The following is a 72089-nucleotide window of genomic DNA, read 5'->3' as shown; positions in this document are numbered from 1 at the left end:
TGCTTGTTAGTTGATCTTTTTTGGATGATTATTGTGATTTAGGAATAATCAAATACGCCTAATTAAGCATTTTCTCTTTAAAAACATTATATATTTTTTTAGATAGTTACAATCTGTTGCTAATCTTATAACTCGAACATTTTTTCCTTAAACCCAAAAACACTTTGTGTATACACACTTATTAATCAACAACACACACTTTAAATATAGGAAAATGTTAACGGATGCCTTGAGAGCATTGGTTTGGGAACTATTTTTAGAAAAAATTTATGGGAAAATAATAAAACAATTAATTTTTTTTATAGTTTTTTATATTTTCCATAAAAGTAGTATCAAAACTTTTCTAATATAGTTTATTTAATTGTCCTAAGGGCATTCGTTAGCATTTCCCTATAATATATTATAAATAAAATAAAATGAGAGAGAGAAAGAGAGAGAGAGAGAGAGAGAGAGAGATGGCTCATTGAAGATAATGAACAAATTAAAAACACACTTAATTAGCAATTAGCATACAAAAGAAAATTATTTTCTTAATTAATTAATTAATCTCTACTCTAAAATTAAGGGAAATTGTCCAGCTGGTTTATGAATAAGATGGAATAAATCTTTTTAGTTCCCAACATTACCAAGGCAAACGGTTTTCAATGAGATTTTTCAATACAACCTGTAGTGAGATAGTCTTTATTCTTTAAATTAAAACATATACAGTTGTGGAGGTTGGTCTACATTACTACATAGGTCCACAGCTCATCCCAAATTATTATTAACATCTAGAGCACAGTTATAAACACAGCATATTCACACAAAAGTTTATAACTTAATGAGGGTTCGAATGAGGAAGGAAAGCTTAGTACACTGTAGCACAGTGCACTCCTCACAACACTTATTTTTCTGTTTTTTTTTTATTATAAAATTTTTAATCATTAAAGTTTCAAAGTTGGACAAAAATAGAGAAAAGTTGATTCTTCATAAAATAGTTAGTTGGTTTAAATAAAACCATGAGATTTGAACCAGAAATGAAATGAGATTTTGAAATAGAGCACTTACTAAAATAGGGCTGGAGAATGACATGATGAAAAAATAAACCATAAATAAAAAGGATATGTATCAAAATTGAGAAGCAAAATAAGTTGTCTACAGTTATATATATGGTAGAACATTTTGATTCTCATAAATCATAATATTAAAACAACATAACTTTGTAATCTCTTTTATCTATTGAATAATAATTTACATATTCTCATATACACTGAAGTGCATGGTAGATCAATTTTGACATTATTCCTCTTCATCCTTTTTTAAAGAACAATCTAGACCTACTTCTACTTGTGGTGGACCAGGTGATAGTTAAAGTACAACTAGTATTCCTCAGCAGCCAAATGCAATAGCCACTAGTCAAGTTTCTTCTCAATAAAATCTCCTACTTATTCACCAAATAAAAATTAAAAAAAAAAATCCTATGCAATACTTTTAATTATAACTACAACAATAGTGTTTTATATTAAACCTGCTTCTTCCAATATTTTTAGTGATCCATCAATTGAATGAATAATTTGATGATGAATAGGGCTTTCCCTTAAGAAACTAAATTTAAAAATAGGAATTCCTGTACCAAAAACTATTTTCTCTTTTTTTTATATATAAAAAAAAAAATAACTTCTTCCTTTATCCGGAAAAAAAAAAAAGGTGGTGCATTGCTGGCTCTGAGGGTTTTTAATTTTCATTTATATCGAATATCACTTATTGGGTGGATATTCTTTCAGATTTTTTCCTCCTTGACTTCCCCTTTCTTTTTACACTTTGAGGAAATTAATTTCAATCTTTTAGACGGCCCATAAAAAGTTAAAACAGCAAGAGTAATAAACCATGTGCTGTTTAGGTAGTTGAATATTTACAGAAACCTAGTCAAAATCTTACTTCTACGGCATATGTTATCTTTCAATGGCTTATCTTAAAAACGATTAGTAGTCAAATTGGTTGATCAATTGCCAACATGGTTAATAGTATTTTCCATGTTAACATAGAAATATAATCTGAAATCAGTAATTTACTCAAAATGTTGACACCTATTCATAGCAAAGAAAGAAAATAAACAATAATGATCCTTATTTTTTGAAATTTATAGAGTTTTAATCTATGATGTCCACTTACGATGATTATGCTCTTTATCATCAGATTAAGACACTAATTGATTTTTGGTGTAGGCGGAGATTGAACCCCAAATCTCTTATTCAACCAATTAAAGATTTAGGTTGAGTTTGGATTGCACTGAAAAATGAAAGAGTTTGTGTTTGGCTTTTTTTTTTTGGGTCTCGTGAATAAAATGCAAATGTTAAGTTAAAACTAGATCTTATGACACTATTCACACATTTAAAAATTATTTTACTACGATGTTTTCAGTTTTAGTAATAAGCGGTATCTAAACAGACCCTTAATTAGTTGAGCTAGTTAGAACCTCCTACATGATCTGTACTTGATATAAAGGAAGCACAAAAAAAAAAAAAATGCAAAATTAGAAGCATTACATGATCAGAAATGTAAAGCATATGCACCGAAAAAAAATATGGTCAAAGAAATCTATCTGGCGGACGGGAATCTAAATTCCAAATTACCTGTTCATGGCTTTCACACTATACAAGATTGACCTTAACTTCCAACCTCAATTGTTCACTCTTCAAAACTCAAAAAATGTTCATTGCTCCCCAAGTTTCCAATCTAATTGTTTAACCCATCTCTCTTTTTCTCCATATGAGTTTCCTTGCATGCTTCCTAACATAGACACAATCCCAATTCCCAAGTGCTTGAAATTTGAATCGCACATTTCCTCCAATACTACTCAAAGAAGCATCATTTTTTCTCCATTTATACAGTAACCATCTCTCCCTATAAGTACCACACATCTACAGCCCAACTTCACATCCCATTTTCTCTATCAACAAAAGATAAACATATAATATACTACATTCATGGCTGGGAAACTCCAATCTTGCCGCTTTGTTGTCCTGGTCCTTTTCTTGGGCTTTGTTATGGTATTCTCTACCACACAAGCTCGCACTTTGAATGCTCCAAATTATAACCATGCCATGATGAAGCCCATGAGTCAAAGCCAAGCCAAACAGGGTCATTATTTTGATGAAGTTCTTCACCTCTGGGGAATCAAGCAAAACCAAACCCCACATCCTCCCTCCTCCAGCGGCCCAAGTGGTGAGGGGCCAGGGCATTAATTTGTTAATGATGCACACAGACACCAGTCGATGGAGCTAGATCTCCAAATAGCACCCTTCATGGTTCCAAATACAGCATAATAAGTGCCACAAGGCGCAATTCTGAAACATAGTAGTTTGAATTACTTTTTTTTCTTCTTTTTTTGCTACAAAAGTGTCGTTGTATCTTTAGATCTCTTAATAAAATTATTAATTGCGTGCTTTTTCTTTTGGGTACCCTATGAATTGCTGTTATTGGGTTTTGACGTAGTGCCATGAGAAACATGAATCTGTAGTGTTAGAATTGTGAGTACGGTAAGCACGTGTATTTTTTTTCTTTTGGTTACCCTACATTTTTTTCTATTATAAATACTCTAAGCATGTATTTTCTCAACACATTTAAAACCACTGTTTTCATATTATTGAACACCAATACTTAAACACCGCTACAAAACTGTCCTAATTGTTGTACAAATATGTTTGTATTTTGCAACAAATAAAATATTGTGAGCCTATAGTCTGTTGGGTCATGCAATAACAACTTCACAACAAATAAAATATTGTGAACCTATAGCCTATTGGGCTATAAAATAACAACTTCACTAAAATTCAAGGTGAATGAGAGACCAATGTAGTGTATCAAGTTCAATTAGATCATATGGCTTCAAGATATATCCATCTTCCCATTTGGAAGTAAGCTAATGAAATCATATTGCTAAGGAGGGAGTTGGATGTTAGCTATAAGTGTCTCACTTATTTTGGGAGTTTTGAGATGGACTTAGGGCTTACATTTACAAGGGTTTTATTTTCGTTCTCTTTCCTTTAATTACTTCTAAAAAAAAAATCAAGTTAAGATTTTCTAAAAAAATTTGATAATTACAATTTACAACAATGAGAGAAGAGTGACATGAATCATAATTCTTTTCATAAAAGAGATTAAACAGTATTGAGGTATAACAATACAAGACTCTTGGTAAGTATAGATTTACTTTAATATAAATTTACTTTGGTGTGCGTTTGAATGCAGCTTATTTTGCTGAAAACTGAAAACAATAAAAAAATAATTTTCTTTTCTATTTATTACTGTTCAGCACTGTTCATTGGCCTAAAATCACTGTTCATGGCCAATGAACAGTGCATAACGCGCTGGACTTAAAAAAAAAAAGGCCCAAAACTTGCAAAACGCGGATGCAGCCGCACTACCCAAACAGACCTTAATATAAAGAAAAGCGTAATGTTTCACCAATGTTTTTGCATATCTTTATGCCCAAAAAAACTTTGATCAGGGAACATTTCTAGGCCTATAAATATATATAAATCGTAGTTCCCTGCAATGCCTTTTTTGTTTCGTTTTTGTTTTTTTTTTATATTTTTTTTATTTCTCAAATGAACCAGTTAGCTTTATTTTGTTTTTTGTTTTTTATTTTTATTTTCATGGGTAATTGGATTTATTAAGAAACAAACAAAATAAAAATATTTATTTACAAACTACAATAGAAAGCTGAAAGGACAACAGCAGCCATGAATTCTTGACATTCTTATGAAACTCAGACCAAGACTCCAAGCCTTTATTTCTGTCCATATTTGTCCTTGATGTATTCTAGTATTCCTCAGCACCCAAATGAGTAGCCAAGTTAATTTTCCTGGTCTAGCGGTCCACTGGTCCCCCTGTTTCTTCTCTATTCGCAAAGAAAACAAAAGTTTTATGCATTACTTTTATTTTAATTCAACAAAAGTAATTTATAAAAATTGTTAATCTTAGACCTGTTTCTTCCAATAGTTTTAGTGATCCACCGTTTGAATGAATAATTTTGAATATGAATAGGGCCATCCCTTAAGGAAACTGAAATTAAATGTAGGAATACTTTTTCCAAAAACTATTTGCATGCAACCATACAATATTTTCAAGCCCCCTCCCCTAATGTGTTTAAACTAAGAGAAATATCATGTCCATAACATTTTCACAACATTTTCACGTTAAATCTTAAATGGTAGGTTGTAATTGTTTGTTATTGGAAGGGAAAAAAGTAATTTCATTGATGGATTCAAATTAGAACTAGAAACAACCTATCACCTAAGGTTTGTTGTGAATATTGGGATAGAGTTGTGAAAATGATAAAATTGTCAGTTTATCCCCTCCCTCCCCCTCTCTCTCTCTCTCTCTCTCTCTCTCTCTCTCTCTCTATATATATATATATATATATAAAACTTCTTCCTTTAATCTTTTAAAAAATGAGAAATGTTATATCCATAACATTTCACAACAAATCCAAAGTGGTAGGATGTTACTGGTTGTTATTAGTGAGAAAAAAAAATGTAATGTCAGTGATAGATTCAAATTAGAACCAATAACAACCAATCTCCTAATATTTGTTGTGAAAATCTTGTGGATGTAGCAATCCTTTTAATATATATATATATATATATAATCCTTTTTGTGTTGTATTGCTATCATAGAAGCATTTTTAATTTCTTTGAAAAATTTACCTACAATACATTAAGTATATTACATTAGATTTCTCAATTAATTTCAAACAAATGGCTCTATTGATAAATGAAATACAAACAATAGTATTGAGGGGATATTCTGTCAATTTTTTGCCTTCCTAGGCTTCGTCTTCCTTTTTGGTAGTTAATTATTTCATTTAGACAGTCAATAAAAACAGAAAGAGTAATAAAACATGTGCAATTTTTTAATCTTTGCCATTAATATCTTTTGTTGAAAATTCCGTACTTATTGTTGAAAATTTACAAAAGCTGTAAGAGAATCTTACTTCTATTATTCTATATAGTAGAAGTCATCATTCAATGGCTTATCCAAAACCAGACTAGTAGTGGATATTGGCCTATTAATTGGAAAAAATTTAGGACTACACAGTGGCGGCTTCATAATTTTTTTTTTTAGGGGCAATGGTAGAGCTAGAAATTTATCATGGGAAAAAAAAAAATATATATATATATATATATATATATACATGTACAACTTCCATATTATATACGTTATACAATAATCTAAAATAGTATTCTAAATATGATTTAGTATAAATATCGGTAAGAAAACAACTATTAAATGCATAAACAAATATAATTAAATAACTAATAATATACGTGGTCAATCTCTTGGAGTCAGACTAACGGTAAATGTGAAACTAAGAAGAAAAAAATAGTAACTGATATAAGTTTTAACTTTTGAAATGTATGACTTCTTAATCATACACGTGGTCAGTTTCTTGAAATTGGAGCAAGCACTAAAAGACTTTTTGAATTTGGAAATCTATAGAGCATTAATCAAATTACTTGATCAAATAGAGAGAAAAACTAAGAAAACATAGAAGGAAAAAAGAAAGATAGAGAGAATGAGGAAAGAATCATAGATATAGATACAAATCTGTTGGTTGTAACAATGGTGTATTTTTTTTGTTGATGAAGAAGAAAAGTGTAAGGAAAAACAACTTTTTCTGCTATCAATGGAAAAGTAAGCCAAAGTCTTGGATTTTTTTTTTTTTTTTTAACAAATGAGCAAAAATTTGAAACATTTTTTTTTTCTTATAAAGTTAAATATTTTAAGAGTAATGCTATTGACACAACACTTTCACAACAAAACCTATGTGGTAAATTGTTAAAGGTAGAAAAAAAGTGATGTTAGTTGTAGGTTTTGATAAAAACCAGTTACAACTTGTTACTTAACCTTTATTATTAAGTTATCATAAAAATATTGTGAAAGTAGCATTAAAATGATCATATTCAAACTTATATCAGCTAAGTTTAAACAAAATTTAAAGTTAGGAGGTTCAAAATTTTATTTTAAGGGCTAAAAAAATTTTATTAAAAATTATATATATATATATATATATGTAAGGACACAATTTGTGACGACCCATAATAATGTTGGGTTCGCACGTAAAGAGGGCCCAAACAATATCATTTATAGAGCGTGGGTTTGAAAGGCTAGGCCTTGGTCACCAGACAGTGGTTTTTTCGTGGTGTTCATACATAATTAAATCGTGTTCGCCCTAGGAGTCTTTCTCCTGGAGGCGGGCTGAGAGGCTCTGATTTTTGGCCATTTTTCCCAGCCCCTTTCCCCGGATTGCTTACTTTTCCTTTTATACTAGCCTGTATCCCTTATCCAACGTCCACGTGTGGGGTTCGATTTTCCAGGACTGATACTTGTCTCATCAGCCCATACCCAGAGTGGTTGGGGGTGGTTGTAAAAGCTGAAGAGTATGGCTCTGTCAGGTGCAGAGTATTGAATGGCAGTAAGGGCAGCTTTCCCTTTGTCCTTGGTCGTTATGCTATCCAGCGTACCCTTCTCTATTGAACTAGATATTTTAGATTTTTTTCCCAAACTGTTCCTATACCGTTTTTGCCCTTCCTTCCAGGGAGACCTCGAATATGCCGAGGACAGAATCATCATCGACTGTGTCTCAAGACTATTTGGACTTTTATTACCTATCTTCGGCTATAACCTTCCTCGGCTCGGGCCTTGGGCCCCAACGTAAAAATGGGCCAGGGCCACAAATTATTGGACCCCACAATAGCCCCTCAAAATCCTGCTGTCCGACCTCTTGGTCGGAGAGGAGGGTTTTGGTAATGCCACGCCTTTATTGCGGTCTGCTTAGATCCGCCCTTCATCAATGTGGGTGTCTCTTCATCTATCCAGGAAACATACCGGACTACGAGACATTCCTTTGAATTCATTCATGATGCATTCCTGCCGCTTCATTATCCGAAACGCGCCTTTAATGATTTCCCTTTACGAGACCATTTAAATTCGACGGTTATTGATGGCGTGGGGAAGTGGAGTGGGCATATTCTCGTTTACAGATTATCTCCCTTACACAGAGACCTTTCAATCCTTTTAAAGTCTGAAAACCCTTAGCCTCCCCCAGAGTTTCCCTTATCCACTCGCTTACACCTTGAATTGTGATACGTCCAAGATAGGAGCGGGAATGAAGAGACCATACCCTTCCCAAAAATGCTACGTTCTTGTGAAGCTCAAAATGACTCGGTCAGGGCAGGGATGGCAGAAACTCAAGATACTTCTCATCCTCCTTTCAGCCAAAATCCGAAGCAGGGGCTCGTCGCATCAAAATTTTGGCGCGACTGAGCTGGGGTCACCCATTATCAATACCAGCCGCTCTCTTATGAGCATAGCTAACATGGCACCAGTGTGTTAGGAGTCAGGACTGACGCAGGGACAAAGTATCCCTGCTTCTTCCTCTCTTCCTTCACTGGTGCCTCCTTTTACCTCTCCTTCTTCTTCTTTCCCATCACCAGATCCATCCTGGTGCTTTTCCTTCTTCCTCTTCTTCTCCTCTCCCACCAAGGAAGGTCCTCCTCTCAATATGGATGCTACTGGGGTAGAATTTGGAAAGACTTGGGAGCAGAGCTTAAAAAGATTTCTGGCTGTTCGTTTGTCGTTTTTTTTTTTTTTTTTTTTTTGTAACTCGTTTTCTATATAGGCTTGTTTAAGCCCTTCTTTGTACGCTGTAATACCCCTTTATATTAATAAAAGTCATCATTGCTTTATTTCGTATATTCTATCTCTTCTTTTTGAAATGGTTATGTCATAAATAGACGCACTATTTTGCGACTTCTTTTTTATTTCTATACTCTGAACGATGCTTAGGGCCAAAATTCCAGTTAATAAAAAGATCTTGCTCTGTGCTTATTGAAACTATCCGACTTAATAATACCGAATTGAACAAATAATACTTAGGACTGAAATCCTTACTAAGAAGAAAAGGAAAAGATATTACGATGAGCTTATTAGGGCTGTCTGGCATAATAACGCCGACCTGAGAAAACAATACTTAGGGCCGAAATCCCTTACTAAGAAAAAAGATGTTATTATGAACTTATTAGAGGTATCGTGTACAACAAGACCGACCTGAAAATGGGTTGTATACCCCAAATTTGAACGAGGTGATGGCTGAATGCTCGATGCCATGTAGGAAGTAATCATCCGAGGATATATAACCCAAAAATGTACTGCCCCTGTAGGTTGCTGAGTAATAAGGCGTTTCGCCATCTTCCTAATAACTTTCATAACCTTAACCTTTTCTGGTATTTGGTCTGAGAACTGAGCGACTTAGAATTCTTCTTAAGTAGCTGACTTCTCCATAGGTTTGAGTCCGAGGACCATGCAATACCTTGGTTCTGTCCAAAACTTGATTTTTAAGTAGTTGGTTTCCCCATAGGTTTGAGTCCAAAAATCATGCAATACCTTGGTTCTGTCCAAAACTTGATATTTATAAGTAGTTGGGGGAATTAACCCCTCGACTGCGGCGTGGGACCTTGGTTTTGGGGGGTTAGCTCCTCGGCCAAGCCCCTAGAACCATCCGTGCTGCTGACGCTACGAAGCGCAGCCCCTAGTGAAGAAACATAGCCCCTAATGGAACTTTACGCTAGAACACTACATCCGGTTGTTGGAAATGATGTGCAGGATTGTATCAACCCACCATCTGTGCCAAGACACAAGCCTTTCCCACAGACGGCACCAATTGTAAGGACACAATTTGTGACGACCCGTAATAATGTTGGGTTCGCACGTAAAGAGGGCCCAAAAAATATCATTTATAGAGCGTGGGTTTGAAAGGCTAGGCCTTGGTCACCAGACGGTGGTTTTTTCGTGGTGTTCATACATAATTAAATCGTGTTCGCCCTAGGAGTCTTTCTCCTGGAGGTGGGTAGGGAGGCTCTGGTTTTTGGCCATTTTTCCCAGCCCCTTTCCCCGGATTGCTTACTTTTCCTTTTATACTAGCCTGTATCCCTTATCCAACGTCCACGTGTGGGGTTCGATTTTTCAGGACTGATACTTGTCCCATCAGCCCATATCCAGAGTGGTTGGGGGTGGTTGTAAAAGCTGAAGAGTATGGCTTTGTCAGGTGCAGAGTATTGAATGGCAGTAAGGGCAGCTTTCCCTTTGTCCTTGGTCATTATGCTATCCAGCGTACCCTTCTCTATTGACCTAGATATTTTAGATTTTTTTTCCAAACTGTTCCTATATCGTTTTTGCCCTTCCTTCCAGGGAGACCTCGGATATGCCGAGGACAGAATTATCCTCGGCTGTATCTCAAGACTATTTGGACTTTTATTACCTATCCTCGACTATAACCTTCCTCGGCTCGGGTCTTGAGTCCCAATGTAAAAATGGGTCAGGGCCACAAATTATTGGACCCCACAATATATATATATATATATATATATGTGTGTGTGTGTGTGTGTGTGTGGGGGTTCCAGTTAGCTCAACAGGTAAAGTCTCTGATGGTTGTATAAGAGATCTGGGGTTCAATCCCCACCTACACCAAAAACTAATTGGTGTCTTGGTCTGATGATAAAGAGCTATCATTAGAAGCAGACGCCGCACGTGCTGCCTCCAATAGTGAGAAAATTAATATAGATTTTGTGTGTGAAATCATGAATTTTAGCTCACCCAATTTAATTATATTAAAAAAGAAGTCTAAGAATACAACAAAATATCACAATATTTTTACAATATCTTTATTTTTAGGATCCGAATAGATATTTATTTTATTTTATTTTAGAGAAATGCTACATTCATAATATTTTTAGAACAAATTGTAAATGACAAGTTATTATTGGTTTTAAACTGATAACATTGTTATTGTTATTCTTAAAACATTTATTTTCAGTTGTGGTTGGTCACAGTCTCATATTTTATTATTTTATTTCGACTTGTAAGAAATTGACAGTTCAATATTTATAAAAATATTGTGAAATTTGTTGTGTCGGTATAACAATATATATGCCAGCTTATATAAATATTTAAAAGAAAAAAAAAACACAAACCGATTACTGGGAAAAAGAAAAAAAAAAACTTTAGGCACAATAGAAATTAATGTTAAAATGTTGTGGACTTAGCATTTTTTTTATTTGATCTATAAGAAACTGAGATCTCAACAATTATGAAAATATTGTGATAATAATAAGTGTTGTAACACTTTCTCAAAACATTTATTTTCAGTTATGGTTAGTCACAGTCTCATATTTTATCATTTTATTTCGACTTGTAAGAAATTGGCACGTCAATAATTGTAAAAATATTGTGAAATTTGTTGTATCAGTATAACAATATATATGCCAGCTTACATAAATATTTCAAAGAAAAAAAAAACACAAACCAATTACTGAAAATAATAAAAAATAAAAAAACAAAAAAAAAACTTTAGTGCTATCCATCAATAATAGCTTACCTATGATTTGTTGTGAAATTAATGTTAAAATGTTGTGGATTTAGCATTTTTTTTAATTTGATATATAAGAAACTGAGATTTTAACAATTGTGAAAATATTGTGATAACAATAAGTGTTGTAACATTTTTTTTTAAACATTTATTTTCAATTGTGGTTGGCTATAGTCTCATATTTTATTATTTTATTTCGACTTGTAAGAAATTGACACGTCAATAATTATGAAAATATTGTGAAATTTGTTGTGTCAGTATAACAATATAAATGTCAGCTTATATCAATATTTAAAAGAAGAAAAAAAAAAAAAAAAAAAACTTTAGGCACTGTAGCTACAGTGCCGGTTGAATAAACAAAAGGGTTGGAAAAAAAAAAAAAAAAAAAAAGGACTCACGAAGTCAAAGCACTGTTGCAGCTACAGTGCTGCACAGTGCCAACACTCTAGATGCACAACACTGAAGCATTGTAGCGGCACAATCGCTTTTATTATAAAACATTTATTTTCAGTTATGGTTGGTTATAGACTCATATTTTATTATTTTATTTCGATTTGTAAGAAATTGACACGTCAATAATTGTGAAAATACTGTGAAATTTGTTGTGTCAGTATAACAATATAAATGTCAGCTTACATCAATAATAAAAAAAAAAAAAAAAAAAAAAAACACACACACACACACACACACACACACACACACAAACACAAGCACAAACCAATTATTGAAGAAAAAAAAATAGGCACTGTAGCTACAGTGCCAGTTGAATAAACAAAAGGGTTGAAAAAAAAAAAAAGATTCACGAAACCAAAGCACTATTGCAGATACAGTGCGCTCACAGTGCAAAAACACTGGATGTACAGTGATATATATAAAAGGAAAAAAAAGCACCCAAAAAAAAAGTATCTACTGTAGCTACAATGTCGCTTGGTACTGTAGCTATTGTTCAAAACTTAAAAATAAATAAATAAATAAAATAAAAAGACAAAGTGGTTGACCAAAATGGAACCGTAGATGAACAGGGAAAAACGCTGTATAAACAGTGCAAAAATACTGTAGAAAAAAAAGCACAAATCGGTGATTGGGAAAAAATAAAAAAAAGCGATAAATAGTACATATTGAACAAACAAAAAGTACTGTAATTTCTACATATTCACTTAACAAGTGTCACAACATTTTCACAAAACATTTATTTTTAGTTTTAGTTAGTCACAGTTTCATATTTTATTATTTTATTTTGACTTATAAGAAATTAACACCTCAATAATTATGAAAATATTGTGAAATTTGTTGTGTCAGTATAACAATATATATGCGGGTTCTTTAAAAAAAGTACAAACGGAAGACTGAAGAAAAAAAAAAAAAAAAAAAAACACTATAGTTACTATAGCTATAGTGCCACTTGAACAAACCAAAAGTACGGTAACTTTTACACATAACAAGTGTCACAATATTTTCACAAAACACTTATTTTCAGTTATAATTTATCACAGTTTCATATTTTATTATTTTATTTTGACTTATAAGAAATTGACACCTCAATAATTGTAAAAATATTGTGAAATTTGTTGAGTAGTAAAACAATATATATAAAAGGAAAAAAAAAGTACAAACGGAAGACAAAAAAAAAAAAAAGTGCCTCACCAAAGCACTGTTACCACTAACAGTGCTTACACAATGTAAATACAACCAAAGCACTATAGCGGGCATTGGCGCTTTCACAAAACGTTTATTTTCAGTTGTGGTTGGTTACAGTTTCATATTTTATTATTTTATTTTGACTTATAAGAAATTGACATCTCAATAATTGTAAAAATATCGTGAAATTTGTTGGGTAGTAAAACAATATATATATATATATATATATAAAAGAAAAAAGGTTCCTCACCAAAGCACTGTTACCGCTAATAGTGCTTACACAGTGTAAATACACTAAGTGTACAGAGCACTGTACCGGGCATTGGCGCTTTTTATATATAAGATTATGGCCAGGTCAGGAGGTTCATTTGAACCCCCTGGCCTTAAGGTAAAGCTGCCCCCAGGACTACAACTACTTTATGTTCACAACTATTTAATGTGGCTGATAGTGAGCAGTGGAAAAAAATAGTAGTCCACGTGAGAGTGACACAAGCAACCAGTCACAATTTACTATATAAAATAGTTGTAAAAACATATATAAAATTGGTTGTGATCATTGGCAATGTAGGTTTATTTTTTATTTTTATTGTATAATTCCATTGCTTTGTTTCACAGCAGATTTACAGAAAATGCAAAATTTTGTAGTTTCACTTTGAAGTCCACCAAGTGCAATGTGCAATTGCATTTTGATGTTAGAAACAAAAATTTTAAAGGTAAAAAGTTAAAAGGTTTTAAGAGTTAAGATTAAAAGTATAAAATTTAACTTAGAATCTAACCTCTTAAAAGTGGGCAAAACTTAACAGTGGTGCCAAATCTCAATCCTAGATTCAAAACGATGTCATTTGCAGATTTGACATATATTGAAAAATGGGTAAACCTTAAATATAGTACTTAGATGCTGTTTTTTAAGCTCTCTTTTTAAAATTCAGTTATGTAATTACTTAACAAAAACACATTTCCATTCCATGAGAAAAAATCATATAGCTAAATTTTAAGAAAAGAACCTAAGGAATAACACCTAAGGTACTGTATCTAGGTTTTATCTTTAAAAAATAATAATAATAGTGACACTATTCTTTGACAATCAAAATCGATTGTGTTAGATGCTTAAAGTAGCTTTAGATATTGATTTGATATTGTTTTTTTTTTTTTTTTTAACAAAGCTATTGACTTTTTCCACACCTAAGTTAGTCTCTTTGGTAAAAATCATTTTTGCCAACTTATTTTACTATTTAGTTTATTTTTGCTACTATTTATGAGTCTCACTACACTTTTTGGTACTATTCATGGATCTCACTATACTATTTCAACTAACTTTTATCTTTATGTATAGTACTTTCAGTAAAAAATTTACAATTTCAGCAAAATAAATCCCAAACAGACCCTTATTTAGTTGAAACTAAAAACTTTTTTTAGTGAAAGTACTATAGATAAAGGTAAAAGTTAGCTAAAATAGTATAGTAAGACCCATGAATAGTACCAACAAGTGCAGTGAGACCCATGAATAGTAGTAAAAATAAGTTAAATAGTAAAATAAGCTGGCTTTTTTTAGCCATGCCAAACACAACCCTACACTGAAACTTGAAGCATATGCACCAAAAAATTTTGGTTCAAAGATGGGAATCTAAATTATTTTAATTATCCGGTATTGGTTTTTCTTATTCTATAGTACAAATACTAATAAAGTGGCATCAATAGTGAACTAATGTAAAAATAACAATATTATTTTAATTATAATTTGCAACATTAATAGTTGTGAAAAAAATTGTTAGAAATTTTATATATCTAAACTTACACTTTTTTGTTAAAATTTATTTATAGATATTGTAGCATCTCAAGATTCTCAACTTATAGCGTATACTTCATGATAATTGATATTTATTATTAAGTTAAGATACCAATTGATTTTTTATAAAAGCAGAATTGAAACCTTATATCTTCTATTACGAAAGACTTTACCGGTTGAACTAATTGGAGTTCATCCCAAGTTTACTCTTAGTCTTAGATAAGCCTTAACATTCCACCTCAATTGTTCACTCTTCAAAAATGAAAATTGTTCATTGTTCCCCAAGTTTCAACCCCAATCGTTTAACCTATCTCTTTTTTCTCCCTCTTTAGTTTCCTTGCACGCTTCCTAGCATAGACTCATTAGTCCATCAAACGTTTAAAATTTGAATCATACATTTTCTCCGATTCCATTCAAAGCATTATTTTCCCATTACCATCTGACAAATCTAAGAGTTACCATCTCTCACTATAAATATACCAAACATTACAACCTAACTTCACATCCCAAGATATCTATCAACAAAGATAAATACTACTACATTCATGGCTAGAGAACTCCAAGCTTGCCGTTTTATTGTCCTAGTTCTTTTCTTGGGCTTTGCTTTGGTTTTCTCTACCATACAAGCTCGCGATTTGCATACACCAAATCATCAACTTCACCACCATGCCATGATGAAGCCCCTGAGTCCAAGCCAAGCAGGGAATGGTCATTATTTTGTTGAAGCTTTTGACCTCTTCGGACTCAAACATTCCGGCCCTAGCGATCCAGTTGGCCATGAATCTGTTGATGAAGCACCCTGAATGAATCACTGATGAAGCTAGATCTCCAAATGGTACTCTTCATGATGTAAAATACAGCATAAATAAGTGTCACAAGGCGCAATACTTAAACATAGAAGTTTGATTTTGTTTTTTTTTTTTTTTTTTTTTTTTTGGGGGGGGGGGGGGGTGGCTAGAAAAAAGTATCATAGTATCCTTAGATCTCTAAATATAATTATTAAATGATCTTGTGGGTACCCCATGAATTGTTGATGTTCTGCCATCAAAAACAGGAATCGGAAGATAATAATAGAAAAAGGACATCGATTCTCTTACTCTCATTAGTGTATATTATCTATACACATTACTTATTTAATGTTTTAAATGTGCGCATCTTCCCAAAAAAAATCTTTAAAATATGAACATCAGTTAAGAGATAAAAATAAGTGTACATCTTACATGAAATTATAAACATTGTATACAAAATTTACAAGAATGAGTATGAAACAATATATTTTGAACATAAAAAGTAACAATCAAGAGGAGTCATACAAGGTCACATCAGATTGGTCAACCCACGCCATTGGCCTCAATAGCCTATTGGCACCCAGGTACCATTGTGTCCTAATGCTCGGGGGTTCTAGCCCCTGCAAAATCACCTAGCAAAAATATAAATATATATATATATATATATCGGTCAACCCACTAATCTTCTCCCATGTTTAGCCCCCTCTTTTGTTTGTCAATTATTTTTCTACCTACCATCTTGACATTTTTGCCTTTTTCTCATCTCCCTTAAATGTAATTTTGTGAGGAAATTGATGGATTTAAATTATTTAATAATAACGCGATAAAATTAGAGTTAAGTTATGTGTTTTTTTTTTAAATAAAAAATTTGTAATTTTTTATAAATAAAGATTTGAAAAAGGTACTTCAAATCACTGCTCATGGATTCCTTTTCCGAAAACACAAGTGTCAAAGTAAAATTTGTTTTTAGATCACGATTTTTCGCAACAAACCTTTTTTTTTTTCTTCTCTTTTCTAAATTCACCAACTAGGTATAGCCATGGTTGTCAAAATCGCGATCCAGATCGTAAAATTGCACGATTTTATGATCCCACCTCACCAAAAAGTTTAAAATCGTAGCAGGATTGTAAAAATGGTAGAATCGTATATATGATTGTAAGATTGTATGGGATTCTACCGATCCTACCATTTGGCTTGATTTTTTATTTTTTTAAGGGGGATTCATTTGGGTAAGATAATCCACCTAAACCCATAAGCCCAATGGGTTATCAAAAGCCCAATACTGAATTGAAGTCCCAAATTTACCCCTATGTCAACATAAAATCTCAAAAGAACTTATAGTACTTAAGTTTAGCGTTTTGGAAGTTGATACTAGGAAGGATATAGACGATGAAACGGGATATGACAATGACAGTGATAAGATTAGAAGAACTTTAGAATGAGAATTCTCTTTTGGATTTCATATTTGTAATTAGCTAGTTTACCTTAGATTAAGAATTCTCTTTTTGATTACATATTATAAATTTGTAATTAGCTAGTTTTTATATGCTAACTAGCCTAACTTATTTTGGATTTGGAACTTAGAATTTGGAAAACATTTTCCATATGTGTAGATAATATTTTGGTACTTAGTTGCTAATTAAACATGTATAGAACTTTTTAGATACATTATGTCAAAAGTTAAATATATTTTGTTTCGTTAGAATGACATAAGAATGATGTAGTGGGTGCAAATTACATTTTATGATGCAATTTTTTTTTTTTAATGGATGGATTCATATTTTAAGTGATTATATATCATACAAAGTCACTATCAATAGTTTTTTTGCTTAAAATCTGAAAATAGGTAAGATCTTACGATTTACGATCCATGATCCTACCTACCTCCCACAATCCTACATAGGATCCCGATTTTGACAACCTTGGGTATAGCCCATTTTCAAAACATTGAAGTGACTATTTTTTAAACACCAATAGCTAATCCAAATGGGAAAACTTCACTACTAGGCACCAGCTAGGAGTGTGCATCAAACTCAGTAACTTAATGAAATAGGCTTAACCCAACTCAACCTAACCCGACAGTACCCCTTGTTGGATCTTCATGGGTTGGTGGATTGATTTTTTTTTTTTTTGGTTCAAGTTGGATTGAATTTGTGTTAATAGTTTTTATTTTTTGTTTCAATCAATATAACCAGACCAACCCGGTAATATAGATAAGTTAATTTGCCACAATTTTTTTAAAGTTGGATTTATATTGGTATTTTGAGAATTATTTTTTATGGATTTGAAAATTTTGAATGTAATTTAGGTATATTATATGGATTATAATAATATAGTCAAAAAAAGTTTCTTAAGGCGTAGCAGGCTAGTCCATCCTAATTAAGGTGCTTGGTGTAAACAAGTCCAGTGGTGGAATGGGCTGAAGGAAACGACAAGGTAGCTTCATTCTTTAGAAAATCAGTACTTATCTTTCTCAAAAAAAGAAAGAAAAGAAAATCAGTACTTATTGTTGAAAATTTACAGGTCTCATGAAAATCTTGATTCTATGGTAGATTACTACACGTTATCTTTCGAAGGCTTTTCTTAAAAACAAATTGGTAGTCCAAATTGGCCTGATCAATTTCCACATATGCAAAGATGTACATGTACTACTGCAACAATTTTTCCAACCCTTCTTAATTTCATGATGTTGTTTCATCATGGCAAATGTAAATTGTAGTTGGTAAAACAAAAATCGCATACCTTACAATTTGGGAGTAATTTTACTTTCGGATCCTCCAAATATAAGTTTTAAAATCATAAAATATGACATCTTGTAATTCCGCAACTTTCTTGGCTAGCATTTGTGTTTGTCAATTTTAATGTCAAATTATTTTCTATAGATATTATAATTAGTAATCTGGAGTTCTGGACATACACAAAGGCAATAAGCTGGGAAAGCGTATTTGTGGCATTGTTAATAAAACTAGTCAATAATTGGTGCAATGCCCCATAATACAACTATAATATTTTCTTTTGTCTAAATATGAAATTTGATAATTACAATAGTTATTATTATGTATTATTTTGATTGTGCTTTTATAATAAATTAAATATTCTACCATTAGCCATTTATTAATATTGTGTATGTATTGGAAATTATATATTCTCTCATTAAAAGAGAATATTAGGTATTGTTTTGATTGTCTTTTGTGCCTATCAATTTTGATATCTCTTCTTTTTTTTTTTTAAGATAATAAAATTAATAATCCGGAAAATACACAAAGCATATGTAAGATGAAAAATTCAGCAAACAAATATGTAGGATGAATACATAAGCTGGCAAAGTGTTTTGGTCCCTATTTTATAAAGAAATTAATAGCATTATATGATGTTAACATTAAAATATAATTGTTAATTTTACCACCAATATATATATATATATATATATGTTTATAATTGTTAAGAATCTTATAATTCAATTAGTTGGCATCTTCTGATGTTTCCAAAACATCCAAGTCTACCTTCTCTTGTGGCCTCATTATAGCTATCAAATCTTACATATATTCCAAAAAAAGAAGCCTGTTCTTGAAAATAGAAAAATGGGGAAAAAAAGCAATTGTCAAACATAACCTAACAGTTTTGACACTTAATCTTAGCAAAGAAAAAAATAATAATGACGACACATTGACGCCTATTCTTTGGGCAATCAACATATTGACTTGAATACTTGATACTAAAAGACACACAGAAGCACTGAAAAAAAAAAATGCAAAGTTAGTAGCATTGACTCTACAAGTTACCTGGTTTGAAACATGTAACATGTGCGGTCTAAATTCCAAATTATCCGGTCTTAGCTTTCTCACTCTTTTGAGGCGGCACAACATAATCACTAGTAGTAATAAAAATGGTGTCAACAGTACACTTATGTGAAAATGATATTATTGCAATCATAACTTGTTATGTCAACTATTGTGAAAAGTATTGTGAAACGTTTTGTGTCCCTTGTATTACTCCTTCAAGATATGCCTAACTTTCCACCTCAATTCAGTCAATTGTTCATTCACTCTTCAAAAATCAGACTTATTCATTGCACCCCAAGTTTCCACCACAATTCTTTAACCCCTCTCTTTTTCTCCCTGTGAGTTTCCTTGCATGCTTCGAACATAGCATAGATACATTCCCTCAAATGTTTGAAAATTGAATCGTACATTTCCTCCAATTCCATTCAAAGCAATGGTTTCCCATTAATACAGACAAATTTACGAGTTATCATCTCTCCCTATAAATACCAAACATTACAACCCAACTTCACATCCCAAATCGCAATTTATCTATCAACAAAAGAAATACTACATTTCATGGCTAGAGAACTCAAAGCTTGCCGTTTCCTAGTCCTAGTTCTTTTCATAGGCTTCGCTTTGGTATTCTCTACCATACAAGCCCGCAATTTGCACACACCAAATCATCATCACCACCACCACCATGCCATGATGAAGCCCATGAGTCCAAGCCAAGCAAGGACGGATCATTATTTTGTTGAAGTTCTTAACCTCTGGGGAATCAAGACTTCTGGCCCAAGTGACCCAGATGGGCATTAATTTGTTAATGGAGCAGATTGAATGAATCACCGGTGAAGCTAGAATAGAAATCTTCATGGTTTAAATACAGCATAATAAGTGTGTCACAAGGCCCAATACATAACATAGAAGTTTGGTTTTGTTTTTCTTTTTTGCTAGAAAAAAGCATCATTGTATCCTTAGATCTCTTAATAAAATCATTAAATGAGTATCTATTGGGCACCACTTGAATTCTTGTTACTCGGTTTTGTCATAGAGCCATGGCTCAGTAGATAATAATAGAAAATGACATTGATTCTCTCACACTATTAAGTATACATTATCTGTACACATCACCTATTTCATGTTTTAAATATGGATACAGTGTGTATAATAATGAGTGTGAAACAATATTTTCTACATAGAAAAAATAACAAACAATATTTATTTTGGTATTTTGAGAATTATTTTATATGGATTTGGAATATAATTCAAGCATATTATGTACATTATGATTAAATTATTTTTTTTAAATAATTGATGAAAAGTGAAAACTCATTTCTTTTTACAAGGCTTGATGCATTTAAGTCCAACTTGTTGATCCAATCTGATTCATGTGAGTTGAGTTGGTTCCTACATATGGATAAGTTTTGGTTTATGATTTCTCAGCCCAACTATACACACCCCTCTCTTAACTTAAATTTGAACGGGGACCTGCCTTCAAAATGAGATCTAGCAGGATTGCCCATCTTAAGGTGCTTGGTGTAAACAAGTCTAGTGGTGGAATGGGCTTAAGGAAACAATAAGGTAGCTTCATTCTTTTAGTTTTCTAACCCATCAAGAGTAACAAAACATGTGTTACTCGGATCCTTTTGGCTACTCGTAAAAGACCAGCCTCTGTTGTGATCGTCAACATCAAATTCTTTTCTTGAAATTTTGCTAGAAAAGCAATACTTATTGTTGAAATTTACGGTTCTTATGAAAATCTTAAATTTATTGTAGATGATTAGACGTTGTCTTTCGATTTTCAAAGTCTTATCTTAAAACAAATTGGTTGTCCAAATTGGCCTATCAATTGTCACATACGCAAAAATGTCTTTTCCTTTTTAATTTTCATTATGTTGTTTCATTAATGAAAATGCAGATTCTAGTCTTGTCATCCAAGTATAGAAGTTTTAAAACCATAATATATAATATCTTGCAATTCCACAACTTTTGATTAGCATACATCAATTTTAAATTAACTTTTAAAGATAATAAAATCCGCAACCTAAATATACACAAAAGACAATAAACTGGCAAAGTGTGTTTGTGTCCTTTTCTCATTTTGTTTTTTGTTTTTTGTTTTTTGTTTTTTTTTTTTTTTTTTTTTAATGAGAAGTACGGTAACTTTATTCATGAAAAAGATAAATACAAAACGTCTTAAATCACAATAGATTTAATAATAGGTGGATTTTCTTCTATTTAAGTTACAAAATTATCAGTTCCTTTGGCGTGATTTGCCACAATATGTGCTGGTTTATTTTTTTGCCACTTCACATGTTGGAGATGATTTTGTTTGAAATCCTGTACTAACAATATTAACTCTTATTCGTGAAAATTTTCTATCATATTAAAGTAGCTTTAGAATTAGATACCACTTAATTATCATCTATACATAATTCAACACAAAGCCAATATTCAAAAATTTAATTACAACCCCAAATGGGCTTCATCTTTGCTTTTGTTAGGGAAAACTCTAGTGCATTCTTGTTTCTAATTATTTTTAAAATAAAAAAATAGAAAACATTGTTTTAATAAAATCTAATTCTTGTAACGCACAAATTTCACCCAAAAATGCATGTCACCAAATATAATTGTATTATACTATATTTTGATAATTATAAATGAGTATTCATATATTATTTAGTATTTTGGTATCCTCCAATATTTCATTTTAATTCTACTGCAAAAAATAAGCCATTTTTAAATTTAGAAAGAACACCTTTTTCTAGAGAGATTCTATACATTTATAAAGGTTAATGGCATGTAAAAATGCTGCAACTGCTAGTAAAACTATATCATGCGAAAGTTACATAATTCTTTTATCACACAATACGTATGTACGTAGATTTTGAAAGGTTTGATTTTTTTTTTTTTTAGAAAGCAAAAAAAGGTTTGATATTGTATTGAAGTAATAGACTCGTATCGTTTTAGTTAATTGTAATAATGTTGTAAGGACCAAGTACAAGAATTCTGGGCCTTAAACCACTTGGGCTCACAATTTATTTGTAGTGGGTTTAAGGATTTCCTACAATGGGTCGTTCTCGGCAGAGAGACTCAAAGCAACACTCAGTTGATACTCTCTCCTTGACTGTTTTCTCTCAATTTTTCTGAACCCCTTCTTCTCCCAACTTTCTTCTATTTATAGTCAAGGTTAGTGGGGAGATCATGATTACAGTCACCGTTAGTGCTATTGAAGGTCCAGTATTATCTGGTTAAAGTGGTTGTTTAGGTGAAAGGGCGGTGCAGCATTTATGATCTTGGAACTTGGTTCCATTTTCACCGATTATGTTCGGCAACTCACGTTCCCATGCATATCATGACCTTCCCGGATATGACTCATGCGCTCTACCGGGAAAGATTAACCGGTCAACCCCGGGAACTTAATACCCAAAACTTGTTTTTGCTCTAAGGCAGTTTCAAGAAGGGCATAAGGTAACTGGAACTTTCTGCTGGGCCTGCGCCCAAGGCCAGTATGGGCTTGGGCCCGGGGCCTAGATGGGTCTGGGCCCAAGGCCAGTATGGGCTTTGGGAGCTCGGTGCCGTACAATAGCCCCCCCTTGATTCATACTCGGTCGCCGAGGAGAATCAAGGAGCTGCCTGGGCCTTTTGACCTCGGGAATCTTCTAGTCTGGGACTTCTGGCTGTCACTTCTCATTAATAGTCATCTCAAAAGACGCGCCGTTTCGCGGCGCCAGGCGCAGTCGTCATTATTGCCTGACTGTTCGTGAACCGAAGCGGCGCGCAAATCGGTTACGCTTGGCATTTGTTGGGTCGCTCGTAGGCTGTGCCCATTTATTGCTTGATTAAGCGTTTCTTCTTTCCCCATTTCTTCTGGCTCTATAAATAGTACTTCTCCAAACATCATTCCATTTTTCCTTCGCCTCTGATCTTTAGTGCCTACTCCCTGCCGACCACATTTCTGTGCGCTTGCTTGCTCAGCGTTCTTTTCCTCCTTAGAACCCAAAGTAAGTCTTTCTTCCCCTTCCTGTTCCTTCAGCTTTGTTTCTTTGAGTTCATTCTTGTAGTTTTAGGCTTTATAGATGGGTTATTCATACCTTCTAGATACCCCGACTGCTTTGGCCACCTCTAGGAGTAAATTTAGTATTCCCAATGACGTGGACGTGGCTTACTGCCATGAGAGTGATATGGAACTCCACCGAGGGCAGGGTACAGCCTTCTTTCCTTTGATGTCCATTTTAGAAGGTGGGGTTAGGTTCCCGGTAGATCCCCTCCTGATAAGCACACTCACCTACTATGGGCTGTGCCCCGACCAGCTTCCCCCCAATTTTTACCGGGTAGTTAGTTGTGTCGGCCAGTTGAACCATACCTTTGACTTACAATTAGACCACCATGATATTAACCAAATGTACAGCCTCTGTGGGAGCAAATCCACAAATTATTACTTAAAGACGAGGGATGCTCGGGTACGGCTGATATCGTGCCTACCCGATTCGAACAGGAACTCCGCCGGGGAGTTCGTCAGGGTGCGCGGCAATTGGTTTGCCGGGGAGATCCCTTGCCCCCTCACACGGCGTGAAGTGGGTTCGTACCATCCCCTTCTTATAATTGTTTGAGTAAAAGAAAAATTTTTTATTGTTAAAAGCTAATGCGTTATCTATTCTTTTGCAGACGGCAAAGTGTTTGTTCAGGACCTCAGAGCCGTCCACATCAGGGACTTAAACTTCGTCCTCCGTTCCGAGATCTACGTGCATTGGGACGGGCAACTCCGGGCCTCACACCTGATCCTCGGCGTGGAACCGGTTTACTCTACTTGGCAGCCTTTCAAGCAGGCGTTGATAGTTGACAGCCCCCTGCTATCGTACATAGACGTCCGGTACGTGAATTTCTTGCCGCCGAAGCTTACAACCGGGGAAGCGAGGGAATTTGGTCGGCGGTTCACTGCCGCGGACGAACTAGTTCCCCTGCGAGATGATTCCGCGGAACAGGTATCTCGGCGCCTTAGAGAGAGAGCTCACGAAGCCATACAACAAGGGGACCAAGCCCAAGAGCAGCCCCAACCCGATGATCCACCCGCCGAGCATCAATAGCAAGTGACAGACGCGGCTAACTTGCTAGCTGAAGCGATCCAGCCCGGTGCAAGAATGGTGGCAAGGAGAGTAATGACCCTTGACAGGTTCGTGCCTGGTGCCCGGCCGACCAACCAGCCCCCGCCCACTCAGGGTCGGGGTCCAGTTTCTCAACCTCCTCCCCCCTCGCAGTCCGGACGTGCCCGGAAGAAACAGAAAGTAACCGAGCAACATTCCACGGGCCCGGGGGATGCCGCTGTCCAGACTCCTCCCCGACCAACAGGGGGAATCGTTATCCGCGAGCCGCCAACCGAAGCCGGCACGGGGGGCGCGTCCTCCTCCCAAGTGGCTCCAGCGTGGGAGCCAAAGTTTCTTCTGGACGGCAAGCCATTGCCATCGACGGCCTCTGTTCGGATGTGGGATAAGGGCGAAGGCGGCCGTATTGCCCAAACCTTGGCCGGTGCTCTCCAACTTCCCGAGGACGTGCACGCCTTTGATGATGGGTCCGAGGAGTCCGTGGGGCGCCGGTTAGAGTGGCACGCCATTGCGGTAATTCTTTTGTCTATTTGCTCCATGTAGATTTCCTTTTGTCACTTTGCTAACCTTCGTGCTTGCTAGGCCGCTCAACTGGCTCACATTGTGGCTGCCCGGGCACGGGAGCTTGATGAGGAAAATGAGCGCGAGAAGGGGGCGCGGGAGTCAGCAGTAAAAACGGCTAAGGAAAAGGCAAAGATTGCTGAGGCTGCCGAGAAGAAGGCTGCTGCCGCGGAGAAGTTCCGAGCATCGGCTGAAAAGAGGTGTGCAGACCTCCTGGCCAGGCAAAATGAGACGGAACTCAAACTAGCCGAAGCCCTCAGCCTCAACACTTCCCATGCCGACGAGATAGCTGATCTCAGGGCAGGCTTGGCGGCCGCGGAGCAAAAGTGGTATGACGTAGGCTTTGCCGACGCCGAGAACTCCGCAGAGCCGATGGTGGCCCGGGCTCGGCATATGGGTTTCGAGGCCGGGTGGTTTGCTGCTCTTCAGGCAATGGGCGTTCCTGAAGACTCGCCGCTGAGAGACCCAGGCCAGATTCCATTTCCGAAGCCTGCACCTGCCGTCCAGAACGCCCCGGCTGCTTTTGATGAGGAGGAGACGGCCAGTATGAGGGAGTTGGTCGAGCAAATCGACTCTCATGCCGAGCCCGAGGATATGGAGGCCACGAGCATACCTACCGTGCAGGAACTTCTTGGTGAGGGCCAGCCTTTTCCTCTGACCGTCCAGCAGGAAGTGCCAACACCGACTCAACCTCCCAGCTGATTTTATTTTTACTTGTTAGCTTATTTTCATTTTGTTTTTATTTGCCTATGTCATCGGGATGTGGTGATTGAACAATTGCTTTAGTTTGTCGGTTTTATTTGCCCATGTCACCGGGATGTGGTGATTGAACAATTGCTTTTACCTGTTTAATTAGTAGTCCGTTTTCTGCTTCCGTTCCAATTTGTTGAATGAAATTATCTTTGTTTTGTGTTTTGCTTGAATTATACCAGTGCTATGGCCGCTTAATAGAATGGTACCCCCGAAAACCTGTTGAGAGCGCTATTGGACTTAGTTTTTGCAAAAAGGGTTAGGTTTTCATCAGGATTTGGTTTAACCGAGGATTGTGCTTTCGTCCTTATAGATTTGATTGTAAGGTTCTCACCTGTTCGGCGATATTGATCGAGCCGAGGATCAGTTTTCTGTCCTTAAGATTTACTCGTAGGGTTTTCACCTGTTCGGCGACATTGATCGAGCCGAGGGTCAGGTTTCTGTCCTTAGGATTCATTTGTAAGGTTTTCACCTGCTCGGCGATATTGATCGAGCCGAGGGTCAGGTTTCTGTCCTTAGGATTCATTTGTAAGGTTTTCACCTGCTCGGCGATGTTGATCGAGCCGAGGGTCAGGTTTCTGTCCTTAGGATTCATTTGTAAGGTTTTCACCTGCTCGGCGATGTTGATCGAGCCGAGGGTCAGGTTTCTGTCCTTAGGATTTATTCGTAAGGTTTTCACCTGCTCGGCGATATTGATCGAGCCGAGGGTCAGGTTTCTGTCCTTAGGATTTATTTGTAAGGTTTTCACCTGCTCGGCGATGTTGATCGAGCCGAGAGTCAGGTTTCTGTCCTTAGGCTTTACTCGTAAGGTTTTCACCTGTTCGGCGACATTGATCGAGCCGAGGGTCAGGTTTCTGTCCTTAGGATTCATTTGTAAGGTTTTCACCTGCTCGGCGATGTTGATCGAGTCGAGGGTCAGGTTTCTGTCCTTAGGCTTTATTGGCGATTCTCTTGGTGTGGTTACAGGGTCAAAAAACAGCACAGACAAAAAAGTTCATCATGCTCTTAATCTTAATAGAATACAAGTTTTGGCTTACATCGATGGTTACGCGTAGAATTTCTTCAGGTTGTTGGCGTTCCATGGTCGGGGGAGCGGCCTCTCGTCCAGGTCCTCCAAGTGGTAGGCCCCTGCACCTGCGACGGCTGTGACTCTGTATGGTCCCTCCCAACTCTGAGCAAGCTTCCCTGCAGCCATGTCCCGCATGTGCCCTACTACCCTTCTTAACACTAATTCCCCGGCACTGAATTCCCTGGTCTTTACATTTCGGTTGTACCTTTGCGCCAGCTTCTGCTGATACTCGGCAAGACGTACGGTCGCGGCCTCCCTGCACTCTTCTAGCCAATCCAAATGCTCCATCATAAGGTCGGCATTCTGTACGGGGTCAAACCCGGTGACCCGTGCACTACATAAGCTCACCTCGGTTGGTATCACTGCTTCTGCTCCGTATGCCAGAGAAAATGGGGTTTCCCCCGTGGATCTCCTGGGGGTCGTGCGGTAGGCCCATAGAACACTGGGTAGTTCTTCTGCCCATCTTCCCTTCGCTCCATCCAACCTTCTCTTGAGCCCGTTCAAAATAGTCTTGTTTACTGCTTCAGCTTGGCCGTTGCTCTGGGGGTATGCCGGGGTTGAATACTTGTTCTTGATGCCGAGCTCGCTGCAAAAAGTCCGAAAAGCGTTGCTGTCGAATTGTAGCCCGTTGTCTGTCACTAGTGAATTCGGCACCCCAAACCTTGTAACTATGTTTTTCCACACAAATTTTTTCACGTCAGTATCCCGGATATTGGCCAAGGCTTCAGCTTCAGCCCACTTTGTGAAGTAATCCACAGCCACCAATACAAAACGGCGGTTCCCCGTTGCTCGGGGGAACGGCCCGAGGATGTCAAGCCCCCATTGTGCAAATGGCCACGGGCTGCTGACAGGATTTAGATGTCCTGCCGGCTGATGGATCATTGGGGCGTGCTTTTGACATTGCTCGCAACTCCGAACGTATTCGGCGGCGTCCTTCTGCATCTGTGGCCACCAAAACCCCTGCGTCATTGCTCTGTGTGCTAAAGATCGTCCCCCAGCATGACCGCCGCATACTCCTTCATGCAGCTCGGTTAGAAGCTCCTTGACTCTTTCAGGATGCAGGCACAAGAGGTAAGGGCCCGCGAAGGACCTTCTGTACAACTTTCGGTCCGAAAACAACCAGTACCTGGGAGCCATTCGTCGAATCTTGTTGGCCTCGGCCTCATCCTCTGGAACTTTATCTTCAGAAAGAAAGTCTATGATCGGGTTCATCCAGCATGATCCGACCACCGCCACCTGCGCGACCTCTACTCCGGCCTGGTCGAGAGCAGTCTTCACACAGATGCTTGGCTCCCTTATAAGTTCAATCGTGATAAGCCTCGGGGTGTCCTCGGTAGCAGATGAGGCTAACGTGGCAAGAGAGTCAGCATGCCTGTTTTGTGACCGGGCTACCTGGGATATCTTCACCGTTCCAAACTGACCGATAATTTGCTTTGCCGTACTTAGATAAGCTTTCATTCGGGGATCCCGAGCCTCGAAGTCCCCAGTGATCTGACAAACAACCAGCCGAGAGTCCGAGTAGATTTCCACGTCCTTGGCGCCCAGATGCAATACTGCCCTCAGTCCGGCCAGCAGGGCTTCATATTCGGCTTCGTTGTTCGAGGCTTTGAACCCCAATCTGAAGGAGTGTTCCAGTCGCATACCTTCAGGGGTGACTATGACAATACCAGCCCCAGCCCCCATAGCATTTGATGCGCCGTCCACAAATAACCTCCACGGGCGAATCTCCGCACTACAGATTACCTTGCCTTCACTCTTAGGTGTAAATTCCGCGATGAAATCAGCGAGAACTTGCCCTTTCACCGAGCTTCTAGGTCGGTATCTTATGTCAAATGATCCCAACCGAGTCCCCCATTTAGCAATCTGTCCTGTGAAATCGGATCTTTTCAACAGTGATTGCAATGGATACTCGGTGAGGACGAACACTGTGTGTGCCTGGAAGTAGTGTGGTAACTTCCTCGTGGCGTGTACCAAGGCCAAAACCAACTTTTCAAGAGGCAGGTACCTTGTCTCGGCATCGACCAAGGTCTTGCTCACGTAATACACCGGCATTTGCACTCCCCGGTCCCTTAGTAACACAGCACTTACGGCATGATTGGTGACTGCAAGGTACATAAACAGATCCTCCCCGGGCTCCGGGGCCGTCAACCTCGGCGCCTTTGCCAAATATTCCTTTAGTTCTCGAAAAGCTTCATCGCAGCTCTCGTCCCACTGAAACCCCTTCCACTTCTTCAGAAGTTGATAGAATGGCCGGCAGCGATCGGCAAACTTGGAGATGAATCGGTTCAGGGCGGCCAACATCCCGGTGAGCACTTGCACCTCCTTAGGATTGCTCGGTGGTTTGAGGCGATTGACGGCCTCTATTTGGTCGGGGTTAGCCTCTATTCCCCGAGTGGAGATCAGATAACCCAGGAACTTGCCAGCCCCCACTCCGAAAGTGCACTTTTCGGTATTGAGGCGCAGCCTGTGTCGCCGTAGAATCTCGAATACTCCCCGAAGGTCTTCAGTATGCAGCTACTCTTTTCTGCTTTTTACTACCATGTCGTCGATATAAACTTCAACCGTGCACCCAATTTTTTCCCGGAACATCCTTGTCATCATACGCTGGTAGGTGGCCCCGGCATTCTTCAATCCAAACGGCATGACCTCGTAGTGATAGTTTGCGTTCGGGGATATAAATGTTGTCTTCTCTCGGTCCTCGGGCGCCAAGGCAATCTGGTGGTAGCCTTGGAAAGCGTCGAGGAAACTCATTCTCGGGTGCCCGTACGTGGCATCCACTAGCTGATCGATCTTGGGCATCGGGAATGGATCCTTGGGACACGCTCTGTTTAGATCGGTGAAGTCCACGCAAACTCTCCATTTCCCGCTCTTCTTCTTCACTACGACAGTGTTTGCTAGCCATCTCGGGAAGAATATTTCTTTTATGACCCCGGCTTCCTTCAGTCGCTGGACCTCCAGGTTTACTGCATCGACGTGTTCCTTTGATGCTCTTCTCGGCTTCTGCTTTTTCGGGGGAAACGATGGGTCCACATTGAGTTTGTGAACAATGAACTCGGGGTCTACGCCGGGCACTTCATACGGGTTCCACGCGAAGACATCTATGTTCTGTAACAGGAACAACAACATCTCTATCCTTTCCCGGTTATTCATGCTTGTACCTATCTGGAAGTATTTGTCACAATCTGGGAGAATTCTTACCTTCAGCATCTCCTCGGCAACGTCCGCCCCATTTTCCTGGAGTATCTGTAATTGCTATGCAGTCTCTTTCTCGGCGTGCTCAGCTTGGCCGAGCTGTTCCTTTTCCCACTGGACCGCGGCTACGAGGCATTGCTTCGCCACCTGCTGATTCCCCCTTACCTCTACCACTCCGTTCTCAGTAGGAAATTTTACTTTCACGTGAAGGGTGGACGGAACAGCCCCCATGGCGTGAATCCACGGCCTCCCCAGGATTGCGGTGTAAGGTGCGAATGATCGGACTACTATGAACGTAACTACAACTTCCTTGCCCTCCATGTCCACTGGGAGAGAGATTTGCCCCTCGGGAATCACAATTCTCCCGTCAAACGAGACCAATGGCATGTTATACTTCGCCAAATCCTGGGTTTTTAACCCGAGCCCTTCGAAGAGGTCCGGGTACATGACGTCAGCCCCGCTACCTTGATCAATCATCACCCTCTTCACCAGGAATCCGCCTATCCGGGCTGTCACCACCAAAGCGTCGTCGTGAGGTTGGATGGTTCCTTCGAAATCATCTTCTCCGAACGAGATGTCTAGCCGTCCAACTCTCTTTTGCTTCTTGGATGATTCTCCCTCCGCGCAAGCCACTGTCATCACTATCCTTGCCGCTGCTGCCCCTCTCGGTGCGGCATGAATGACGTTGATTACCCCCCGGGGTGGTGGAAGGGGATTCCTTTTCTGTTGGGCGCCCTGCTCGGTCTCCCGGTCAGTGGGATCTGCTACAAACTCTTTCAGGTGCCCTGCCTTCACTAACTGCCCGAGATGATCTTTCAACACCCTACACTGCTCGGTGGTGTGCCCCTTGTCTCTGTGATAAGTGCAGTATAGGCTTTGGTTCCTCCGAGATGGGTCGCCCCCCATTTTGTTCGGCCATCTGAAGAATGGCTCGTTCCTTATCTGTTCCAGTATCTTGTGCACGGGCTCTTTAAACAACACATTAACCCCTTCGATCTGCACCTCTGGTTCCTGCATTCTAAATTCCCTTTTCGGCTTTGGCGGCAAGATGCTTTGCCGAGATCTCCCCGTAAAAGGGGCTTTCCCCCTGCTTTGCAGCCGGTCATCCTCCAGGCGCTTGTACTCCTCTATGCGTCTCATCAGTTGCCTCATATCCTCCGGGGGTCTTCTTGTCAGCGACTCCCGCAGTTCAGAATCCTCGGGGAGCCCCATCCTGAAGGTGCTAGCCGCAATTTTCTCGTTTCCCCCACCAATCTCATTGTAGAGTTCCCAGTATCGGCTGGCATAACTCCGAAGGGTTTCCCCGACCCTCATTTTCATGGAAAGCAACGCGTCGACCGGTTGTTGCACTCGGCTGCATGTTACGAACCTGCTGCCGAACTCCTGAATCAGCTCGGCGAAGCTGTGTATAGAACCTTTCCGCAACCCATTGAACCATCTCAGTGCGGTAGAGCCGAGACTAGAGGGGAATACTTTACACATCAATGCATCGTTGTGCGCATGCAACGACATCATGTGGATGTAATGACTGACATGCTCCACGGGGTCTGTCCTCCCCTCATAGGAATTGAATGGTGGACGCGTGAATCTGCTCGGCATGGGTGCCCGTTCAATCTCATCAGAGAATGGAGACCGGGCTGCCATCCGCAAGGCCCTGCTCATAGCGTCCATCGCGGCGTTGTGGTGCCGCCGCTCCTCCGGCGACTCTGACCCTTGGTTATCATATCCATGCGACCGGGAACGGTCCCGTCTACGACGCGTCTCCCGGGAGTGACGACGTGACTCTTGAGAACGTGATCGGTCTCGGTGTTGTTGTGTAACAGATCGGCTGGAACCTTCCTCGCCACGGTTCCTCCTGGGTTGGGGGTTGTGGTTCCTTTCGTGGCGCCGACCCCTTGCTTCCAGCTCCAAGTCCATTACCAATCTGCGCAACCGCTCCAGCTCCCGGTCTCTATCATCATGTTGCCGATGTGCTGAGACGTTTGAAATCGTCCGGTGTGTTTGGGCCGATCCTTCTCCCAATCCGGACCTTTCCTCCCCTCTCGAATGCTCCCTATCCTCCAGCCGCTTCTGCCTTCTCTCCCTCCACGTCGATCCCCGAGAAGATCCTGCGGAATTGCTCGGAACGTGCCCTCCTGAACGCTCCTCAGACATCTTCTTTGCTTGAGTCTCACTCGAACCACAGCTTCGTAGGAGAGCCCCACGGTGGGCGCCAATTGTAAGGACCAAGTACAAGAATTCTGGGCCTTAGACCACTTGGGCTCACAATTTATTTGTAGTGGGTTTAAGGATTTCCTACAATGGGTCGTTCTTGGCAGAGAGACTCAAAGCAACACTCAGTTGATACTCTCTCCTTGACTGTTTTCTCTCAATTTTTCTGAACCCCTTCTTCTCCCAACTTTCTTCTATTTATAGCCAAGGTTAGTGGGGAGATCATGATTACAGTCACCGTTAGTGCTATTGAAGGTCCAGTATTATCTGGTTAAAGTGGTTGTTTAGGTGAAAGGGCGGTGCAGCATTTATGATCTTGGAACTTGGTTCCATTTTCACCGATTATGTTCGGCAACTCACGTTCCCGTGCATATCATGACCTTCCCGGATATGACTCATGCGCTCTACCGGGAAAGATTAACCGGTCAACCCCGGGAACTTAATACCCAAAACTTGTTTTTGCTCTAAGGCAGTTTCAAGAAGGGCATAAGGTAACTGGAACTTTCTGCTGGGCCTGCGCCCAAGGCCGGTATGGGCTTGGGCCCGGGGCCTAGATGGGTCTGGGCCCAAGGCCAGTATGGGCTTTGGGAGCTCGGTGCCGTACAAATGTATATATTTATATATCATTTTTTAATGTTACAAACCCAAACGGAATCGTTTTAAAACAATTAATGGAGTTCTCTAACATAGCCATGGATAAGGGTAAAACAATCAAGGGTTTAAAATGACATTAAATGATTAAAATTTGGTAATACTAACAATCTTTTATTATAACTTTTATATACACTAAAAGCAAGTCATAATAAAGGATTAAAATTTTGTAACTATGAATGTCTCTTTAAATAGATTAAATATTACTTTCAAATCTATATAAATAAATTCGAGTGCAAATAAAAGATTCGACATTCTCTAGCAAAAGTAAATTTTTTTTATCAACAATGCGAAAAGTTGATTTAGAGGCAACTACAATTATAGGATTGGTCAAGAGACACTACAAAAAAAAGGTTCTATGGCCGCGCTTTTAAAACGTGGCTATATGTCAAAAAAACGTGGCTATAGCCTATAGCCGCGTTTTTTTAGGCCACGCTTTCTAGTGTGGCCTAAAACCTGTGACTATAGGACTCACGGTCCTATGGCCACACTTTTTAACCGCGGCCCAAGACCAGGTCCTATAGCCGCGTTTAAAACGCGGCCTAAGGTTGTCGTCTTGGGCCGCATTTTAAACGCGGCCTAAGGTTGCGGTCTTGGGCTGCGTTTTAAACGCGGCCCAAGGTTTAACCTTAGGCCACGTTTAAAACGCGGCTATATACCCTTAAATTTTTTTTTAAAAAAAAAACCTTTGATTACCAAAAATTAATTTTCGGTAATCAAAAGTTTTTTTTTTAAATTAAAATTAAAATTTTTAAAATTAATACTTTCAAACTTTAAAATTTCAATTTTAAATAAATAAAGAAATTCAAAACAAAAATACAAACCCAGCAAATTCAAAAACAAAAACAAAAATACAAACCCAGCAAATTCAAATTCAAAAACAAAAACAAAAATACAAACCCAGCAAATTCAAAAACAAAAACAAAAACAAAAACAAAAATACAAACCCAGCAAATTCAAATTCAAAAACAAAAACAAAAATACAAACCCAGCAAATTCAAAAACAAAAACAAAAACAAAAAAAAAAATACAAACCCAGAAAATTGAAATTCAAAAACAAAAACAAAAATACAAACCCAGCGTCGCCGATGAAGCTCAACGGCGACGCCGAGAGCGTCGCGATCGGCTACGCTTGAGCGTCGCGAACGGCGACGCTAGCGTCGCGATCGCGACGCTGGAGCGTCGCGGTTCGCGACGCTGGAGCGTCGCGGTTCGCGACGCTGGTGCGTCGCGTTCGCGACGCTTGAGCGTCGCCGTTCGCGACGCTCTTGGCGTCGCCGTTCGCGACGCTCTTGGCGTCGCCGTTGAGCTTCATCGGCGACGGCTGAGCTCAACGGCGACGCTGGGTTTGTGGTTTGTGTTTTTTTTTTTTTTGACCGAAATGGCTCTGGGTTGAATGGCTCTGGGTTGTGGTTTGTGTTTGTTTGTGTTTGTTGGTGTGCTATTAGTATTGAATGGCTCCAGTTAAGGAAAAGAAAAAAAAAAAAAAAAAGTTTGTCTATGGCCACGCTTCTAAAACGCGGCCACAGTTAAGGAAAAGAAAAAAAATTTGCTAAAAAATAAAACACGGAGGTCCTTAGGCCGCGTTTTTAGCTCAAGAAAACGCGGCCTAAGGTCCCGTCTATGGCCACGTTTAAAAAACGCGGCCTAAGAGCCCGTCTATGGCCTCATTTTTAAAATGCGGCCACAGTTAAGGAAAAGGAAAAAAAAATTTGCTGAAAAAAAAAACACGGAGGTCCTTAGGCCGCGTTTTTAGCTCAAGAAAACGCGGCCTAAGGTCCCGTCTATGGCCACGTTTAAAAAACGCGGCCTAAGAGCCCGTCTATGGCCTCATTTTTAAAATGCGGCCACAGTTAAGGAAAAGGAAAAAAAAATTTGCTGAAAAAAAAAACACGGAGGTCCTTAGGCCGCGTTTTTAGCTCAAGAAAACGCGGCCTAAGGTCCCGTCTATGGCCACGTTTAAAAAACGCGGCCTAAGAGCCCGTCTATGGCCTCATTTTTAAAATGCGGCCACAGTTAAGGAAAAGGAAAAAAAAATTTGCTGAAAAAAAAAACACGGAGGTCCTTAGGCCGCGTTTTTAGCTCAAGAAAACGCGGCCTAAGGTCCCGTCTATGGCCACGTTTAAAAAACGCGGCCTAAGAGCCCGTCTATGGCCCCGTTTTTTAGAAACGCGGCTTCAGTCCATCTTAGGCCGCGTTTTTTATGGCCACAGCTTAAAAAACGCGGCCTAAGACCCCCGCGTTTTGTAGTGAGATTGCATATCATTTTAAAAAACCTTAATGGTTTTCATGTTATAAGATCACATTTAAAAAGGTGCATATATTTCTTTTATATATATATATAAATACATATATAGATGTATATAGATTCGGTTGGATGGAAATATTGAATCTGAGCCGTTGATTTTGGGGTTAAGGACAGGCCCTATCAAAAGGTATTCCATTCATCTGTATTCAATTAGCCGAGAGAGATACTAGGCAAAATCTTACTCTATACAACTTTTACTTTTGATATATCGAAATTGTTTGTCTTTCTAATTGTATTGTATATACACGGATGTCAATGGTATACAGCCAACAAATTCAGAAACAACTGGATCGCAATGTTAATATAAATACAAGAACCTGAACATACAATATTCTTGCCAATATTTATTTAATTATTTTTAATCTCTTAATACTCTTTTCTTTTTCTTTTTTTCATTAATTTCGCAAGACTTGGGGGTTCCATTCCACCCCAGCTAATTGCCATTACCACCATGCCATGAAGAAGCCAAATGAATATTACTCACTGAAATAATACGATCATTGTCGCACAATCCCATTTCTTTTGTTTTGTACCATGAAAATTGTTGTTGTTATTGGGGTCTGCTTAAGTGTCATAAAAAACGTAAATGGGTAGATAATAATAAGAAAATAGCAAAAAAGCAATGAGCTAAAAAATTAAAATAAACATTTTAATTTGGGACTAACAGTTCTAAATCTCATCAATTTTTCTCCTTTTCACTTAACTAGGGGGGAAAAGTATAGATGATAACATCTCATCATATCACAGTAAAACAGGAGAAGGGGGGGATTATAAATGAGGCCTGACAAACAATTGATCCTCGTAAACAAAGCCTAGCCCGTCCTTGCCGCACTTGGAGAAAACAAACCCAGTTATGGAATGGGCTTTACAAAAGGAAAATTTGGCCTAACATTTCCATATAGAAATGGCAATGGGGTGGGGAGAGCCGAGACCGGATTATTGGTGCCCCATCCCCCGCTTTGTCTTCTCTTTGGAGCAGAAAAAATCTACACAAGGCAAAATTGGGGTGGGTTGGAAATATTTTACTAATTCTAATAAGATTGATGAGATAAAGATGAAATATAAAAGAATATGGCAACCACAAAAGTTCTACTAGAAAATAAGAGACAACTTTTTTTTTTTTTTTGGAAATGATAATGAAATATATAAAAAATAAATAAATTATAAGTAAGATGTGAATAGAAATGATTAAATTATATTTACAAATATTTAAGAATATATCAAATAAAATGTGTGTGTATTTGGAGAAATTATACAGTCCTCATGGTGAACCACGTTATTTGTCCACCATTCCAGTAAAAGACTCCCACCTATTTAAAATTGTTGAGTCAGTATTTAGTTTTTATTTAAAACTCCAGAATATTAAACAACTGGGAGTCTTTTACTGGAATGGTGGATCACATCATTTGTCCACCATGAAGACCTTATAATTTCTCGTGTATTTGGGGCGAGGCAGGATGAGCAAAACCCATCCCTGCCCTGTGACCTCTTTGAGAGAGGAAAAATCCACATGTGGTAAAGTAAGTCAACTAGTCAAGTGGGGTGGGATGTTTTTGCCATTCCTAATACTATAGTCTACTAAGAGCATTCACATCAGTCCGTCTAAAATTTTTTGTCTATTTTAGCCTTGTGACCCTCTTTGAGGCGTGAAAGGTCTGCATGGGATGGAGCAAGTCAAGTGGGGTGGGATGTTTTTGCCATCCCTAATACTATAGTCTACTGAAGTCACTAATTCTATGCATGGTCTTCCCATTCAGGATTTTTTCAAATGCAGGGGAATTATTTTGTGCCCATAATTCAATTCGATACAAATTACAGAATTTGGGAACACTCTCTTTCAATAAATCAAGTGACACAAGATTTTCATAATTTTTTTCCCAACTAAAATAACCTATTATGGTTGGCGTATAATAATAGTGGTGATAACTAATCTTTCAACGACAACTTACCACCTTCCACCTTAGCAAGTTGTAGAAGCATTGTATTTTTTCTTTTAATTTTCATTTGAACCTGTCGTCGTTTCAAGTATGGCTTCCTATCCATATTCAAAATTAGCCAGCTACTCTTTTTCCCAAATTGGAAAGCAGAGAATTACAAGGCCAACAATTTTCTAAAGAAAATACATGACCTGGACTGGAACAACCATTTTCCTTTTCACTAGGACAATCACTCAGTGACAAGAAGAGGTGGCTTGAACCTTATTAGATCACCTACAAGAGGTTGAATTGAGGTCATAAGGAAATGAATTTACAACTTTGACTAGCAATGCCTAAGGTAGGTAGGAGATGGAAACTTCATCACTCAGTGACATGCCCTTTTAACCCATGCATCATGCATGAGTTTGCTGTATTGCTGAATTCTTAACGTGGAATTGTGATTAGAACAAGATATTTCAAAGAAGCTAAAAGACTAGCTCTGATTTGGTCTTCTTAATTTCTAGTTAAAATAAAATACACATCCAACAGATGTATATATTACATATATGTACTTTTACTAAGGAAATTTTGGAAGACATTACCTGTGAGAAAATAAAAACGATAAACCTGAAACAGTCATGCCTGCCTTTCACATCCACTTTTAACCATCCCGTCTTCATATCTCACATACTAAAAGTTTACAAGCTTCTTTTGTTGCCCTCTAATAAAATGTAGCTGTAGATGATCAATAGGCTTGAGAATAACCCATGTAATTCAATCGAGGCCGAATATTGTACTGATTATAGCTAGGATCTCCATAGTCAACAGCCTTTATTACCACTGCTTCACGACGTCCATCCTGTTCTTGAACTGCTCCAAATACTATTTCATTTGTTTCACAGCTCTTCTCATAGTAAGTTTGAGGGCTGGATGAGAAGTGCCTGTGATGATGCTGTTGTTGTTGTTGCTGCTGTTGCTGAATATGCTGCTGCTGCTGTTGAACTTGGCGATAATCACCATCCCATCCGTTATAGTAAGGCTGACTTTGCTTGATACGGTGGCTCTTCTCCATATCTTTGGTCATGAAAGGGTAGGTCCTTTTGGGTGTAGCGTTTCTGGTTTCTATTGGTGGTGGTTCATCCTCATCTGGGATCACAAAGCTCTCTTGCATGGGCCATGAATTTGGATGTTTGTTCAGTTGTTGGTACTGCTGATGATAGTGGACAGACTTTCTTCTAGAGCCTGAAAATAGTCCCCCAAATATTTCAGCTACAGTTGAACCGGTGTTAAGGACAAGCTTCCCAAGTGAACCAAAGAATCCCTCTTCTTGTCTCTCAGGTTCATCTTCATTTGGAATCAAGGGGGGCCTGACTGATTTCGGAGGCCTCTGATATGGAGCCACTGGTGCAACTGCAACTTTCTTAATAGTAGTTCTTGGATCCTGCAATAAAAGAATATGAAACTTGTCAGGGTCATTTTATAAAGAGAATCACTGAAGTAGAAATCCAGATTGTTTGCATCATAGTGAACAATTTAAAATATGGTGCCACCAGGATATTTTGGTCTTAGGATCTAGACTACGTATAAAATTAACTTGAGGAAATTTTTAAATAGTTTCTTTTTTTGGCAGGGGAATTAACACATTAAAAAACAGACGCACATGTTAACATTGTAATATGTTCAGAACACTTCAGAATATGACAAAGAAAAAAGTATTTTATTTGAAACATCCAAGATGCAAAAATAATTGTTGAATACAGGTTTATTTGTGAGTAGAATATGTGTAAGACTCATGCTCTATCAGATGGTCAAGAAGACATGAAACCAAAATGAAAATTATGAATTCTCACAACCATTCTATGACAGTTAGTAGTAAAATTGTAAATTAGATTTCTATGACAGGTCGCAGGTTCTGGTCCAGGAATCAACTTCTCTAATAAATTAGAGGTAAGACTACCTATCATGACCTCTCTTAGACTACACAAAAGTGGGAGTTTGTGCACTAGGTATGACCTTTTGTTTTTGTTTTTTTTTTTTTTTTTTAAATTCTTTAAGGAGTAGCATAGAGCATGATTGGCAAGTTATAATTTGGAACATCTTTTGAAATTCAGACTTGTGACACGGATACCTATGTGACATCTCTCCAATCACCAACACATTTAAAAACTAGAGATTGAAAACACATATCCTAGGATAACTTACATCTCTGGAAGAAAACATTGCTCGCACCCTTTGCTGCAGCAATGCTAGCATGTAGCCAAAAAATGCAGCTGCAACAAGCACTGCTATCCCTGCAATGTCAAAACACATCTTATACACCTTTATGATCTTAAAATAAAAATGACACAGGGAAGTGTTGATTTTTCCCTTATACCTAGGTGGAAACTACCATCATAGTCGTAAGAACAATCGTCATCATTAAGTTGGATTTCTCGAATTGCCTGGTTTCCTCTGTCTATAACCAAAAGAGAGCAGCTACTTCCAATATAAACCAGATCAAAATCGTTTGAAAACTTTGCATCTTCACTTGGACCATCTACATGACCTCCTCCTCGACCCCATTTTCCACCTGCAATAGTTGTAACCCCTGCAAAAATATAATACTAAATCATATTAATTAGGTCAATTTGAATATGATAAGTGCCTTATATGCCAAGTTTCATGCAATTGGTTAGTGGGGGGAGAAATTATTCCACAAACCCGTGTACTATACCTCCCTCTCATATAAAGATGGGTCCCAGAAGTGGGACCCACAAGTGAGGCCTACCCTTATGTGGGAGGAGGGCTTAATACACCAAGCACACTGAATAATTTCATAGGGTTGAGAGGAGGGCCACTAGTTAGTGATCAGTCAAACCAAAAACTATATGATAAAAAAGTGATATTTGAAGGAAAAATTTCGTCCTACCATTGTGTATAACTTTAATATGATCATTATAAAAGCAATTTCATTCTTTAACCATGGAAATCCCCTGAACATGTACATTTACCTGAATCACTTATCTTCCTGATAGCCATATTCAATGTGTCTGCAATGTAAATGTTTCCTCTGTCATCTATTGTAAGCCCTTTTGGGTGGTTCATTCTTGCCTCTCTTAGCTTCCCATCTACATGCCCAGAATACCCTTCAGGTGAACCAGCAACCAGCTTGGGCCGGCTATCTGCAAGTCATTCATTCATTCATTTTATGCATGCAGAAGAATAATGAGTTCAATCAAAAGAATATATCAAGTTCCCAGATGACACAGAAGAAACTTGATCAGATTTTAGAAAACTAAAGTAGTTATTTAAGATCATTTTATTGGAAAGAGAAATGGATAAAGATTAGTGCAGCTTTTTTACAAATCTAAATTTAAAAAATCTAAGACAACATAAATTATTTGGTTTGCATCAGATTGATATCCCCAACATCTAATGAAAACACTTCAAAAGCAAAAGTGCAATTTGGTATCCATCATGAGTAAAAGTAAACAAATGCCTTAAAATTTGGTTAAAAAAGATAAAGGACAATTAGACAAGTAAAAAAGAAGCATAAGTGTTCTTTAGAGAATGCTGGTCTCAAAATGAAAGATAGCAGCATATCTCCAAAAAGATCAAGTTGGCCCAGCAGAAACTAAAACTAAAAGGTATATCGTACTTTCAACAGTGGAGGCTTCATCTATACAAAAGCATATCAAGTTTGAAGCTAAACAAGGAAAGGAATCAGAAAAAGATGTCCCAAGTCTGAAGCTAAGTACTTGCACAGGGCCTAACCAAACAGCAATCTTTTTCACACGAGACTTGAAGTGGGTGTTCAGAAACACTTTAGTACAAGCAAAATCAAGACCATAACACACGCGCACACACTGACACTTATAAATCAAAATTTGAGAGAACTCAAAGCACAAATCACAAACAATATAATCAAAACAAAATTCCAAAAACTGCAAGAGCAAAAAAGCCAAAAAGTAACTTACAACGAGACAATGGTGTTGAGATCCTGTAAATATTACTGTTTTCAGAATCCAATACAAGAAGCTCCCCAGTTGGAGACACCTCAAGTGAGTATGGTTCAATTCCAAGCTTACTTCCATCAAATACTGTCTCCACCGTATATCCACCCTCAAATTTCATCATAGAACGGCTAGAAGTATCAGCTGAAAAATCAAACCCCACAAGTCCCCTCACTTCAATAATCCCATGTTACTCATATGAACCTTAACAATGCAAGGAACAATCTCTAGACCCCAATGTAAACAAACCCCAAAACAGAAAATGTAAGCTCAGTGAAAGATCTGTACCTGTCTTTGTGGTGGTGGTGGATTTCAGTGACCACAGCCACTTAACAAGCGCAGAGACCACATTGGAGACAACCCCACTTACAATTTCTGAAAATGTTTCAACAATGTAATGAAAGTTTGAAACTTTGATAGAATTTGAAGCAGACAATGTGAAAAAGTAAATTTAAAGAAAAAAAAAATGCAAATTACTCACTTGCAGGTGGCGTGGCTGAAACTGAAGAAAACCCACCAAAAAGAACCACAAAAATGAGAGCCAAAAGAACCCAATTACTCTTCATTGTTGCTCTTGTTCAATGTAGAACAATGAAACAAAATGCCTCAAATTAGAAGGTGTAAGCATTGCATTTTGGGAACCCACTTAAGTAGTAAAGACCCCACAGAGAGTGTTTTGTGCCAATGACAACTCTTTTTTTATATTTTAATTAGTAGTACCAAAGGCTTTTGAGAGAGAAAGAAAGTGAAAGAGACACAAAGGGCTTAGTGTGCAATTGATCATGGAAGTTGGAAGGTCTAGACGGCAGCTTTGTTCAAAGTGAAGAAAGTAAAGGCAGAATAGAGTGAGACTGAAGGGTCGGAGGAACAGTCTTTAAGAGGGAATCATATTCCCTTGTTTTGTCTTAAAAAAATGTTAGTATTTGTAATAATCAAGTTGGGTTTTGTTTTAACTTTATTTTAGGCAAATTGAATTTGGCACTTGGAATCCATTACTTTCTTGGTAATTGGGGAGTCCAACTATTCATTAATATCCATAGTTTTTTTTTTTTTTTTTTTTTTTTTAACTGTCATATTTGCCACTTAACGCATGAAGTTGAAATTGAGGAAATTATTTTTAAGCATGGATAGGGATGTAATTTCACATAAGGGTGACCCTTTTAACTATTGATTTATACAATTTTTTATGTTTTTGAATATTACATCCAAGGTGTTCTCTTGTCTTGGACCTGTTGAAGAAGATGGTCAAACAATAATGTGGTTCTTTGGGGTTGTGGCTTAGAAAGAAAGCAAAGTTATAGCCAAATTGTTTACAAGCATCAAGAACAGTTGCTTCCTTAATCTCCTTTTTGTTACTCTTTACTCTTTAGTTATTCAGGAGTTAATTAATGTATTGTACATTTTGTTTTTCATGCTTTTTTTTATGTTTCATTTGGGGTACTTTTTTTTGTTCTTTTCCTCAGCTTATCATGTGCTCTTGGTTTAGATCTCATGTGACATATTATGCCGTATGTAAAGAATGTTTGACGTCTCTCTCTCTCTTTGTAAGAATGTTTTTCATGTACTTTGAATCTTTGTATTTATTGGTCCCTCTCATTGATGGTCTAAAGAAACAAATCTTTCTTTTCTTTTTTACATGTGTAATCTTGATGTGTATTGTTCACGATGGCTCAAACAATCATGATTCTATGAGAATTAGTAATACCCTTTTATCCTATCATCATGACATTTTATTTTAAATCTTTTGAAATCTGAGCCCTATCAAATGATGGGGCCTCCTATGTAAAAGCTCACGAGTTGTATTTGATGCAGTATTTGTTTACACAATCATTGCATCTCCTGGTGCCCATTCATATTATTTACTTTCAATATTAAGTGTCACTAAAGTTTTGTACTTCAATTAATATTTTTAATAGAAATATTTAGAAGTTAATTTTTCATCTCCTAACTATGGAATTATCACAAGAGAAATTTAAAAAAAAAAAAAAAAAAAATTAGGCATTACATGTGAAGGAAAAAAAAATACAAAAATCATACTTTTTTACCCATCTTTCACTTTATTTATAATATTCAAAATTAATTTTGCTTGATTAACACCTCAATTTAAAAGAATTGTACGAAAGTATGTATCAATGTATCTTATTATTGTTTAAATTGAATGTTAAATGAGACAGAATGATGCAATGATAAACTGCAAGTTCTATCTAAATTTAACTCTTAATTTTGACGATGAAAAATATATTAGTATTATTCTCTTAAATTAGAGCATCAATCGAATCGATTGATAATAGGTTGAAAGATAATTAAGGTTTAAGTCACTTAAAAGAGAAAATATTTGAAGGAGAAAGACTATTCAGATCAAAGTTATATGATTACTATTAAAGAAAAAGCTTTTACATTTTTAAATGAGAGAATAAAGGTAGAGGGATGTAAACTGTAGAGATTTTTCCACCAAGGCCTGATACTCTGTCCTTGACCCAATGTTATCACTTAGTGCTTAGAGAAAAAATAAAATAAAACATTATCAATATTTAAAAATACAACATTTTTCCACTCACTACTCATTACTTAGTAATCACTAATATTCATTTTCCACTTCAAGGAGTAATGTTAGTTTTCAGATTTGTTTTATAATCATTGACAATAGAATAATATTGGCGAAAATCATATTTTCATCTCTATATTTTCACGCGATTCCTACTTTAGTCCCTATCTTTTATTTTCATCGCTTTTACTCCCTATCTTGAAAAACGTGTCTCGTTTATGTTCCTGCCGTTACACCAAAGACGGAAAATGCACACATAGTAAATGGAGTGCACTATTGGCACACTAAAAGCTGACGTGACTATTGAATAATAATAAAAAATGTTATTAGGCATTAAAAAATGCCACATCGGCATCTAAATTTAAAAAACTAACTTATCAATTTTAACTAAATAAAAAAAAATAAAAACATAATTAAAAACCAAAAACCACATGAATCAAGATCTAAGTGCATCTAGAACAAGAACAATAAAAATACCAACCTAGATGTTTCTCAAAAAAAAAAAAAATTTATATACAAGAACAACTTTTTCCTTTTCAGTCTTTCATCCTCTCCTTTTCATTAAAACCCACACAATCCCATCCTCTCTGTCTCTCTTTTCCTCTCTCCCTTATCCTCTCAAATCCACACCCCAGGCAAACACGAGAAAGAAGAAAGCAGCAAATCTGAGGTTGATTCTGTTTGGATTTGATAGCTTCAAATATGAGGTTGCAAGTGGTTTGGTTTTGGCTCCAAGGTTTGGATTTGAGGTTTTTGTTTGGTTTCTCTGAAAATAAGAAAATTTGGGTTTTAAGTTTTGTGTTTGGGGGCTGAAAATCTGGATTTGGATTTAGTATTTGGGGGCCAAAAATATGGGTTTGATTTTTGTGTTTGATGCTTTGGTGGTGTGGGGATTTGAAATATGGTTTTGAGTTTTATGTTTCAGCCAATCTGGGTTTGAATTCAAATTTTATGGATTTTAAATTTTATGTTCATCTTCTCTAAATCCATGGCTAAAGACCCATGGCCGAAACCCCATGGTTGAAGATCCATGGCTGGAACCCACCTTGACCGAGATATGATCTTCCCTCTCTCTAAACCCAGATGGTCGCTGTGGTTTGATCTGACTAGCTCATGATTGTGTTTTGGTGTATTTTATTGATGAGGATTGGCTTTGAGTTTTGGTATTTTGTTTTTGATCTGACCGTGTTTTGGGTTTTGTTTGTTTTATTATTATTATTTTTTTTTTTTTTTGATTAAGTGTTTTGGGTTTTGTTAGTTGATTGTGTTAGAATATCTGAGTTTGATCATGGTTTTGTATATGTTTTTGCTTGTTTGGATGCTAAAAAAATGCAAGAAAAGAGAAGAAAATCTTGAATTTCTTATTTTCTGGGCAACGATGTTCTTGGGGGAAGAACATGAAGAACAATTATTATTTAAATAATTAAATGATAACTAAAATTTTATTTTATTTTAAAATAAAATATTTTTAATATTAATTAATTCTGTCGTTTGCCACGTGTGCATTTTCCATCTCTAATATAATGGCAGGGACAAAAACGAAATGCGTTTTTCAGGATAGGGAGTAAAAGTGATGAAAATAAAAGATAATGACTAAAGTGGAAATCGCGTGAAAATGTAGGAACAAAAATGTGGTTTTCGCCAATAATATTACTTTTACATAGATTCATTATTAATACTATTTTATTTAATATTAACCATAACATATCATTTCAAAATTTGTCAATATATATATATATATATATATAGGGATAATTACACTTTACCCACCTGTGATTTGCCTCTAATTTGACTTGCCTACCCGTGATTTCAATTTTGACACTTTACCCACCTGAGTTTCAATCCGTTACTACTCCGTAACCCACCTCCCTGTCTGTCGTTACTTTAACACGTTTTCTTTCAAAATCAAAACACAAAACAGATCAAAAAGTTAGGGTTTTTGATTTCTTAAGAACATTTTTATGTGGTTTTGGTTGTGGATTCATATGATTTCCTTCGTTCTCGCATCCGTCTCGGTCTCAGCCTCTGTCTTGGCGGTTTGCGGAGTAATGGAGGTATCTCATCAGCGTCTACTGGAGGTTTATTCGCTGATCACATGACCCATGTCCTTTCTATATACTTGATGAACCCAACAAGAATCATGGGAATAGTAAGAAACGAAAGCCAGTTGCCCTTCAAAGATGTGTTAAAGGTGTAGAATGTCACACATGATTGAACAACTAGTGCAAGAAAGTGCCTTAACCACAATTGATTGTCTTGTATCGCGAAAGCTGTGATTGTGTCCTGGCCGCCAAGGTGTAACAACATAAATGGTGCCCAGAATGCTGTGAGCTCATTATGTAATTTAGGATTATTATTGCCAAAATTACGGTTTTTACTAGAAATGACACCTAGTGCAATTGTTGCCACTAAATCAAGCATGAGGTAGCAAAACCACAAAAAGATATGGATCCTTATTTTAACATTATATCTTCTTTGTCTGCCAAAGTGAAAGAGAGACAGTTGCAAGGTGAGACTGAGAAGGACCAGCAGTCGTAGCTCCCAATTATTCCATACTTTCTGCAGTAACTCTGGAACCACTTGAAAATGCTTTCCTGTTTCCGGGAAAATCCAACTATTCAAAACTTCACCAAGATTTAAACCAAAAGATAATATTAAGGCAAACGTGTTTGATCTGTTTTGTGTTTTGATTTTGAAAGAAAACATGTTAGAGTAACGGTAAACAGGGAGGTGGGTTACGGAGCAATAACGGATTGAATCTCGGGTGGGTAAAGTGTCAAAATTGAAACCACGGGTAGACAAGTCAAATTAGAGACAAACCATAGGTGGGTAAAGTGTAATTATCCCATATATATATATATATATATAGGTCCTTTTCCTTATTACTATCCCAAGATTTCTTAGATGAAGTTTACTGAAGTTGTGCCAGAGCTTCTCTATATGCAAAGGACTTAAACCATTAATAAGGGTCGTGCCAACTAGAGTTGCTAACGAGTTGAGTCAATTAGATTCAGATAAAAAACAGGTCATCATAAACAGGTTGTCAAATATATGATGCTTACCTGATCTTTTTTGGGTTGGGTCAATCTGGTATGACTAGTATTTTTTTACATACAAAAATAATTTCAAAAACTTGATAATATATATATATATATATATATATTGTCTTCTTTTCAATACAAATAAGAGGACAAATAAAAAAAGCACTCAAAAATAAAATTTTATATTAATACATGAAGTCTTAAGTTTAACAATTCAAAGTTCGTTAACATGAAACCTTCAAGCGTCAACATCATTAAGAAAAAGTCTACGAGTCTCTATGACAAGAAAAATAAAATAGAAAAGAAAGGAAATAAAGAATATGGTAAAACATGTATACATATACATATCCGTTTACAAAGAAAGGAAATAAAGAGTGAAAATGTGAAACATGTATACATATACTGATATACGTTTACATAGAATTAGAAAGCCAAAAGAAACACACATGCATATGCGCGCACACAAAAAGATTGAAAATTTTGTATTTTTTTTTTAAAAAAGGTCAACTCATGTGACCTACAAGTCAACCCAACCCGACATTTTCAGCATATTAAGTTCAAGTCGACTTGTTTTTGTTGGATCTAAAATATTTATACTCGTACCCTTTTTTTTCTTTGGGTTCGGATTAATAATAGGGTACAAATCTAATTTTGCCAAAGTCTAGTGCCAAGTGCCCAATAATATCATCTTTCAAATGGGAAGAGATAAACTTGAGCAGGCATTCTTTGGCCTTTGCTGCATGGATGGTGGCTGAAAATCCTCGCACTTAAAATTTCTTCTTTGGACATTGTGTCCTCGGAAGTTTCTCGATGACCAAGTTAGAGGTGATAGATAGTGCCACTTCATAAACTTTCTAATTTCTAAATTCTAAATGTTCTTTAAAAAAAGAAAATAAGAAAATAAGTGGTTGCAAACCTATTCGAGCTCACATCATCTAACACACAAGTCGAAGTCTTTAACGCTTGGTCAATTGTAACTTAACTCTTAGTCAATTACAACTTTATTATCAGTTAGTTACAAATTAATGTGATAATATAATATAATATGTGATTCCATTATTATTTTATATGCTTTGCAGTTTGGAAATCAAATGTGTCTACCAATATCCACATAAAAGGGCCAAACAAATAGTTTTTAAGGTGCCATCAGATTCATAGGTTATGAGTTCAAAACATTTAACTAACATCTTGGGGTTATCTTCAAAAAGTTCATCTTCTAACGTGTATTAAAAGTTCAAGCTTATTTATTTAGTTTTATTTTGAAAACAAACTGAGCTCAAACTCATTACTAAATAAGATTATTTTCTTACCATTTTCTCAAAAAATAAATAAATAAAAAATAAGATTATATGTTCAAGTTTAGATTATTTTCTTATTGAACAAGCTCAAACTTATTCATAATCTACTTGATTAACTTTTCTTTCCATATATAGTTACCTTTCACAAATCTATGGATTTTTTTTAAAAACAGACTATTTATATTATCAATAAACTTGAGGCTTACCATATTGTATTTTAGGATTTGGCGTTTGGAATTCCAAGTTTTGGGATTTTCAATTACACAAGTTTAGGTGTTGGAGTCTTGGATTTCAAGTTTCAAAGTTCTTTTTTTTTTTTTTTAAAAGGAAAAGTTTCAAAGTTTCAAAAGATGCAATTTTATGAAAAATGTGACATGATAATTCAGTAAGTACATCAGTAACTTTCATGTAAATATTTGTGCATAAACTGTTGCTCTATTTGTAAAGCAGCTGTGAACTTGGATCATGTAAACCAATCGCATACCGTTGGGCCCACAGACTTTGAATAGATTCTATTAACTTGGGCTGAATCTGTAGCCCGAATTCAACTAGGGCCCACTTGGTTGGGTCCAATGGCAAGTTGGCAAGAAAGTAGTTGCAAACGGCAAAATAATACTGTCGTTTAGTTCAGACAAATAAGGGAAAAAAAACAAAAAGGCCGTCGTTTGCAGGAAAATGGAAGCCGTTTTCGGCTGGTGACGGAGATGATATTTGATTTATGTCAAAGACGGCGGAAAAGAAGGCATTGTTAGGTGCGAGACAAAACACAAACTAGCGTATTTACCAATGTGATTGCATGGGGTCACATAATTGTGTCCCGTCCCGGTACCTTCTCTCTTCTTTGAAATGGAAAAAATTTGTTCGGGATAGAGGCATTTTGCTATCCTTAATAATATTTCATCAATATTAATAAGGATGAGATAAAAAAAGAAATGTGAAAAATAGTCGTGAGAGACCTAGGAAAGAAAGCAAATATTTTTAGGATGATAATAGAATATGAATTAAAAGAATTACAAACAATATATAATATATAAAAATATAAGAAATATATATATATATATATATATTCCTGATGGGGTGATTTTTTTTTTTTTGGGAGAAATATGATGGGGTGAGTTGAACCCAAAAAAAAACAATCTACAAGGATGAGGGTGATTAGATGAGACATTTGTCATCACCAAAGAGGTGTCATTTTCAATTGAAAGCAAACACAAATTATTGTCCTTTTCAGTTTGATGGATAAAATGGTAGCAACTAACTTATCCTTTTAGGAATTAAAATGAAAGTAACCTGCGCTATATTGGCTTTTATTATTACTAACATAACATATAACTCCATACAAATGCATGAATGCATTTAAAATTAAACAAAATTTTTATTATAAAAATATAAATAATTAGTCAAATTAATTTTTTTTTAAAGCATGTAACACATGCATTCATGCATACATATAGATACATTTAAAATTAAACACAATTTTTATCATAAAATATAGATAATTAGTCAAATTATTGTTTTTTAAAGTAAACGTAATTATTCACATATTAAAATTCTTACATAAATTTAATAATACTTATGATCATTTTTTTTCTAATTTTTAATAAGATAGAACATGTGATGATTTTTGTTATGTGATGATTTTTATTTTATTTATTTTTTGAGAAACATGTGATTTTTATTGAGTATATGTGATTATTTTTTTTTTAAATTTATAATTCATTAATATTATATTCTTAGTATTTTGCACTCATTAACTCACTTAACACAAAGATTAAAAAAACCTAAATAGACACATGGCACAAGCTTAAGTGGATAATTATGGTGTAATCCTTACATAAATTTAGACTCATGACGCAAAATTAGATTATAATTTCAAATTCTAATTTGATTTTCTCTAAACTTTACATATTTATATATATATATATATATAGATGACATATAAATTTGAATTTTTTTTTTTAGTTATATGATTATATTTTTTATGGTTTATTATATTGGACCTCTCGTTTTCTATACTAAATTAATTGATTAATTTGGCACAAAAATTTAAAAATTTAGATTAGATGGGACACATAGCACAAAATTAAACTCTAATTGAAATTAAATTTTTACACTAAATTAACTCACTTGACATAAAATTTTAAAATTTAAATTAGATGAGACACATGACGCAAAATTAGACTCTAATTAAATTCCAGTTTAAAATTTAATTGTTATTATTATTATTATTATTAATTTCAATATAATTATTAACTCTGTTAGTTTTATAATGATTGTTGTTTATTTTTAAGTCAAGAAACCAAAAGGTTTCATTTTGGTATAAGCCGGGTTCGATATCAGGTTACACATAGATTGTTGAAACTCAAACTGCAAAATGGTTGTGCCGGTCTTCCATACATGGTTTGCCATATGTAAGTCAAACCTTAGATTCATAAGCACTTTGCCCTTGCATTTGGAGGGGGAGGGCAATAGAAAACAAGCACTTTGATCTACCATTTACAATGACCCAAATGCAGAACAGAAAAACACAAAATACAAAGCTATACTGGATAATCACAATTAAACATAGTAGATCATCCCTACCTCTAGTGTGGATGCATAAGGAATGCTCAAAGAAAAAGTTGGCTCCCTAAAGTTTCTCCTCAAGAAATCATAACCAAAATTAATCACAATTTTCTTCATCAAACTAGATCCTTTCTTTGCTCTTACATATGAGTGCCCCATTATGAATGCCAATCCTGCCTCTCTTGCTTCCATCAGTTCCCTTAATTCCTGTCTTGCATCCAAATCAATCTGTGGGCTTTCTGGCACAACAAACCTCACTCTCTTCCTAGGCATTTCCAGGGGCTTAATCTCCCTCAACTCAGAAGCATCTACCATTTCTGAAATGCTTCCATCATCTTCACACAATCTAATACCTTCTAAATTTGATGATGAAGTCCCAACAACTGTCAACTTTTCACCATTCTCCGTATCTTCCGTTCCCACAACACGTGCAGCCGGTCTTTCTGACCGGATAAATTCAGCAATACTACAAACAAGATCCTTTTCAAACTCATTGTCATCCTTTTGAATATCACGATATCCATAGCGTGCTATGCATCTATAGAGCCGGTACTCCTTTGGGCCAACCCTTCCCACCAAGAACCTTTCATCAGGCCTAACATGTGGCACTGGGACAGATTTGATGCAGAGAAAGACTACAACCTGGTGGAAAGCTGGGAGATTGGTGACAAAGTGAGAGAAAATAGCTGGGATCCCAGAAACAAGCTCAGTATGAATTAGACCAATCCCCTTAACCCGCACAATTCCAAGACCAGGACCAAGACCGAGTAGCCAGTTAATGGATACCTTGTTTTGAACATCAAACTCATATTTCTTGAGTGTGCCATAATGCCAAACATACATAACAATTAGGAAGATAAATGAGAGGGCAATGGGCACCCAAGCTCCTTCACGGAACTTGATGAGCGATGCTGAGAAGTAGAGTGCTTCAATGGAGCCGAAGAAGAATATAAAGCTAATGGCCAGGAAGATACTCCTATTCCAGCATAGGACTATAACAAGAGACATTAGACAGGTGGTAACAAGCATGCCAGTTATAATTGCCAAACCTGATCATAAGAAGAAGATGTTGCTATAAGAATGATGGTGATTAGAGCTTATAAAGCATCAAGATCATAATTACAACTCATTTTTGAGTGTTATAAGCTAAAAAAGAACTAAAAAAACTTTGATGTGGACAGAACTACCTGCTGCATTTCCCATGCGCTTAGTGTCCCTGAAACCAATGGTAACAGCCAAGCATAACAGCATTAATGTCCAATTGATCTCTGGATTATATATTTGTCCATGCTTCTTAGATGATGTGTGGACAAGTTTGACCCTTGGAAAGCAACCCAAAGCAGAACACTGTTTGATTATGGAGAAAGTTCCAGTGATGATGGCTTGGCTTCCCACCACTGCTGCAAGTATGGCTATTACCAGAACTGGCCATCTTATTTTATCTGGAACAGTATGATCAACACTTCAAATTTGTAAAGCCCCAATCTAAAAGTTAAATTTCATTACTTTAAAGATCACTAAAATGCACGTACCAGGTACAGAGACATAGAATCCAATTGGGTGCGCTTTTCCATAATCATGATGATTCTTAGAAATATAAGCAGCTTGTCCCATGTATGCTAGGATTAAGGAAGGGTAAACAATACAGGTAAAAGCAATCTGCAGGAAAGTCTCTTTTTGTTAAACAAGTAGCTTGAATTGTGGTGGTTTTTGATAGATATTGTTTGTGTAATAATTTACCACGAATAATAATATGAACATAAATTAGTCAATTAGTTAAAAAACATGGACACACACTGACACAAGTCTTGTTTTTTCATGCATAAAAATATACTAGAGGAAGCTGGTCTAGTCAAATTGAAACTCTGTTTTAAAGTAAACCTACTTATGGATATTAATCATGCTTCTAATTTTCATTTGCAATATTAGAAACACATGACTATCAAAAACTTCATTTACCTATCTTCCACTTCAATGTCCTCAATTCATTTTTCTTTTCTATAATGCAATTGTTCAAACAAATAGGGGAGAGGGGATTTGAACCCTAGTTCTCCTTATAAAGGAGACCAGTGCATTCAGGTAAATAATGAGCCATAGCATCTCATGATAGATGGACCTAGTATTATTTTCAGATTCAAATCTCTGGTTGCTATGCGTATGACTTCAGTAAGAAATATGTACGAAAATATCATTTGCAAATTTAAGATACTTGTCGTCCAGCAAACAAAGAATCAGATCAATGTACCTTGATTGACAACTGTGAAAAGTGTCCAAGATCAGCAAACATAGCTTCTGAGCCTGAAATGTTGACAAATTAGAACTAAAGGGGAAAAAAATTCCTGTTGTTATATGGCTAGACAACACAGTTCATAAAAAAGTATTATTGTACCTGTTATACACAAGAGTATTCCACCCAAGGACATCCAACCTTTGCTTTGTGTCTTCTTCAAAAACTTGTACATGTAGTATGGAGAGAGTGCTTGATAAACATATGGATTCCAACGGAAGATGTTATAAACACCAATAGCACTGATGCATAAAAGCCATGTAATCACGATAGGTGCAAAAAGGAACCCTACCCGATGGGTCCCATAATGCTGGAGAGCAAACAAGAAGACCAGTATGATACAAGCAACTGGGACTTCAAAATCTGCAGAATATCATTGAACTTTGAGGGAATATCTAATGCTCAGGTATATAATAATCATATTCTGCTAGCATCAACCATATCCCCAATCAACCTTATGACTTTGCAAAGAAAATAAGATTATGTGGCTTCTGAAGAAACAAATGGAACTTCATTTTGCCAAGAAGTAGTTCTTTAGTTGATAAAAGTTTTACTGGTGTACTGTCATCTCTGATTTATAATTTTTCCAGTGACATTGTTAATAATCAACTAAATGATCAAACTCATTTCAAAGCTAAACTAGGTTACTTCTTGAGGCTAGCAGTTGAGAGAGACGTCTTACTTGCTTTATCAAGATCATTATACTGGTATAACAAATAAAGAAGAAATTTTAATATGGACATATGGACTACAAAGTTACAACTGGTCTCATAACTATGCTCAATGGAGACTTAAGGGTCTCTCCACACTCTGAAATAAGTGCATTTATAGAAACAGGGAATACAGATAGATCTGCCTTCTCTCGGTTTTCCCTAAAGCATGTGTGCAAAGATTATCTTCTTAAATATATTACTTTCCCTGTTGCCATTGGATGATTCTGAAAGCACTTGCCACAATTGTAGATATATCCCATATGGGAAATCCTTCCTAAATGATAATTATTAATTTATTAGCCATCTAAGAATTGAAACACTTAGACCCTTATTCAGCTCTTCCACACAAATTTCTTATTACTGCTTGAAAAAACTAATCTACGTACAAATCTTGATTGCATATAGTAGGTGAAGTCACTGTCAACCATCAATGCAGAGATTGACTATGAATCTAAAACCAACACGATGGATATATATACTTTTGTATTCATTATGAGTATAGACATAATTCTATAAAATTGTGCCATTTCCAATTCTAGTTTCACTCAAATCAAACCCCTTGTTTTGCAGTAGTTTTTTTTGTTGCTAAATACTTTTTGAAATGTGAGTAAAGAAGTAGTACCACCTATGAATAGAAAGGAACAAAAAAAGAATGTTCTCAACCCTAGTGATTCTAGAATATGTCAACAAACATATACCTTTTTTTTTTTTTTTTGAGGAACTGAACAAACATATACCTAATTGCTCTGTTAGACTCCATCTTCAGTTGTTTAATCTCATTAAATGGCCTCTCAAAGTCCAATCAATTAGGTAACTCTGTGATACCACGATAGATGGTGGGGAACACATTGGTCACTAGTTGCAAAGGCCAGCAATTAGAGACAGCATGACCAACAAAAGAGGCTGTAGATATTAGCCCACTAGTAGGACAAATAAACTGACTGAATCTATGATAGACAAAAGAAGGGACAATGGAAGAACAGGTGGAAATTTAGAAAGTGGAAATGCAATAGATATCTTCAGATATCATACATAGTGACTGAAGGAGATGATTAGACCATAGAGGCTGAAGTTGATAAAAGAATGATGATGATGATGATTGCATTTTGGTATGTCATCCACTAAAATGCGACAGCAACAAGTAGGTCAAGGCTTGGTTGACACCATGGTCGTGATTATGTATGCCTCATGGGGGAATTTAGTCATAGCTCTAACTTAATTTGACTAGTCTAATATAAGTCATAATTCCAGTTAAATAATATAATAGATCAGCTGAAGCCTACACTATTCTATATAATCTTATATTATTTGGAGACTTATCCAAACTCAGTTACTTTTTTTTGGCCTAGCATTGACAGCTTAACTTTATAAAAGGTAAACTTTATATCATAATCTTCTAATTTATCAGTTTTTGCTCCTCTTTTTAGCCGCAATTAGTATCTTTAACATAAATAAGGCGTCATTGACTTGACCTTCCACATCATTAATCTGATTTTTTTAATTGATTTGATAGTGATTTGACTTTGATTTAAGCAAGTAATTTGTTTTAATTATATTCCTAGGGACCCACAATAATGCATGCTCCTAACCTGGCCACTAACTTCACATCTGTACAATAGAAAAAAGGAGAAAGAAAAGGTTTTTGATATTTCATATATCATTTAAGCAATGAATATATAACAGTAGAATCAAGATTGATACCTAACTTCGATTTGCTTCTTTAGTCTTCTTCTTCACAAAATATATGATTAGATGTGATATAGATGCTAAAAATAAATAAATTCTCCCAAAAAGAGAACCCATAAGAACTTGGTATCACTCAGTGGCCACTACTTATTACTAGAAGTCTAGAATTCTGTCTAAGCTATTCAGCAAAAAAAAAAAAAAAAAAAAAAGAATTCGTCTAAGCTATCATCAAATCTGTAGAATTCCATATCTATACTTCTAAAGAGCAAAAGTGATTATTACTAGAAGTATTATTTGCAACTCAACTAGAAGATCTACCAGATAGAAGAAATTTATCTTCCTCAAACAACATAATAGATTGTAGACTAATGACTATGGATTAATGAAATTAAACATAACACACCAGCCACTATATAAGGAAATACTTACATCTGTGCTGCTCTTTTGGAAAGGGAAACTGCATCCCTGACACAGCAGAAAAAACTACACAATGAAAAAAAAACCAAAAGAATTTTCGATTAGTGGCATCCCAAGCTTAGAACTCAAAACCAAGATCGAAATGTCATAACCTTCCAATTAATACCAGAAATTGTTGGTGTAAGCACCCCATCCCCAATAACCATACAAGTCCCAATCAAAGCCAGAACAAGCAGTAACCTTTGCAACACTCTGTACTTCTCCAATGTCAACTTCAATCTCCACCCAATATTCCTCTTATTGGACTCAATCCCATCTTTGGTGTACTCAGACAGCTCCTCATCGGCAAGCTGGCAATTGGGCAATGAGCTAACTCGGGCATGCCGGCATAGCAATGAGTACAAAGCAAAAGTCCCACCTTCACCATTATCATTAGCTCTGAGCACGATAAACACATACTTGAATAGTGGCACAAGTGTAATTGTCCAGAACACAAAAGACAAAACACCATATATTTCCTCATTAGTTTCTGAAAGGTGAATATCCTCAGCAAAAGTACTTCTGTACACATATAAAGGAGAAGTGCTTAAATCTCCATAGACAACACCTAAGCTCTGAAAAGCCAATGTTAACACTGTCTTCCATGAATCTTTCTGAAACAAAAAACAAAAAATAACAAAACAAAACAAGAAAATCATCAGAAAGTCTGAGATTTCTGAGGAAGACAAAACTCACTGACACTTCCACACAGTGCCACATGTCTTACCTTGGTTGGATGACTACGGATTACACCTTCAAGATCCATGCTAGCCTGTCTTAGAGTCACAGAAAGTACATTTTCTGAACAAGTTAAAGGAAAATAAAGGATGACCCAAATGGATTAACACCCTCCCCCAGTTCAAACAAGCCAGAGATAAAACAAAACAATAAGCTTTATTGTTTAGATGACATTGATTTGTTTTTAGTGAGAGTGCAAAAAAGTAGTTCAAGACCCACCAACATATTTATTCCCCCCCAAACCACAAAAAACACCAAAGTAAGAAAAGAAAAAAGGAAAAACGACCCACCAACGTAGACAAATCAAGAACATACACGAAACACCATAAACGAACATAGAGAAAGATATTGAAACAAGGAAACAAGGAAAGGATGGTTGGAATAAGAGCTAAAAATATAAAATATGGGGTTTTCTTTTCTTTTCTTTTCTCTTTTTTTTTTTTTATAGTTTTAGTGTGTCTCTGTGAACTACATGATGAGTTTGTGGTGGCTCAGTTTCTAGATGGAATATTTTGGAGAGGTTTTGTTAGCTTTCTCCACTTGGCGTTCAATGATAGAGAAATGTTTGAAACCTTTTTTTTTTTTCTTTTTTTTTACTTTATATATATAAAGAATGGTGAGTGTATCTGTACATGTATAAAACAAGCATGCACTAATTGAAGTTCTTTTATATCACCTAACAATGACTGGCCATGCAGTGACTGACTTTAACTTACTACTCCATGAAAGCAACTTTTCCTAATGAGATGACAAACTTTTACAAGGCTTTTTATCAATGACATAGACAACTAAACGTGAATCACACGGTTCATATATCGAGTTAATGACTTCACTTATAAACAAATTACCTAGCTACCAATCAAGTGCGGTGTATACAAGGGTTTTTTTTTTTTTTTTTAACAGAAAGGACAAAATATAGGTAGGTACAATTTTTTAGATACTATACTATACTATACTATACTTCTATACTCTGTATTTCTCAATCAAAAAAAAAAAAATTTAACATATTAGTCAATTAAATAATGCAGCGCCATATTATCTTTCTCGAAAATAGTAGCAAAAAAAAAAATCTTTCTTAAAGAAATTGAATTTAATTAAAGAATTTAAGATAGCAAACTGTATTCATTTTTTTTTTTTTTTTTAAACTTATGAAATGATTGTTTGTTAATCTGAGTCAAGATCAACTAGAGCTTCACTTTTTGCACAACTTCCCATTTAGACAAGTTTAATGATCTGATACAGTTGCGGCCTTTTCTTATATTTTTTTGATGACTAGGAATCCACCGCCTACCTTATGGTGGTGGAAGGAGTCACAAATTTTTTTTATAAAATATTTGACAACAGTTGAAATAGCATGATTGTTAATATTAGATGATAAAGTTATATCAGTGAGAAAATCAATGAAAATTATTATAACTCAATTGTCGTAAAAAAAAAAAAATGCTATAAATTTTGTCATGTTTATAGCATTACTCGAGCAAAACAAGCCCTGACAATCAATGTTTGCATATGATCTAGATATAAATTTATTGTCTTGAAATCGTAAAAATTTATATCTTGACAAACTTGTCCACAACTAGGATAATGTGTAATGGATTGAAAGCATAGTAGGCTTGCTTTATCTAGTTTAACATTATAGATAATTATATGTTAACTTACCTGTGGTTTAGGCCGATTTCACTTGGCATATTTGTGTTTTGAAGCGTAATTATTTCATCCATTGAAGATTAACTTCGTAATGCAGCCATAACCCACCTCACTTTTTCCTGTTAGAAAAAACCCTTTTAAGATTTAAGACATAAAAGAAAACTAATCTATGAGCAAAGCAAGAAAAAATTTATCTCACCATTGTGAAATCTAGGACCGACTCCAAAGCACCCTATTCTCCCGAATGATGGGTGGGTTAGGAGATCAATCGGTCACTTGGTGGTTGTCGGAGAGTGCACTACATGTTGTTGTTGGAGTTTTGGGGGAATTAAGATTGTAAAGGATGCTGTTGCGATTTTTGTGTGGATTTTTTTTTTTTTTTTTTTAAATCTTTTCCTCGCTGGTAAAAGATTTGGTGTTGCGATTGTGGTGGATTTGTTGTTAGTTATGATCATGGTTTGTTACTTTTTGGTGTAATCATTAGAGACATTATATGCTTTTTCTTTTTTTTTTTTTTTTTTTTTTTTTTTTTTTTTTTTTTGATCAGTGCTTTTTCTGTTTTTAGTACAAGTTAAAGTTCTTATCTGATAATTTCGCGTTGGTTATTTTTCCTTTTTTACTTTTATCGGCTCTTTGTTAGAGCGTTTGAATATATGGCGCAGTCTTCTTTTATGGCAACTACAACTGACAAGCAAGTTATGGCCAAGTTCTTGTTCTCGTCACCTTGCTCAAAGTTATGTTTAAGTAGTTGGGTTTGACCAATTATGATCCTTATCCGTCACATCTTAAAACAAAAGTTCTGTAAAAATATTATGACATTTTGTTATGTGCTTATTTTGACTTTCATTATTAGTTAAATCAGTACCTATTTTCATAGGTTTTTTTTTTTTTTTTTTAGCAAAAACAAAAAGACAACTTTTTGTGTCTTTCCAAAAAAAAAAAAAACTTTTGTGCTTTTGAACTTTGCAAAAGCCTATGTAAATTTACAAAAATACTTTGAATAAAGTCCACGAAAATTATCCAAAATTCCAAATTTCAAGTTTAAGAAGGTTGAACTTCCTCGAATAGCAATGCATCTATTTACTCTGAAACTCTTTTCTTGGTTCTTGATTTCTAATCGTAGATAAAGAAACTCAAACAACTTTGTATATACAAGTTAAGTAGAATTATAAAGTGGGAAGTACGATAGGAAGGAAGCTAATCTTGTTGAGCCATGCTTTCAAAATTTTTAAAAAAATATATATAAATATTCTTTTTAGATGTTGATTTCTTGATTATTTTTTAAAAATGTTTTTAATGGTGAAAGTGTTGAGGTGGATAACAATTGCATATGTTGAAACAATTTCAGAAGTATAAAGTGACACTTTTCAAACTATAGGTAAACAATATAAATCAATCTTACTACAAGTGGATAACATGTAATTAACTTACGAGTATGAATTAATCAAAAATATTGATTTGTAATTCAAATTTAAAATATGCAATTAATTTATAATGGATTATATATTTATATTTCATTATAAATATAGATTTCATTGTAATATATATTATCAATTAAGTTAATGAAAGATGTTGTCCATTAACTTTTTGGATTGAACCTTACCACACAAGGGGTTACGGTTGGGAGAAGTATTGAGGGGTAAAGAGCTTCCCTCTAACAAAATAACAATGGGAGTAGATCAATAACAACAACTTCTTGTGAGATCACTTGATTAAACTATCTCCTAACAGATCTGAATATAGCACATCCAAAATTGGTCAAATTGTGTTGCGAGTATAAAGTAGCCATTTGAAATTCGGTGATTATGATTTTTTTCTATAATTATGATGGTTATTAATAAATATTGATTATAATTGTTTTTATATATAGAACTATATAATCTATTATTAGGTATTTATTATAATTGTCTATATTGTCTATATACATAAAAAATTATAATAAATACCTAATAATAGATTGTATAGTTCCATATATAAAAACAATGACAAAGTTTAGCTACAAAATTAGTTGTAGCCTTAGACTACAACCTTACTCAATATCTTTTTATTATAAGTGAATTTTAACAAATCCACCATTGGATTTCATCTTCTTCTTATATACTTCAATTTTTGCAAAATTTCTAAAAAATTAAAAATCAATAGCTATGTCATCAATAAATTTTTTAAATTGCAAGTTTGTGTAGTTTAAAATTATGCATAAAATATAAACTTATAAATCATATAGTAAATAATATCCAATTTACACAAAATTTGAAATATGTATTAAAAGCGTAAAGAACATATAATTCAACGGTTAGATTTTCAAAATATGTAATAATGTTTATTTTATTAAGTAAGGTTGTAATTACAACCAATTTTGGGAAAATTATTAGATACTCCCAGAATACCATAAATGCGTACTCCCTTCTCTCACATGAATAGTGGGTCCCACACTCCCACCATGAATTTAATTAGTGGGACTCACCATTCATGTGAGTAGAAGGAGTACGCATTTATGGTATTCCGGGAGTACACAATAATTTCCCTCAATTTTGTATCTAAATTTTGTCCTAAAAAAAATCATAATAAATATTTATTAATAACCATCATAATTATAGAAAAAATATCATAATTATCAAATTTCAAATTTAGAAAGAAAAAAAATTATGTTAAACTTCTTAGTGCATTGCATTGGCTACCAACTAGTAATGTACTAAGGTATATACAAGCAAAATTTATAAACAAAATTTAAATCACTCAAATAGTAACTAAATTTTTTTTTCTTTTTTTTTTTCCTTTTGTTTTTAGTGGTAAGATTGTAACTTCATTAAGAAGAAAATAAATTTAATACATCTTAAGTTATAGCCGACTCAAACAGCAATAGATTCTCCTTTATTCAAGTTACAAACTTATCAAAATTATCTATTTAACATATTTCGCTAAGATGTATGTTGGTCTATTTTTTTGCTGCTTCACGTGTAATACTTGAACCAACTTGAGACCTTAACATTTGTAGGAGGAATAGTGATAAAATAACATAAGATGTTGTCGAAAATAATTGGGGTATAGTGGCTATCTATTTTCACTACTTAATCAACCCTCTTAATTATTACTAAGCCATTAAGCTAGTTCTCCTTCAAATATGTTTCTTTAGCGTTCGAGATTATAAAATTCAAACGCATGCTGCTAAATGGCAATGAACTTTTATTAAAAAATGGCAATGAACTTTTTGACCTTTGAGCTGATTAAGGCGTAAGTAGGTTATGCTTACTTGGGACATCGAGAACAGACAGAAAATTCGAACAGACAAAAGGGTACGCCTAGAATTAGCTTACGAATTCAGACTTCAGAGGATAATATAAAGATGGATTCACCATATTAAATCCACCATGTGATCCTAACTACTATTGTTTTATATTTCTATTATTAAAAAAATTTATTGTTTTTATATAATATGTTTCAAACCCAAACTATATATATATTACTAATTATTATTTGGTATAAAGGTGATGAAATACTTTTAGACTACCTTTTTTTAGTTGGACCAGGAGGGGAGATCTTCGAATCAATCCAAAAGATTTGCATCAAAAATGTGGTTCACTTTTTCTTTTCTTTTCTTTTTTTTCCTTTCCTTGAAGACTGTTCGCTTTTGTTTTTTATTTTTTATTTTTATTATAGATAGGATAGAATTTTAACATATAACGTTGGTTCTATAATGATTGTTCTTTATTATTAGACTAAGATGTCAATTGATTTTTTGTATAAGGAGGGGAGATCTTCGAATCAATCCAAAAGATTTGCATAAAAAATGTGGTTCACTTTTTCTTTTCTTTTCTTTTTTTGTCCTTTCCTTGAAGACTGTTCGCTTTTGTTTTTTATTTTTTATTTTTATTATAGATAGGATAGAATTTTAACATATAACGTTGATTCTATAATGATTGTTCTTTATTATTAGACTAAGATGTCAATTGATTTTTTGTATAAGCATGATTCGAACTCCAATATCTTATTCGATGATAAAAAACGCACTAATTGACCAAATCAAAACCCACACTAGCTTACTTTTTTTTTTTGGTTGCTATTCCGCCTTATGAGTAAATCCTACAAGTTTGTGCCTACAGAAAAAACAAATCATATTAGCATCAGATACCCTCTTTTAACGAGGAAAATTATATCACGCCCTTCATTGAACTTGAACCACTAGATTTCTTAATGATACTATATATTAGCCAAAACAAATCGCATTAGGTTCCCAAACCAAGAGACTTGCCAGGATTAGCTTCAACTCTTGATAAAAACGTGTCACATGGGAAGCCTAAGATTATTCAACACTGTCCAAAGTGCAGCATGGAAATCAACTCAGCCATGTTACCTTCTTTGACACTATCCAAAGTGCACCAAAAGAATCAAGACAATAACTCATGCTAGGTGTACAAGGTAATCATGACAATAAGCAAATGTTACCATCTTTCTTTTTAGAGTGAGACTAGGGCAGGGACCCATAGAATCCATTTTCGGTTCCTTTGGAAAAAATAGAATCCTACTCATATTTTCATATCATGTTGACGTGGATATTGAATTTTTTGGTGGAGCTTGGATGTGCACTTGGTTTTAACCTATAAGGTATTATATCCCTTAATTAAGTTCTTGTCTAAGATTGTTGTAGGAAGTAGAGCACTGTTTCTGCAAAGACATTTTGAGGGTCTGTCAAATTGGGTTGCTAAAAGTGATTTGAAATTACTACTTCCGTCAAGACCAAGTAACTAAGTTGATAAGGAGTTTTTAGATTTAAAAATAATAAAAGTGAACATAATAAAAATATTTATGTTTTTATATTTGAATCCAATTAATTCTTCTCCTTCTCCTTCAATGTTTAGTTATTTAGTAATATTATGTTAAAGTATATTATTCTCCTTCTTGTTCTATCTACACCATATACATCAAATTTTTAGCCAGAGAGAGAACGACGACGGATTGTTCTCTTCGTCATCTATTATTATTGGCTTTGATCCCAACACTAATTGTGCTCTCTCGCAACAATCTCAATGGTGGTTAGGATTTGTGTTGTTGGATTCAATTAGATGGTGCTGAGTTATGTGTTGCTAGGTTTAATCGCAAGGTAGCTAGACGGGATGAGGAGAGAGACATTTAAAAGGAATACAAATGGAGGGTTGGGTTCCATCACTGTGGGGTTGACTAGTCTATTGGAGATGCTCTAATTTTGTTAGGCTTGGTTCTGGTTTGATTTTGGATTTGAAGTTTCAAAGATCAATATAATTCAACTGTAAGATTTTCAAAATATGAATTCAATAAAAAATTATAAAATGGTATAACATTGCTTAAAATTATATCATGTGTAATTTGAACCAAATCCATACTATCACACACTTAAAAAATAAATAATAAAAAACTAAATCGTGGGTTTGAAATTGAAATTGTATATTCAACTCACGATTTTAACTTAAAAAAAAAAGTGTGTATAACAGGGTGCATGCGTGTAATAGCTTTATTTGTGCAAACAAAATGAAAGGCTAAGTAAGATAAGAGAGACAGAATATGAGACAAAATTTTATGAGGGATGCCGTTGTCAAGCTGAATGTGGAGCGAAACAAGTGTTAAGATTCCAATCAGCCAGCCTTCGTCACATCGCTTTGTCGAAAGGGTGACCTCTCCCCACTACTAGTTAATGCCCTTGCCCTACACATTCTCCGTGTGGGTATTATCTTCTTGTTTTGCTTTTTATGTATTGGAATCAAATTTGGTATATCTGAGTTTCTAGTTGGATCCCATTAGTTTGTTTACCCTTCAGGCTTGAGTTATCAATTTCGTTTTGTTATCATTGTTTATAAATCAAAAAACAAAAGAATGTTACTTTGAATTAGGTAGATATAAGTTATGCAAACATGTACCGAATCTGACATTGAATGTTACTAGATTGAATTGTGCTATATAAACATTTACAAGTAGCTCAATTTTAACTTTCTTTTTTAAGAAATATACTGATATATATATATATATATATATATATATGGAAAAAAAGGGTTTTGCGCGTGTGGTCACACCGACCCTACTCACTACCAAAAAAAAAAACTGTCTCAGAAACACCCATGGTCCTAGAAACAACCGAGCATATTAAATGTAGTAAGAGAGACAGTGATGCATTATATATAGCCATGTGGATCACTTACCTACAAGTAAGGTTCTGCAAATGATGCAAAAGGAGAAGTCGTTATCACAGTATATAAATGATAAGCTGACTCACATAAGCCCAATTATATAACACAAATTCCAACTTCTCCCATACCCCACGAATTAAGATCAAGCTCGTGAGTCCATACAATCCGGGTTTTATTATGTTCCTGCATAGTCCCACTGATTTGGCTATATTGCTTTCAAGTATTAAATCTTTGAACCTTACATGGAAGCACCCATAAAACATTAATATTACTTATTATTAGGCGTTGCCCCATAAAATGTGACACAATAATTTAAGGATGCTAGCTAGTTAAGTTAAAGAGATCTAATGCTGACCATGCTTTGTTCTGACATCAAAGATTGAGATTTGGTTATTTCAATCTGGAGCCAGATCACAATTCTTTTTATTATCAGATTCAGTAGCATGGAGCGTCTTTGTATTTTAATGTTTGTATGTTTGTTAGAAAGTCATTTTTAGTCACTATCATTATGGAAAGTTCCAGTTGTCCAGTATAGGCCGTCTGATTTGGCGATTGGGTCTTAGACTCTTTGGGGACGATTTTTGTTTCAAACTTTTAATGTTTCTGAAGAAAAAAATTACAACCATTTGTTTATTTATTTTGAGTTGGAGTCCAACCATAGTTATCCTCATAGGCAACAATGTCACGAGTGTCTAAGTCACCAATTTTCACATTTAAAGCCTGAGATAGCTGTATCCAAAAAAAAAAAAAAAAAAAAAAAGCCTGAGATAGCCCAATTAGTTTGTATCTTTTTATGTTTTTAACAATAATATTCAGAGCTCTATCCTCTCATTCCGAGGAAAAATTATTACTTACATTGAAAAAACTGTTGATGTGGTCTTCTTTAACCAATAAAATAATGTCATCTATATAAATGTATGTATGATGATATCACATTTACATAAATAACAGTATTTGGTTGGGAGGTCAAAAAAGACTATATCAGTAGTACACTTGGTAAACCTAATAATTTCTCCACCCAAGAGCCCCAACCGACTATTAATGTATACAAAATAAATAAATAAATAATAAGTGGTGATTGAAAAGTCACATGTAAGAAGAATAACAACCGAATAAGTAAATAGTAAATACTACGTAAAAGGTTGCTGGGCCCAACTTTGACAACTGAATTGTATAAAATTAAATCATATGTTATATAGATTTCACTTACCTCCTTTTGAAGAGGGGAAAAAGTGGAAAGAAGAGGAAGAAGATTGTTATATAGATGATTTTGTTAATATCACTAAGTCATCAAACTCTTTACATTTAAAGTCGTGATTGAAAGTCACTTGTAAGAAGTCTAACAACCAGATTCTCAAAAAAAAAAAAAGTCTAACAACCAGGGACGGTGTTACTTATGCTTCAGGGGTTCAACCGTTCAAACCCCCTGATTTGATAAAAAATATATATAATATTATTTTATTAGTTCAATTTACTTTTAAAAATATTTTTCACACTCTGACATAGATCAATCCATCCCAAAACTAACCAACAATATAAATTATAGGTCTCTCTCTCTCTCATGAATCTTTTTTCTCTATTTGACTATCTGTATCTTTGACTTTAAGAGTAAAGAGTAAGTCTTTATAAATTGTAAGTGTATCTCTTTTTGTTATAAATTTATCTGTATATATTAAGAGGATTCGGAAAGTTAGTTATTGCTTTTTTTTTAATCAAAAATACCCATAGTTTAATTAACCAACAACTTATAAATGGGGTTAAAATAGTAAATTGGCAAAAGAAAGTTAGTTATTACTTTTTTTACTGTAAAAAATACCCTTACCTAAAACTTAAAAATGGAGTTAAAATAGTAAATTGACAACTTCCTACTTCTACGTTGAACCTTCCTACTTCTAATAAATTCTTACGTTTATGTTAATTTAAATTCCTATTCTCTAACTCCCTACAAAATAGGATCACTCTTTTGTTAGTTTTAAAATTCTTCCAATCTACAAAACTCACCCCACGTATTCAAATTTTTTTTTTTTTTTTTTTTTTTTTTTTTTTTGTGATTGGAAAAAGTAAAAATCCCAAATTATAATAAATATAAATGATTAATTTTTACCTAAAAAATAGAAGAGCCTCTAAGCAAGCACGTGAGCGCGTGCTCAGAGGCTAGTATATTATATGTGTGAGTGTGTGTTTGATATTGATTGTGTGCGTTATTATTTATTTATTTTTGTTATAATATTATTTGTGTGAATGTGTGTGTATAGTATAAATATAATATAACTTTATATAATTTAGGAATTAGGAATTATATAGAGGGTTTGTTACATGTTTGTATATTATATTGTTATCATGTTATAATAACATTTTGTTATAAAGTTAGTGATTAAAAAAAATAGTAAAATTAGTGATTCTTTAAGCATTTGATTGGTTAAGTAGACACATAATGTATTATTTAGGGGTGTACACTGTTCGATGTGGTCGGTTTTAGGGAGGTTTTTTGCACCACACCTATAGGGTGCAGTTTCACCCTATGCTTGACCGCACTTCACTTTTGAAAGGTAAAAGCCAATTTACACAAGGTGCGGTTAAATCTTAGCGGCTCAATGCAGTTCGTTTGGTTACATAGTGGTAGAGCCACGGTGGAGAACGGAAATGAGAAGGAGATTGACTAACTTAGGTATTGGGAATTTTGTGAGACCTTGAGAGGAAAGTATTTCTTTGTGAGAGAGTGAGACTAAGAATCAGAGATGAGTCTTGAGAGTGAGACTGAGAGCTTGTGTTCTTAAATAGTGGAAGGTTAGGTGGGAGTCTAAGATTGAGAATTTGAGAGGGAAAAACTACTGTTTGTTCGGCGGGATTGGGGTATGGAAAAAAAATTATGTGGCTGAGTGCAAAACATAAGAGAAAAATGGTTGATGGGAGCCTGAAAATCTGAGATTGAGAGGGAAACACTACTAATTGTTCTGCAGGATTAGGGTTTGGAAGAAACATTATGTGGCCGAGAGCAAAAAAGAAGAGAAAAATGATTAGGTGAGAGCCTGAGATTCTGAGATTGAGAGGGAAACACAAATGTTTGTTCAGTGGGATTAGAGTTTGGGAGAAAAATAAAGGTGGCTAATGATTGATGAGTGACTGAGTTCTAAGTTTGAGAGGTGAGAGCAGAAGTCTAAAGAGAAGAAATGAGAGTAGTTGAGTAGGAGACAACTCAAGAGAAAAGACGTGTGTGGCTGAGATTAAAAAAAAAAAATATATATATATATATATATATATATACCTTGCACAATGACAGCAATGACTCCATCAATGACTCAAATAGTGACAATACGGCATCATTTTTTATTTAATTTTTAATTTTTAATTTTTTTTTTTCAAAAAATGCAAGTGGCAAGACAGTGACTAATATGGCATTTTTTAATTTTTTTTTTCTTTCAAAAAATGCAAGTGGCAAGACACTAGAGTTATAGACAAGACCACTCAGTGATGAGACTATTCCTCTTGACACACGTTTTTTGACTGAAAAATGTAGCCTCACACACATTAACTTTTTTTTTTTAATTTAATTTAATTTTTTTTTTGGGATAAGAACGTTAGGCCTGTTCTTAGAATGTTATGAGAGAGAGAGATATATATATATATATATATATAATATGCTCGGGTCAGTTTGGTCTTTGTCGGTGTGCACATCTCAGCGCCAATGGCCTCTTCGGTTCGACGTCAGTACTGAAGATCTACTGCCGACCACTATGCCGAAAACCTTTGGCGAAGCCTTGAGAGGGGCGGGGCGGTGCGGTCAGACCGATTCTGTCGGTGCCGGTATATCCATGAACAAGCCTAGTATTATTTATATATGTATGGATGGGTGTAGTTATTTGAGGTCAATAATTAATGCAATGCACGTGAGTTGAATTTTGTCATTTAGTTTAAAATATTTTATAAAAATAATGACAAATCGATAATGACAATTGCATAAAGATAAAAAAAAAATGTTATACAAACTTAACAAAATAAAATTGTTACACCTACTCATATTGACGATAGATATCGAAAACTCATAATGAATTATCACATAAAGATTTCAAAATATGAAAAACAATAGAAGGAAATAGTAAAACACAATGTATTTGCATGTGACTTTTTTTTTGTCAATAACTTGATATATTCAAGTTTTTTTTTATATTAAATTTTGTTTAATTTAAGTTTCTTAATGACCTCTCTAAAAAGAAACCTTCAAACCGCCACTGCTAACAACCCAATAAGAATATGGTAAATACAATATAAAAAATTGGTGTGATCAACTTAGATAAAAGAATAGATAGAATAGTATAAAATTAAATCACATGACATTCATTCGTTAGTTTGTTGTATTACTGATTTGTTACGCATGTTACAAGAGATACTTTTTCTTCTTTCAAATGCAGTAGGTGCGGTAGACGAAGGAGCTGTTTTCAACAAATCAATATATGAGTGTTTGGCTAATGAAATACATCCTCAGAATGCCCTTCGTGTCAAAAAGGTTAGCTCAAAGAACTTTGATAGGGAAATGCACGCACTTATTGTCGTTTTTCAGATGCAATTAAAAAGCCACCTTTTTTCCAAGCGTAGAGAGTCTAGAGACTACGTGTTAGCACATAGTTATTCAAGATGCTTTGAAACACATCTTTATCTCAGCAAAAAAATAATAATAATAATAATTGAAACACATCTTTAGTTAATTAATTTTTTGGAGAAGGGGGGGGGGGGGGGGAGACGTGGATGTATCTCTACCTAGCATTGCTCCGATAGGTTTTCGCCCATTGCTGTCTAGGTGTGGTAGGAGGAAATAGAGAGGTGAAAAGTCCAAAGAGAACAAGACAACGCCTATGATACTGCTTGAGGGGTAGCGTTCATGAATGCAAAAAAGTACCCTTTTTTTTATTTTTTTTTTTTTTATTTTAAGAAATGGATGCAGAGGATACCAAAGTTGTTGATAAGTTAGGTAATTAGTAAGCAAGTAGATTATCTTTCTTTCTTTCTCTCAATTATTTATTATAAGGAAAATGCTAACGAGTGCTCTTAAGGCACTGGTTAATAATCCATATAAAGAAAGTTTTTATGGGAAATGAAAAAAAAGTAATTAATATTTTGACAGCTTTTTTCGTTTCCCATAAAAGCAGTATTAAAACTTTCTTAAAGTGGATTATTAATGAGTGTCCTAAAGATACTCGTTAGCAAAACCCTTATTATAATTACAAATTACATATGAATTGTGGTTATGATTATGAGTACAAGTAAATGTTGTTTGCGCATTTTTTTTCCATTCAATAAGTCTATGTGTGTCAATGAGTAATCTATTGACTTTATGTTTTTTACATTTTTTGTTTCTTTGTTTGATCTATTAGCAAATGTTGTTAATTCCATTACATATATTATAGCTGGAATGGCCAGAAAATTTTGTACATATTAGTTAATATGTATGAATCATTACCCTCCATTTCACCCAAGTCTAAACTGTCATCCATTCTTTTCATTTCAATTCATTCATCTTTTTTTTTTTTTTTTTTTTTTTTTTTTTAATGAAGAGAACCAGGGTTCAAAACCCTCTTTTCCTCAAAAAAAAAAAAAAAAAAAAGTCCAAAACCCTCCTCCCCTATTATTGTAACCATTAAATTAAAAATAAATTATTATCACTTAGAAAACAAAACAACCTTAGCTGTAAAGCTTCTGAATGATAATACAAGACCCAATTAATTTTGGGTCTTCACATTATAGTGCACTCTAATAAGTTGTAACCACTTGTTTCTTTTTACAGAAATAATTTTTTATCCCAAATATCAATTAATATAAATAATTAGTATAGTTAGTAGAGCCTCATTAATTAATTAATCTCATTAATATTCTATTAGATATTTCCTCATGATGATATCAGTAGTTCACTTGTCGTCTTTTACTCATTTATGATGAATTAATTGTCTCCTTTATCTTATTAAGGTTCTATCAAATTTTTATTGTATTTATTGGTTTCATAATATACGCACAAAGACTGCATTTTAGTATTTGTTTACAATTTTTAGTTTTTACTGCAATAGGTATATACCTATTTCATTTGTATTTTTTTTATTTACAATTTTTTGAGAAAACTATTACTAAGTATTTAACTTATGTCACTCAAAGTAGAAAGTTTTAGTAACTTGATTATCCTAATTTAAGATAATTTATTTCACTAAGGCTCTCAAAGCAAATTTCTTCCTCTAAATCAATATTTTAAGAGTAATGCTAGAGATATAAAATTTGTAAATTATTTTTACAAACTACTGATATGATAAGTGATTATTGGTAAATTAAAAAATGATGTTTATGGTGGGTCTACTTGAAAACCAATTAAAAGTTGGTCATATCAACAGTTTGTAAAAATATTGTAAAATAGTTTGTGATTATAGCATTATTCATATTTTAAACTTATTTGGGTGTAATGATTTTTACTCTCTTTTTTTTTTCTTTGTGTGTATAAACAATTTGTTTGAACACTATAATGTTATTACTACTTTTATACAGACTCTATGATTTTTCCTTGTTTCTGTTAAGCTTAAATAACATATACTTAAAACTAAATATTTGTACATCTACTATAATTGAGGGGCTCTCATATGTTTATTTTCCAAAAAATATCTTAATAAATAGTTAAAAACGAAAATAATTTAAAGTACAAAATATGATGTGGTTAAAATCGTTAAAGTAAAAATATTTTTTAAAACCCTGAATTTAGGCAAGTGAAAGAAAAAATATGGAAGATAAAGGGTTATTTATTTTTTAAAAGCAGATCATATGTAACTTATGTTGATATTTTTTTGCTTTTTTGAAAACCAATGACCTCCAGCACTCTTATGACGGCAAAGGTTATCACAAGTCTTCCAAGCTAGATATTTACGTTGGAATTTTTGGGTTCCACTAAAATTTTCTAGATAATGCATCCAAATTATCACCTATTTCTGTCTCAAAAAAAAATAAAAAATTATCACCTATTTTGGTAGGACCGTAGGAATATTAAGTTGGAATGACTTGGTCCACATATAGACAAAATATAGTTTTATTTTTTATTTTTAAAAAACATACTCTAAACATGCATAAAAATACACGCAAATGAGCTATTAAAATTTATTGAGTTAATAGGTTATGACTGATGGAAAAAAAACATAAAGCTAAAACTTTAGCTTGTTTGGTTTAAGCCTAACTCAAAACTCACAACCTATAACTCAAAATTCATCACTCAAACCCATATCTCATATCTCAAAACTCTATCTCATTCAGCCATAATCTTATTCAGCCTCTTCTCAAAAAAAAAAAAAAAAAAAAAAAATCTTATTCGGCCTCTCTCTCAATGCCGAATCTACAACAACACACAAAGAGACAAAATCACACACACCAATTATTCAAAATTGATTCAAAACAAAGAGATCGTTGGCTGAACCATGAATTGGAGAAGAATCAAAAGATAATTTTTTCTTAAGACCATTGAATAGGTTCAAGAAAAAAATGCATCAATCAAACAAAATCCAACAATAACCTATCAACTCAAACAACCCAAAACTTCATAGATCAACCAAAAACGCATCATTCAATAAAACCCAAAAACAAAAAATCCTAAATTGCACAACAAAATCCTAGATCATAAATAACCCAAAAAAAAAAAAAAACAAAACAAAACAAAAACAAACAAACAGAACAAACCTATCATCAATCAAAGAAAGAAAAAACAAATAAATAACATATTTCGAGATTCAGAATCACTAACCCAAAAGGGATATGTGTGCATAAGTGAACTCTAAGAAGCATTGGCGGTGTTGGAAATGAGA

The 72089-nt window shown here is 35.2% G+C and overlaps 2 protein-coding genes across 2 annotated transcripts; both read right to left on the bottom strand.

Moving 5' to 3' along the window:
* Positions 1–37620: 37620 nt before the first annotated feature.
* Positions 37621–42033, bottom strand: LOC126714919 (uncharacterized). The gene is made up of 7 exons (XM_050415331.1): positions 41620–42033; positions 41427–41513; positions 41103–41282; positions 40137–40307; positions 39521–39733; positions 39349–39437; positions 37621–38587 (listed from the first exon to the last, which is right to left on the bottom strand). The coding sequence occupies exons 1-7, from the start codon at positions 41702–41704 to the stop codon at positions 37892–37894; spliced, it is 1521 nt and encodes a 506-aa protein (XP_050271288.1). The 5' UTR covers positions 41705–42033; the 3' UTR covers positions 37621–37891.
* An 8357-nt stretch (positions 42034–50390) lies between these two features.
* Positions 50391–56947, bottom strand: LOC126714918 (potassium transporter 8-like). Its single transcript, XM_050415330.1, has 8 exons — positions 56457–56947; positions 55857–56343; positions 55703–55756; positions 52977–53237; positions 52833–52885; positions 52120–52246; positions 51775–52029; positions 50391–51636 (listed from the first exon to the last, which is right to left on the bottom strand). Exons 1-8 carry the CDS (start codon positions 56493–56495, stop codon positions 50582–50584), a joined length of 2331 nt encoding a protein of 776 aa, XP_050271287.1. The 5' UTR covers positions 56496–56947; the 3' UTR covers positions 50391–50581.
* Positions 56948–72089: the final 15142 nt, after the last annotated feature.

This window comes from Quercus robur, chromosome 2 (assembly GCF_932294415.1).
Source record: "Quercus robur chromosome 2, dhQueRobu3.1, whole genome shotgun sequence".
Taxonomy (NCBI): Eukaryota; Viridiplantae; Streptophyta; class Magnoliopsida; order Fagales; family Fagaceae; genus Quercus; species Quercus robur.
This window is presented reverse-complemented; position numbering and strand designations above follow the sequence as displayed.

Coding starts and splice junctions, on each gene's coding strand:
- LOC126714919 (XM_050415331.1), bottom strand. CDS start 41,704: ATGAAGAGTAATTGGGTTCTTTTGGCTCTCATTTTTGTGGTTCTTTTT. Junction 41,283..41,426: donor CACCACCACCACAAAGACAG/GTACAGATCTTT, acceptor TTGATTTTTCAG/CTGATACTTCTAGCCGTTCT. Junction 39,438..39,520: donor TGATGGTAGTTTCCACCTAG/GTATAAGGGAAA, acceptor TTGACATTGCAG/GGATAGCAGTGCTTGTTGCA.
- LOC126714918 (XM_050415330.1), bottom strand. CDS start 56,495: ATGGATCTTGAAGGTGTAATCCGTAGTCATCCAACCAAG. Junction 56,344..56,456: donor TCCGTAGTCATCCAACCAAG/GTAAGACATGTG, acceptor TTTTTGTTTCAG/AAAGATTCATGGAAGACAGT. Junction 55,757..55,856: donor GCTTACACCAACAATTTCTG/GTATTAATTGGA, acceptor TTCATTGTGTAG/TTTTTTCTGCTGTGTCAGGG.